Below are 72,089 nucleotides of genomic sequence, written 5' to 3'. Positions count from 1 at the left end.
AACAAGCATGTAGAAATCTTCAGTGATAGAAAATAGTTATACAAATTATAGCCAATCCATTATATTATGAAAGGACCAAACCTATAAAAATAGATTGTCATCCTATAAGAAAAGGGATTATGCCAGGCATGGTTATTACAAAGTATATTCCTACTTAAGAACAACCTGCAGATATTTTGACTAAAGGGCTAAAGTTCAACATGAATATCTGTCTTCCAAGCTAGGCATTCTGAATATTTTTACATCTTCTCATACCTAGCTTCAGGGGTGGGGGTGTTAAAGGTCAAAAGTATCCCGATTACTATGTACTATGCATATTATATAGCTATATTAAGTCACGTCAACTAGTTAGTTGAGTTAGTTAGTATTAGTTAAGTTAGTTAATAACTAGCTAATCTACTACCAATTAGTCAATTTAACATATGTGAGTGTGCTAAGAGAGAGAGAGATCATATACTTTTTCCTGATTCAGTGAAGTAATAAACAAATTCACATTCTCTACTCTCTCTTCTCTTCTTCTTCTTCTCAACATCTTCTTCCCTGTTTATCTGTTTTTAGGTATTAATGTTCATCACAGATTATAGAAATTAGATAACAAAATTTTGGTATATCAACTTTTATAATCATGAATACTGAATGCGAGCATTTAGAAGATTCAATTTTTAATTAGGAGTGCATAATTTTATAATACACATATTGCAAATCATTAGCAAGCCATTTGAATTTGGTTACAGATTTGAGGGCTCTAGGAATAGGAAAAAGGAAAATTTTACTTAGAGATGTAAAATTAGGTCCTTAATTAATTTTTTTTTTTAAAAGGGGTAGGAGAAGGGGAATGGGGGAGGGGATTACAATGTGGGGAATCAAAACCTCACCAACAAGGTGGAAGTTCAGGTAACTAACCAACTAAGCTACTAAGATTTCCAGGGCCTTAATTACTCGATTTAAAGAAATAATAGAATTTTCAAAAAACTAGCAATAGTGTTTTAACAAAATATATATAAATATAGTAAATACACCACTAACATATACAAACATACAATTATCTTGTCGCATATATACGTTAAAAATATAAGAATTATATTTATAGCACGTATAGTTATGTTCTTACATGCATTTTGCATGTGTATGTTACTGTATATCTAGCGATACATTGAATATACAAATAACATACATTCGGTATATAACTATTCCACCACCAGCACTGAAAGAAACGGATGCCTGTTTGACGTATATTAAACATATATCTTATGTAGTTTGAAAGAAAATTTTCTTGTTTTGAAAATTAAATAATCTCTATAATATGCATTAGGGGCATTAATAATGTTATGAAAAATTATATATTTGAGTACTTTTTATAAAATATTTATTACTTTTAAATATATTTTTTATTTATTATCTAGATATATCATATTTGAAAAATATTTATCATCTATAGCAAAGGTACTATGTATTAAAAGTGAATTATGTATGCAATATAGATATATTAGAAGTGTATTAAAAGGAATTATACTTGTTTTGCTAAAAAAATGCACTACTTATTAAACATGAATTATGCATGCAATATAGATGTATTACACAATGTACTAAAGTAAATTATGCATGCAATGTAGATGTATTGTAAGTGTTCTAAATGTATTATGCTTGTTTGATAAAAAAATTATATTATGTATCAAAAATAAATTATGCATATATTAAAATTATATTATAACCATAAATGATAAATATTTTTTAAATATTATATATTGGGGAAAATTCACAAATAGCATACTTAAGACCATAATTATTAGTTTCATAGCAATACTTTCATAATTACTTAGTATAGCAACTTGTATTTTGTATTTTTAGAAACTATTGCTATAAAAATACATATACAACTAATTTTACTGCCCTTAATTAACTGAAAGTGGTTGAGTTAAATATGGTATAATTACCCATTAATTAAATGTATAGATTCCTTTTCTATTAAAACCTCTTAAATCACGTGATTTCCATTATATGTTAACAACACTAAGCAAAATTTAAATTTCAATTTTTTTTATTAACATGTTCATCCAAAGAAAAAAAAAGCAAAATCAAAATCAGCTGAACCTTTTTCTGTGCAATTTGTTCGAATTCAACCATCACTTTGAAATTCAACCATTACTGTAGTTGAATCAAATTCGACTGAAATTTCTTCAAATTCAACATCAGTTTCAAAACGAACCAGTAATATTATTGAATCAAATTCAATTGTAGATTCTTCAGTTCAATTTGTTCATATTCAACAATCGGTTGCAAATTCAACCATTATTGTTGCTGAAGGTACTTAATTAGTATTGCTTTTTAGTTTGAAATTTTTTTTACCCATTATAGATGCTTCGTTCAATCTTTTGTTGTCTTCGTTAATTTATTTTTAAAAATTTTATAAAAAAATCTCGAGTTAAAAGCAATGCGGCAGTAAATTCAACAGATAGAACAAAAAAGTTATCGAAAATGATTTTTTATGCTGCTCAAATTCAATTTTTTGAGGTTTGATTCTTGAAACTTAAGACTATTTCTGTAATTTCGATTATGTATATTTTAGTTGTATTCAATTATGGAGGTCAACAGCTTTGTATGTAATCAACATAGAACAAATAATTTGTTATTATATTTTCTATTGAAAATTTTGATTGTGTTTGTATTTTAAGTTTAACAAATTTATTGCAATTGTGTTTTAAGTTTAACATTGATTACTGCATATCGTTATGAAATGTATATGTTGTTGTATGTATAAATATCTATGGACGTATGTGCTTTAAAAAGAACTGTTAAGTTAGTTAATGTTCTCTGTTATGCAGTAAAATACATATGCAGTAAACAATATGCAGTAATCAATGTTCAATGTTAAATACATATGCAGTAATTCATATGTATATTTGTGGGATTTGTTAGTATTAAATCTGTTATTGTATATATAAGTACACATATGTAGTAAGCATCAAAAATGCATATGTTGTTAGCAGTATGTGTATTTACATTTTGCAATTGTGTTTCAAACAAAAAACAAATATGTATTTCGCATTGTTGTGTAGCATATGCATTTACATATTTGTGTTTGACCTTTTTTAATTTAATTTTTTTAAAATGTTATTAGGTTATACCAACCACAGAGTATGTGTACACGATGCATGACAAAAAAAACGCATTACATTATTTGCGTCAGGGAAATAACATGTTCATGTAACGCATTTCAACTGGATGAGATACCATGTGCACATGCTTGTGCGGTCTTGGATAGCAAGAATCTCCTTAAGGGGTCATATTGTTGTGATCTGTATAAGCCAAAAACAGTCTTGAAAACGTATAATATTTCAATCTATCCTTTACCTCACAAGGATGACTAGATAATTTCAGATAGCATACTTGGTGAAATAGTACTGCCTCCGAATTATAAACAATCTCCTGGAAGACCTGCAGAGAAGGATCGTGGAAAATCGGGAAGGAATATGTTTGGAAAGAAGAACACCAGCTCATGCAGTGGTTATGGGTCTAAGGGTCACAATAGACGTTGGTGTAGGAAATATCGTAAATGATACATTTGTTCTTCTGTATTCTTTCTTTATAATTTCTTTTACTCTTTTAATAATAATGAAAACTTTTGTTAAATTTGTTTTGTGAAATTTATCTACCGTTTGCTATAATCCTTTATAAATCACTATTAGGTATACATAATTGTATTACTAAATTTGAAAGACAAAAACATATTCTTTTGCTGTGAAAAATACATATGTTTTAGTGCATATGTATTTCAAATATGGTGAGCTATACATATTTGTTATATGAAATGCATATGTATTTCACATAATTATTTACAACAAATGTGTGTTCGAAAATACATTTGTCGAGAATATATTTGTCTAAATGTATTTATTAAAGTATATACTATAACAACACGTAGTAATATCTATAGTGTATGAACAGGTAGTAAAATACATATATGAAGCAAATTATGTATTTGATATTATATGATAATACAGTAAAATAGATATATAAAGCAGCATATGTATTTGAAATCAAATGGATAAAGAGTAAAATACATATGTTGTCAACTGCATATGTATTTTGAAGTTTAATCTAAAAATTGCATATGTATATATTGCAGCTCTGCACAGTGCATATGTATTTTTAAATTTAATCTGAACAGTATACCAAATCATACTAAACACTGGAATAAAACACATACTACAAACTTATAGAAAACATATTCAACATAAAAGACTAAAATGAATAACTTACATTCACTTTACAATTAGTAACTTTGATTCACATCAAAACATAAAATAACTTTCTAAGATTAATTTCAACATTCAGTTTAATCTTGTCACTATACAATGTAATAAAATTATCATCAGACTTCAAATATTTCTGTGACACTTGTTATCTTACTTTCCCTAACAGGCCTCAATGGTGCTTCGTAGTCACTTTAAGCGTTCATAAATTTCTTTGGGTGGTGGATCCTGAAAATCATCATCTGAATCAACTGAACGTTCATCATCAACTCCATCCTGCTTTGGTATTTAAAACTTTGACATTTTTCTTTGAGTTGGCTCAATGTTCTTAAATACAACCTAGGAATATAGAAAAAATATGTTAAAGTATCTGTTAAACAATTGTAACGTAAATGTATATATGTAGACTATAAAATACATATCTCATAAAAAATGAAGTCATACCTATTACCGACACAAATACAAATACGTCCATAACCACAAATGTATTTGTATATTTCGAAATTTCAATATACTGAAAATACATATCAATTATAATAAAAATACATATAGTCAAATACCTCTTCATGAGTAGTTCATATATAAATGTATTTTTTCATACATACAAGTTAGCAAATTTATTTAACATACAAATACACCTAAACATAGCAACTTTACAAAAAATACAAATAAATACATGTTAACCCAAAATGTATATTTAACGTATCATCTTCACAAATCAGATTTACTGAAATTCCTAAATACATATCAGCTGGTCAGTAAATACATGTTAGCTTCACAAAAAAATACATATTACCCCAATTGATAAAGCTTTACTGAAATCCCTAAATATTTAACAGTAAATAAAAATACATATACAACGAAAAATACCTCTTCCTCCATGTCTTCTTCAGATTTATTAGCAAAAGAGTTCTCAACATCATCATCAACATTGCTTGACTCTGCAATTTCTTTTGTGTTTCTTTTCTTCTCATATTTCTTTTATTTTTTTGTCTTTTGGAGAAGAAATTTTTTTCAGCGATTTTTTTTTTCTAAATATCATCCATCTTTACAAAAATCCAACCACCAACAACAACAAAAAAAAATTAACCCAAAATCATCTACAATGTCCATTCAACTCCGATATCCTCCATTAATCGTAACAAAACAAACCCCAATTTCAATTCTCATCCAAAATTTAATTTTTTCAACTATATCAACTCATAAAACATCAAATTTCACTGAAAATAAACAAAACAAAATTCAGCAAATCCGATCACCTTGATTCTCCGTTAACAATTACAAAAATCAAAACCTTAAAGATGAAGTGGAGAAATTGTTTACAGTACAAAATTCAAAAAAAAAATATTGAGAAATTGATAACATGCAATAACTGAATTAATTAGTTACCTGAAATTATGAAACAATATCCTTATTAGATCGTGCAAAAGACGTTAAGAAGGAAAAAATTTTGAAAGAGAAAATCTAAGAAAAAGCATGAAAAATGGTAAAGTAGAAAGCAATTAAAGGAAAGAGAAATATTTTAAGCGTGAATAATGGAAGGTCCCCCACTTAAAATAATGCTAGGTTTGCTACACAAGGTAATTTCATTAAAGTGTTGCTATTTTTTGTAATTTAAGACTTAGCTATGGTACTCCATATAGTTTATCCTTATATATTTAGGAATGTTTTCCAAGTGTTATTTATGAAAAAATCTCAAATTAATATCATACCAGGATGATGTAGCCCAATGCGTTGATGGCCACACATTTTTTAATAAGATTGGGCTGCAGAAGGTCCAATATGTAGTGCTCTCTTCCCCATAGTTTTCATAGGTGAAAATTATCTCCTATATATTTATTAGAGTGAAAATTACAAGTAATAAAAATATTTTTAGATAATTATTTTAATAACTTTTTTAATTGCAAATTGGAACAATTTTTTAAAAAATTAATTTATTATTTTTTTTTAAATTTGTAATATATTTTATATAATAAATTAACCCCCTTTTCATATGTTGTATTTAATGTCTCCTAAATATAGTGTTGATAATTATGAAAAGAGTAAATTATGGTATAAATATAAATCTTCATTCATTATTATATTTATTTATTTCAAAAAGTTTCACACTTTTTTGTAACTACTTTATCAAAATAACTAGTATACTTACCCGCGTGATACATGAATTATTGTAAAGAGAAAAAAAAGAAGAAAGATAATTGTAAGAATCTTGACACTAACCTTAGAATCATCTTGAATAGTCCTAATAGACTAAGAAATTATACTAACTCCGTAAGATGAAAGAATTGAACCGCTAAAAACTAAATTCGTCTTAAATTATCCTTGGTAATGTCCATAATTCAACTTAAAATTTTGCACAATGCTACCATCATCGAGAGATTTCCCAATATACATACTTTTAATAATTTGGCATAGCTGCTATGTTTCTCATAGGTTGTATTCCATTCCTTGGGCTTACTAAGAGTGCTCAATAGGTTGCATTCCGCTCCTTGGACTCACCAAGAGTGCATTGAGCAACTTTGTCTACTGTCCGTACGATCTAGATCATCAAAAGAGAAATGAGCGATCATGATTCAAAGTACTTCTTCACTACGAAGAAAGGAGAAATCCCTGAGCTCAAAGAAGAACTCAATTCTCAGTACAAGGATAACAAAAAAGATGTTGTCAAAAAGGTGATTGTTGTTATGATAGTTGGGAAAGATGTTTCTTCACTCTTTACAGATGTTGTTAGTTGCATGCAAACAGAGAAATTGGAGTTAAAGAAGCTTGTATACTTGTATATTATCAATTATGCTAAAAGTCAACGTGATCTTGCTATACTTGCCATAAATACATTTGTAAAGGATTCACAGGATCCAAATCCTTTAATTCGTGATTTGGTTGTACGAACTATGGGCTACATTCGTATTGATAAAATCACCAAGTATTTATGTGATCCCCTTCAACGTTGCCTTAAGGATGATGATCCTTATATTCGTAAGACAACAACTATCTGTGTTGCTAAGCTCTATGACATAAATGTCGAGCTTGTGGAAGATAGGGGTTTTCTGGATGCTCTCAAGGACTTAATATCTGACAATAATCCTATGGTTGCGGCAAATGTTTTTGCTGCTCTTAAAGAAATCCAAGAAAGTAGTAGCAAACCCATCTTTAAGATCACCAGCCATACACTTTCAAAACTTCTAACTACTCTGAATGAATACACAGAGTTTAGATTCCAAAACAGAACCACATTTTCCTATTATCAAAGTCTTGGCAGCAAAATCTTTGAGAGAATTGGTTCTGAGTTATTGTGATATAATGCGTGTTTCACTATCTAGTGGTGTAGCAAACTGTCATTTTTTTAGATAGCTTTCTCTGTCTAATATATGGTTAAATAAAAATGTGCTCCAAGCTCTACTTAATAGATGTCCTTTGATTGTCTCATTAATCCTCAAAAGTTGTAAGGGGTTGGGTAAGATTGAACTTTTGAATCTTTAAAAGATCAAGTCAATTTCCATAAAGACAACTACAAACAAACATGTTAAAATCCAAGCACAAACTCTAGAACACTAGTCTCTTTCTAATTATTCATAGAAAAATTTGGATATTGTTGAATGTCATAATCTAAAATCCTTAAAGCTAAATAAAGTGGAAATATCTAATGGATCTCTCGATAACCTTATCTCAAAATCTCAATCCCTGGAGTTCTTGAAGATTAAGAAGTGTAGGGGCATGAAGGATATTGATTCTTCAAATTTGGTGTCACTTGAGTATATTGGAGATCAAATTCCTCAACTTAAAATGACAAGTGAATCAAGCCAATTGAAGCACTCAAAAATCGTTATTCACGGCTATTATAGTTTAGATGTTGCATGGTTTTGTAAGTTGAGAAATTTTCTATTAAATTTGACCTCTTCATCTCAAGTTTCGATTGCTTTTTACCTATGCCATGATATCAACATCAAAGGTATGCAACTACACCAAAAAGCTGCTACCCCCAAAGTGGACATTCTAAATGTCAAATTCTATGTAAAGACGGCCCAATATTTATGGATGCTTTGCTATGGAGTTGTCATCCCAAGAGACTCAATCTATTCAAAACTCGTGAAATGACTGAATATTTTATCTATTGTTTAATAGATATGAAAAGTGTGAGTCATTCTTCTTCTTAAAGAAGAAAGTCTCGATTGAAAGAACTAAAAGTTTTTCATAGAGAAGATCAGCCACTGCAACTCAAAAGTGCAGAGCAGGCAATACGAACCCTTAGGGAGAGGAAAACGTGGGAACTTTATTTTTTATTAGATTGATGATGCAAGTTAATTTTGTTACTATTTCAACTTGAATGCACTTACTCATTTATAGACTTTATTAAGCTATTTGTTAGTATAGATTCTTTATTCTAAGCTTAATTTCTCACTATTTTATAGTGAACTACTTTCCTCTTGCAATATCTAAGAGAATGAATTAAGGGAAGGCATTGCTGGTTGTAGTGTCCTAAAACTTGCTAATGTTTTTACCTGTATCTATTTACATATGTCTCAATATCCTTAATGCGCTTTATTTGAGCTGAAGGTCTATCGAAAATAACTTTTCTGTGTTTTCAAAGTGTTGGTGTATATGCTACTGCTCGATCAGTGTAGATTATGTTGTAGTGGGCTTGAATCTCCTTAAAAAAAGTGAGATACCCGTGCCTCAATCGAGAAGAAGATGATATTATTATCTTTATATTTGTTTATTTTATTTATAACTGTAATAATTATTGTAATTTGTGGTATTTACACTAACACAAAGTTAGGCGTAAGGCTGCATATAGACCACCCTCTCCCGACACCAGTTATGGAATTACACTAAGGCCTCATTTATTTGCACTTAATGGATGTCTGAATCTGAATGGTTCAGACTTCAGATCATTAAGTGCATTTGTTTTTTAATAAGGTTTTAACTCTTAATAGGTCTGAATAGATCTTAATCATTCAGATCTAAAACCAAGTCTTAATAGGTCTGAAGGATATTCTGGTGTTGGATAATATTCAACACTCTATTCATAATCAACATTCACTACCACTAACCACCTCTGCCATCGTCACCATTATCAACCACCACCCACTACCACCAACCACCTCTACCATCACAAATACCATAAAAAACAAATACTGCTACCAACCACAATTGTCAACCACTATCACACCTACTACCTCTTTTATTCTACGTATATTCACCGCCACCACTGCCGTTAACAGCACCACAATCAGCAACCACTACCGGTCAATCCCTACCACTAACCAACTCATCTATCACAACTAGCACCACCACTAACTACCACTAATACATCACAACGTCTACATATTATTTGTCCGCCACCATCATTGTCACTAGTAACGCCACCTCTACCACCACTTCAACCAGTACCATCGCTACAACTTATCTCTACTGACAACCATCTCCACTATCACAACAAATAGCATCTCCAACTAGCAACAACACATCGTCAATCATCATGTCTTCATGTTTCAGCCAACACAATCAACACCTTAAACTACTAACATCAAGCAATGTCACATCACAACAACCACCAATACCATCAATCTCTACCATCATAACAGTCACTACAATACCAACCATCACAATTATCACCACCAACATTATTAATCACTAACATCAATCATTGTCACCGCAACCACCATTTTAAACCTTCTCCACTATCACTAACAAACATAAATGTTTTTCTCAATCAAATACTAATAATTTTGTTGTATTAAATTACATACTTTTTAATATATAATTAATTTTTTATTTGAATTATATTTTTTATTTTATTATGTATACAAATAAATTTTTTTTACATATTCAGATGTTGAAAAACAAATCATTTTAATCATTCAGTTTTCAGATCTAGAGACAACATCTTAATCATTCAGATGTGCATTCAGATTCAGACGTCTGAATCTTAAAAAAAACAAATGGAGCCTGAGTATTATGTTGTTGTTTTAACTGTGGATAGGATTTCAAATTAGTACGCTCACTCTCGACATAATATCTTTTTGGTTTATCCAAGAAAAAAAATCGTGTAATGCCTAAAATACCACCAATTTTTATGATCTTTATTCATGAAGACAATACTTGCAATCACTCTTAGTTGTATTACTTTCAAGGGTGTGGTCTAGTAGTCAATGAAGTACGTGGGTTAAGAACTTGAGATTTCAGGTTCACATTCCAACAGAGACAAAAAATCGAGGTGATCGGAGTAACCGATATAACACATTTACCAAAAATTAAGAGGTGGCTCCGCCATTTCCACTTGCAAAAGGGTATCAAAGTAATTAAGAGAAACCAAAGCATGTGTGATAAGACATCAGCTATCTGTGTTGCTTATGTTCGTAAGATAGCAACTATTTGTGTTGCTAAGCTCCATGACATAGCCGAGCTTGTGGAAGATAGGGTTTTCTGGATGCTCTCAAGGACTTAATATCTGACAATAATCCTATGGTTGCTGCAAATATTGTTGCTGCTCTTGCAGAAATCCAAGAAAGCAGTAGCAGACCTATCTTTGAGATCACCAACCATACATTTTCAAAGATTCTAACTGCTCTGAATAAATGCACAAAGTTTAGATTCCAAACCAGAAAGCAAATTCTTTAGTGATGCTATATTTAGGATATAACTTTTATTTTGCCAAAAAACCCACAACCACACCCACACCAATTCATAATTCGAAAAGAAGTTTGATATGCCTATATGTGTAAAAAGAACACGTCTAATATAACCCACAAAGTAGATGGGTTATAATGTGTACACAAACCTTACCCCGATCTCAGGGTAGAGAGCTTGTTTCATGCCTTTGTGGGTACAAAAACAACAATAGCAAATAATCAAAGGCATAGAGTGAAAAGAAAAAAGTATCACTACCTCATAGGTAAATAGAATGTTTCCAAAATGCCTTTATGTAACTATGACAACAATATCAGGTTATAATCACAATCGGACCATTCAATCAGTTCGACACAACCTTGAACTATTGAAGCAATAAAAACTCATCAATACTGATGGAAACTACCCCATAAACAACAATTAATCATGTACCTATCCAGTAAAAGAAATATAAGCTATATTTTTTTAGCATCAAATAGTTATTATATGTATCTGCAGTAGAGAAATATAAATCACACTAATATTAGAAACCATCAAAAAGAAACTACTCAATAAAAATCCTTGAATCCATACCACGTAAAGTAATACTCCAGCTAAAAGAAAAACTCAAAATATCAGCAGGGGAAAGCCAAGCAAGGTGCCCGTAGTTTTCCTCCCGCTCAATATCTTTCATGTCTTGGACCACCAAAGTAGAACAAAAGAATAGACTATAAAAAAAAGTAAACAAAATACTCTCCAGCATGATTCTCATAAATAGAAGTCTCTTTACTGAGAAACTCTGAGCCACTTTGAGAAGTCGAACTCTGCATAGTCGGAATTTGAGATTATTGGCGTATTCTCTCAACTGATCCTGAGGTAGCTAAAGATGTTGTGCTAGCTGAAAATCCCGTGATTAGTGATGATTCAAACCAACTTGATCCTACTCTTCTTGACGATTTTTTTTCCAATAGTGCCATTTTATCCTCTCTCTATTATAAGCCTCCAGAAGCATTTATCACTCATGTAAACACCACTTAGAAAACTGAGAATGAAAAGTATGCCGATGCAAGTGAACAGGGTTATTCTGATTCTTCTGCTCCTGTAGCAAAAGTGGTGTGTCACCGCCATCTAGTACAGCTAATACTCAGCATCTTGCGACAAGGCAACTAGCTGCACCTGCAGCTTCTGCACTTTCTTTTTACTTTACCTTGGCATAGATAACAATAATAGTGCTATTGTGTCAGTTGATCAGCCTGCAACCCCTGTCGGCACTCCTTCACCCATCGTATTTCCAGCCTTTAGTGGGCAAGGTTTACAAATCAGTGCCCAACTGGTGTGGGAAGATTGACAGGTATTTACAGTATGATGTTTGAGAACAATTCACAGGTTCCTCTTGATGGTTTCATGATTCAGTTTAATAAGAATACATTTGGTTTTGCTGTCGGTAGACAACTCCAAGTTCCTCAATTGTTACCTTGGATATCTGCAAGCATTCCAAGTTTAACTAATTGCATCAGGTCTTTCAACTACTCGTAATATTTATAAAGTAAAGCTAGTAACGTCTGAAGCTCAGCGAGGGGATCCCATTCTCCCAACAACGTTAAAGCGTTAACACCAAAGACATTAACACATACCCCAAATGTTGGTTCCTACATGAAAAAAAAACAAATTGAAAGATGAACTTTACCTCAAGTTATTAACTACTGACACATGGACAATGCCAAACCTGTCAGAAACTTACAAAACAGTTTCATCCAGTAATTTTCCAAGATGATTGCTGAAAATAGAAACCATCCAATAGAAATGATCACCCTCAACAAACTATTAAGAAGTATAATACCACTCATATGAGATAGAAATAGAGGATGAAGAAGAACTATATAAAAACAAATGCAAGTGCCTGCCAAGTAAATCTAAAGATATTCTGTCTGCAAAAGTACTTTATAGTCATAAGCTCCAAGAAACAAAAAGAAGAGGCAAAAGGAAGAGCCTATTGAAAATGCCTGTCAAGTGAATCTACATACTCCATTTGACAAATTTCTTTGTGATCATAAGAACCAAAAACCAAGGTTTACTGGATGTACATTCTAAGCTACTAATCAAGAATTATATTTTGGCTAGAACAATAATAATGACTACAAAATATTTCTGTCAACCTACAACCAGAAATCTTTGTGCTTCTGGTTGGTTTTCTAATCACCAGGTAACCTAAATACATTCTTCCTGATTGCTCCAAATCCTAGTAATATAAAAGCAGTAGTAAACTTTCTATTGTAAATAATATTTTGAGTGAACAAGAAATTTTAAGATAAAAAAGTTGAGAAAAGTAACAACCGTGCAGCTGGAATGAGGAGAGCCCAAAATGGGAGATAACTCTAAGATGCAATAGTCAATTTATACAAAAAATATGATGGTATTATTCAACATACTCACACAAGAATTTAAACAGAATAAGAGGAACTTCTCAAACATGATAGAAAGCTTCCACATCTGGCCACTAATAGTACAATACATACAGTGCGAAAGTAACATCCTTATTATTTAGTAAGCCTTAACAAATTCTACTAAACATAATATATAGGTAGATAAAAATGGCAAAAGGTTCCACACTTGCATCCTCTCAGGTCGTAATAAAAAAAGTTTTAAAATTTAAAAGCCTTACGTGTGATGCCGAGAAAACCAACATATTTTTCCAATATCTCATAGTAGTTTTATTATAAAGGTCATACAGAATACAGATGATAGAGTAACTGCTCTGTGCATAAAATGATTAAAGTAATCCACTAAATTGAATAACAAAAGAGCAAATATTGGTTTAAATACTCAAGCAATAGAATCAATAAAGCTCTTTATAAACTGGAACATCACGCCCATAACAAAAGTGGATTATTACATTTTCAAGAAATAAAACAACAAATATAGTCCATATTAATTAAGCCTTAGAATCAAATTAAATAGGTCTCAACAAAAACATGTTGTTCGCAACAAAACTAATTCCTTGGAAAAACATAAAAACAATCATTTCTCTAATTATCGTCTTCAAGCTTGTTGGATGCTCTAACTCATGCACGTTTCTCCTTCTTAACCACTTTATTAAGCTTAGTGCTTGAGAGTTGTGCATTGGAGTTATCTTCAACTTCTGTGCCAAGCGATTCAACCTCCAATAAACTTCTCTTGGTCAGAGTGTTTGTTGGAGTATTCAAGTTATTATCAGGATTAGAATCCTACAATGTAAGGGCAACTTTAATTTCAAAATTATCAACAATAAACAGCTCTAATAGAAGAAAAGGCAACATTGAAATCACCGTGATTTCATGAGTTTCAGCAGTAACCTTTTCACAGTTGAAATCTGGATCCTATGATTATGAAATTATTATATTAACAATTGGTCACAAACCTTTAAGGTATTGATATATAATTGTGAACAGTGGCAGAGCCAGAATTTTCACCAAGGGGGTTCAAAATCAAAAAACATAGGCATACGAACTAGTCAAAGGGGGTCAACATCAATTATATATATATATAAAAAAGAATTTTCACTATATAGAAATAGTATAATTTTTTGTCGGTGGGGGTTCGAATGAACCCCCTAATCACAAGGTGGCTCCGCCACTAGTTGTGAACATTAGAAACTAGTGTGCTTTGAGTTATGTATAAATGAAAAAATACTGAAAAATCGTTGTCACTACAAGAAGGTTGAAACTGCTTGGTAAGTTTCTCATCATCACAAATCTTAAGGATGGTATAAACCTCAACATGTTGTTCTACATTATGGCTCTTGACAGCCACCTTAAACAAGGCATTTTTATCAAGAATAGTATCGAGCTTCACTGGATAAGCACCATCATCATCGAAATCAGTAGTCTATAAGCCAAAATACATAGTAATTTATGTAGTAAAATGGTTCTTTCCAAAACAATATAGATAACAACAAACTATGCCTTCAGAAAAGTCTAATACAAATTCTATATTAAACACGACATTAACATACCTTGTCTACCTGTCCTTTCAATTAAGCAGAAGACTTCCTTATGATCTTTGTTGCTTCGCGATCCTAAAGCAACAAAGAAATAAAACCAGTACCGTCCATTACTCTCACTTAGAGTTTATATTGGGAACAAAAGTTTACAATATAAATTTTGAATCACATTTCAAAATTTCATTTAAAATATTCACAATTGGGCTCAAACCTATGAGCAGCAGAATGATCCAGGGATCACATTTCTTGTAATGAAACTTATTTTCAATTTTTACGATCTTTTTAGGGCACCTTTTGCAACCCATATATGACCGACCATTTTCCATTTCTATATGAAAAATGGCTGCATATATCCAAAAGTTCCCCTCCTATCACATATAAAAAAAAATTCTATTAAGAATTAATTTTCTGGATCAATTGCTTATTTGTTAATTCCAAATGCATGCCAAATTATACTCACATGAAGACACTCAACTAATTGCACAATAGTTTTACCCTCCACATATCCAAACAGTAGCTCATCCGAAACAGAATAAGAACGCTGAGTTAAAATTTGGCTAACTCTCAAAGTGTTATCTCCACGCACACCTATCAAATTGTATTTATTTATTAATTTGCTATATTTGTAGTTGTGCAATTAAAATTGGAAAAAATATATAATATAATATAATATAATATAATATAATATAATATAATATAATATAATATAGATTGATTGAAAACCTGGTCTTAAAATCAACAACTTAAGGAAGATCGGGATTAACCCATAGCTTTAAAGAATGCCAAGTATTACAGACAGAGTACTTATCTATATCCACAAATACAAACAAAGTTAAGCATACATAGGTTGTTAACTATATAATTACTTGGTTAACTATACACAAGACAATTTGTACCTTGAAATTTATGCGCTCGAATGAACTGTATAATAACTACGATTGGAGCAGTGTTGGATCCATCCAAATATGGAGTGATTTGTTCTACAAAATCACCCCAAAAAGTAGCCTCAATGTTGTTCAACCTACATGAAAGTATTCATCATCATAACAAAGGAAAAAATGTAATTTCTATAGAAATTAGTAATTCTATTCATAAAACATGAGATTATTCGTGGTCTTTTAGCTCGACATTCATAAAGACACTGATCTTATCATTTTGTTTGTGCGATTGAATTGCCCCATGGCCAACAATCTCACCAACGACATTTAATATAGATCCAAAAATAATAATAAGTTGGTTATTGGTTAAAAAATAATGAAAATAATAATGTATATTACAATATAAATCTGTTATGATAATTACCAAATAATTCATTCTCGTCAACATTCACTTGATCAATCAAATGCTTATAAGGTCGTATATTGAAGATATTCATACCAAAAAGTGGATCATTTATTTCTTCAACCACTGTTCTATTTGCGAATGTCAACCTCATCCTGTGCTTAGTGGTCTTAAACTTGAAAGTATTTGGACCAACCACAAATTTTTTTCATTATATATAGCCCTAACTCACTTATTTTTCCCTTGAATAAACGCATAATATATCTCCCAATAGTTGCATGGATACGATCTCCCTATACATTCAACACCTATGTTATATCCATAATTGAAAAACATCAATATATACATGTACAATTAATTTTTAAATTGATATATCAATACCTTTTTGTCCTACAGCACCATCTCTATCAATTGTGGATTATCTTCCTTTTCACGATCAGGAATAACTCACAATCGCACGACTCGCACTTTTAGACACCACTGTATTTTGTCCCTGAAACCTCTTTGATTAAGTCAATCTTAGCAGCCAGAATATTAATGAAGCGAATGAGTTAAGTGATTCTTTTTCTATAGATGCCTCTATAGCTTCAATGTTCATATTGCATAGGAATCATCCTATTATATAGTAATTTTTACAGGTAAAATTGGTTAAAATCAACTATGATTAGAATATATTACTTTTTCATATAAAATTATTGCCTCATGATTAGTTTATTACAATTTAGTAGCACTTACCATAGCCATATATGGTAATGATTGGCAGTGTAAAGGTTTGATTTAATATATATATATATACGATTCAGTTACCATAGTCATCTACTTTTCATCCATGGGAGTAAGAAAATCTACAATTCACTTACCATATCCATCTACCATGTGTATGATCTTCTTAAATCACTTGATTGATTGGAATATTATTTGAAAATTGAAATACAAATTATGGAATTAGGAGTATCGTTTGATTGCACTAAATATTTGAAAATTGAAATACAAATTGTGGAATTACTCCTATAACTTGATTGAAATATATATTTGGAATACAAATTGTGGAATTACTCCTAATGATAGTGGAATTAGGAGTAATTGATGGATGATCTTCTTAAATCACTTGATTGATTGGAATATATATTTGAAAATTGGAATACAAATTGTGGAATTACTCCTATAACTTGATCGGAATATATATTTAGAATACAAATTATGGAATTACTCCTAATGATAGAGGAATTAGGAGTAATTGACAAAATTTTTATATCGAATATGTTAAAGTCTTACATATCTATGAAATAATCTATATACTAATTAAATAGAAGTCAAACTTAATTATTTTTTACCACAATGTGGAATATATAAATAATTATAATAGTGTCCATTAATAGGAGTCAATTCTAATTATTTTTTATAATAGAATAAAAATAAACAAAAGTATTCATCAAACATTTTGCTTTATTATACATATAGAGTTGAAATATATAAATAATTATAATAATGCTCATTCATAGGAGTCAATTATAATTATTTTTATCACAATATGAAAATATGAAATAATAGAATAAAAATAAATAATAGTGTTTATTAAATATTTTTTACCACAATATGATATGAAAATAGATATGAAAATTTAAAAATATGTATATAAAATAAATAATTAATCAGTAAAATAAATTTTTTTGCCAACAAAATAGATTTTTGTTACCAAAATACCAAGTGGCTAGTTCTTAATATGCCACTTGGCATAATTTTATGCTAACTTCTTTACTTTATTATATATATATATAGATATAGATATTTTTTTCCTCAAACACATTTCATCTTAATTATACTTCTTTTTTTTCTTTTTTCTTTTTTCTTTTTAATTCATCTTCATAAACAAATATCTTCCTTTGGGGATTATTTGAGTATCAACTTTGATATCTATCAAACAACTCTATTTTTGAGGATTCAATTTCGTTTCGTTTATCAATTTTTTTTGCTTGAATTCTATTATATATCATTATTATGCGTTGATTTCACCACTTATACTCTTTCTTCATCCAAAATTGACTTCATACTCTTCTGTCAGAAAGCAAACACCAATATCAACCATGACTAATACTGATTATTTTTTTACTTTAACAAAAAATTATTTGACATCAAATAATTATTAATTAATTAATTTTCAATATGATGACAGTTTTCCATGTAATATCCATTACATACTCTAAAAATGTTAACATACAACATATTTTTTTGTATTAATTGTCACATTCATAAAACTCACTCAATACATATGTGATATATGAGAAACTTCAATGATACCAATTTTAATATCAATTTAATACATTGAGAACTCAAAAAAAAAATTACTTAAGTATGAAATGAGTATATAAACTAGTTTCAACGTAATTTATTAAATAATCCACGAATATTATATTGTGTACTATACTATTTTCATACACTAAAAATTCTGAGAATACACCATTGGTTAAAAATCATCTAAAATGTGATTTTGTTATATATAAATTGATTTCAACTTAATCGTTTAAAATAATGCATGATATTGTATTGTGTTCTATATTGTTTTCATACACTAAAAATTATAAGAATACATCAGAAATATAATTTTGTTATATATAAATTGATTTTAACTCAATCATTTAAAATAATACATGAATACTAGATTGCATATATTACAGATTAAAAAAAATTATTAACATATATATTTATTAACATCAGTTTTCATAGAGTAATTCTACCATCAATATTGTTGCAAATTCAAAATTCATGAATTAGAAATTATTAGAAAAAAAATAAGACAATTAGGGCGAAACAATTTAAAAGAAAATCGTAATGAAGAAAAAAAATTATGTTTGATAACGAAGAATTGAAAAAAAAAAAAAAAACATATGAATGTTATGAAGAATGAGAAAATAGTATAGTTAAAGAAAGAGAAAATTATTTGAGAGAGAACAAAGGGGATGATTAATATCATAATAATAGCAGATATCCTTTTTATTGGTATAAAGTCTCTTTCTTCTTATATAAAATTTGTTTTTTATTTTTAAAAATAAAATGAAAAACACTTTTTTTTCTTTTTTTTTTTATATTAATTTTTTTATAACTTGCAAACTTAAAAGTTTTGCTATATCTTGCAATAAACAATCTAAGGATGTTTATTTGCATTTTTTTCCTTTCCAAAGGAGAATTAACTTTATATTATCCGTCGTAGTAAATATCCCTTCCGTCTCATATTAGTTGAGTATTCTTTATTTTGCATTATATTTAAAAATAGAAATGGGTCAAAATTATCCCTGAACTATTCGAAATAGAGTAAAAATATTCTTCGTTTATTTTTGACTCCAAAATACCTCTTTGTTTGTTTTTTGATTCAAAACTACCCCTCATTTAAATAAAGTACCATCAAACACACTACGTGAAAAAAAATATCACATATTCAGAATTCAGTCCATATTAATATTTATTTACGAAAAGGGTCAAAACTACCCCTGATTTATTCGAAATAGAGCAAAAATACCGCTTTATTTATTTTTTGGCTCAAAAATATCCCTCGGTTTGTTTTTTGACTCACAAATACCCCTACTAATGGAGTGTCACCTACACATGCTGTGGAAAAATTACCACATGGTCAGGCCACATCAACATCTTATTTAATACCTATCCGCCACTTAACCATCCAACTTACCAGCCCATTTAATACCCGTACCTGATCCGTGATCTTTAAAAAATATGACACGTCTTCACTTAAACTCTCCCAAAAAAATCAATACAGATTAGGAATTTTGAGAAAAAAGAAAATCCTTAGTACATGGGTTGAACTCTCCCATATTCTTTGACATAATAAAGACGGGTCGAGTTTCAACCCATGTACTAAGGACTTTCTTTTCTCTCAAAATTTCTATTCTACATAAATTTTTTTCGGAGAGTTCGAGTGAAATGAATGGTGGGTCTATCTTTACCTTTACTTATGAAGATGGGTTGAATATTTTTAAGATGAATTGAGTACGGGTATTAAATGGGTTGTTAAGTTGGATGGTTAAGTGGTTCGGATGGGTATTAAATGAGATGTTGACGTGGATTGGTCATGTGACAACTTTTTCTCGCGTGGTGTGTTTGGTGGCACTCCATTAAAGTGAGGAGTATCTGCGAGCCAAAAAATAAACTGGGGGTATTTTGAGTCAAAAAATAACTTGAGGGTATTTTGAGCCAAAAAAATAAATTGAGGATATTTTTGCTCCATTTCAAATAGTTTAGAGATAGTTTTGGCAGTTTTTCGTAAATGAGATGCTAACGTGGAATGATCATGTGACCTTTTTTTTCTCACGTAGTGTGCTTGGTGGCACTCTGTTAAGGTGGAGGTATTTTTGAGTCAAAAAATAAATGGAGAATATTTTTGTTTCAGCTTAGATACTTCAGGAATAGTTTTGATCCTTTTCCAATTAAAAAAATCATAAATGAAATAATCAAGTTTACTACTAAATACCCTTTGTTTGTATTAATAGACCTAAAGATAAGTTATGAAAAATATTTAGAGGTCACATAAATAAATATTGTTGGGACTTTCAAAGTGTATATTAATTTTAAGGATAAAATAAAAAAATTATTTTTTTCTTGATTTGATAAGTAATCAAATTATTTGAAACATATAATTTTAGTAAGATGACCAGTTAATATTGCAGAAAGGGAGTAAGGATTAAGATTTAAAGATGAATAAAATATATTTAAGTACAAACTGCTAAGTATGAGAAAACAATTTGGAAAATTGCACTGTGTGTTTTGAGAAACAAAAAGGAAAAATCAAGGAGAATTTTTCAAACAAATGCGGTATTGATAAATATTTTATCAAACCCTTGGCCTTATAGTAAGAAAATTGAAATTTGATTCATAAAATGAAATATTTTATAAGATAAAAATAAAAATACTACTCATTCTATGAAACAAAAACAAAAACAAAAACGTATTGTAGCTAAGAGCTCGATCAATTGGCCCAAAATACGAAAATTTTGGTGAAAAAGTTATGATTTGGGTGAAAGATTTTGCTTAACTCACAAATGTTGTAGGTTATTCAATCTTCCAAAAAAAACTCTTGACACTTAAACCATTTTATCGACGTTAAGTACTCTTACTCACCTTGTGATGAGGACTAGTGTGGCCGGCCTATAACTAAGCTCCGATCAAAGACTTTGAGCATTCCTGAAATTGAAATCCACTAGAAATTTATTATTGTTTAGGTTTTTTTGGGAAAATTCATGCAGACTTGACTTCGACATCGAGGATGGTGTAAAGGCGTCGAGGGTGACAGTGACAATGATTTTAAGCATTTTATTATTGATTAGATTATCGACTTCCTTGTAGAATTTGACAATGAGATTACATTCTTAATTGTGGAATTTTGTTTTGTACATCTAATTTAATTCTTTTCTTCCAAAGAAAAATCATCGTATATGCGAGTATATGAAATGCAAAATATGTGTTTAGGTTTTGCAATTGTATCATTGAGCATCACGCTAGAACAAGAAAGCAAAATTTTCAAGCAGATCGGGAAAAATTTTATACAATGTGCAGATCGGGAAAATTTTTATACAAAATCATATGACTTTTTGGAGGTGTATAAACAACAGCTAAAAGAAGGAACCATGTCTAAACGTACAAAACAAATACTGATCACTATATTTTTAATATACTAATATAAATTAATAAATTAATATTCCTGATTAATTTCTCTATTATGCTCAATCTAATTTTAACAGTTCTCTCTAAAATTTCTAATATACTTATATGTTTTATATACATACAGTCTCTTTGTTTCTCCAACAGAGTGTGACTATGTTGCTCTAATAGACAATAAATATTGCATACAAATTTACTATTTGTGTGCTTTTTTTCTCGAGCAACAAATATTGCAAGAGGTATATTAAAACATCAATCAAGTATTTACAAATGAAGTGTTAATCAAAGATTTCATATTATTTGAGTTTTGGGTATGGACTTGTCTTTCGTAAGAAGCTTTTTACCCTTTCAGTTAAACGTGACTTATCGATACAAATTCGAATTATTTAAGTCTTAAAATGGATATCGAATACCGGGTGAAAATAATTTTAAAAAATTATTGAACAAAGATTAATTTTCAAAATAAGTAAAATTCCAACAACATACCTAGTCTACTTTCACAAAATAGGGTCTGGAAAGGATAAATTTGAAAAGAATAAATGTATACAGTCCATATTGTTTTCGATAGACCCTTGATTCAATATTAAGAAAATATTTTTTATGGCCAAATAAGATAATTTCACACTTTGTAAAAACTAGCTAGAATTTCGATCCGATCACACCCCTTTACATGCATTCAGGGAAAAAAAAAGGTAGGGCTATAAAGTATTCACACGTTCATGTTTTTCTTTTTAAGCTCTTTATGTCTTTCTTTTAGTTATTTTATTATTTTTGGTGGGGATAAAGGAAGATTTTGATAAAATAGGGAAAGATTTTTCAAAAAGCTACAAGAGCAAAGATTAGCGCATATTGAGTTGTCATGATTCAATGTATTAGGTGTACATGTTTTTCTTTAACCTTTAGGATTTAAGGTATATGTTGATAGTTTTAAAATTTGTACATCAATTGATTTTAATTTGTGATAGTATATTACTTATCATTTTTATCATATTATAAAGCTTAAATTATAAACACTATATATGTAAATATCATTTTAAGTCTTTCACAAGATATCAATACTAAGATGGATTGCTTGATCCAATAATGTGAAAATTTCTTATATTGTCGGTGATTAACTTAAACTCATTACTAATGAATAATTATCAGAGATTTCCTAGCACTCCTCAGGGATATGAACTAGTAGTTAATAAAGTAATAGTCAAATTCAACTTCAAGCGGAGGCAAAAGAAAAAAAAAAATAGCCATGCAATTTCTTCTTAATTCTCATATGTTCAAGTTTTAATGAATAAAGTTGTTCGTAATTACACTGTTGGAAAATAATAAGTACTTCATAAAATTAGTCGAGATGCATACAAACTGACCTGGATATCATGAGTATCCAAAAACAAACACAATTAGCATAAATTTACTTATAGTTTCTTAATTATAGTACTAATATATATGTTTGTGTAAATAATTTTTATAATTAGAACTTAAATGCATACCTTTATTCTAGAATCTTGATAATTCAAAGTAAAACTACCCACCACCCACAGTTTAATAATACTACCATTTAGCCCACTATTACATATAGACTTGTCTATATACTAACACAACTACTATATATAGACCTGTCTATCTATTAATTGCCTCATCGCTCTTAATTTCCACTACATACTGATCTCTATCTTCACACACGCACAAAAAAAAAAAAGTATGGCTGGCTTCAAGAAATTGCTTGCAACTATTTTCCTTGTGCTGATGTTGGTTTTTGCCAGTGGTATTTTCTTGTAATTTTATATACTCCCTCCATTTTTATTTATTTGGCTTAATTTGACTTGAAAGAAAGTTTAAAAAGTAAAAAAAAAAAAATTGAGTATATATAAATATTCTTTAACTTTGTGGTCTTAAATATGTCAGTGGAAAGTTGAAATCAAAAAGTGTATAAAAGGGGGAAAAAAGACTAAAAATGAAAGTAATTCAAATAAATTTAAGTAAGGTTATTGCAGTGATAAAACTGGTCCATTGTTTATTCTTGATATTATAGGGAAGTATTTGTCGAAATTGCCCTATTAATTTCATCTTGTATGGTATTTTTTGAAAATTCTTTTTTCAAAAAAATAACAAACTCATGCTGCTGTCATTTATATATATATATGATGCAAATTTCAATTAGTAAGTTTCAGTAAATATATATATATATATATATGATGCAAATTTCAATTAGTAAGTTTCAGTAAATTTCGAATATCACCAATAAACCAAAAAAGGGAACAAGTGGTACGTAATTACGACTATTTAAGATTTGAACTTACATATACTCCACCAACAATGTAACCATATCTTATAGTAGTATTATACAATTTACTTTAGCTTGTTACTATAACATATCGTCTGTCATATTTTTTCACTTAGTATAAAGTTAAATATATTAATATAATATTTATCTTTTAGGTGCCGTAATAATATTTGTTTTTTATGAATGTCGAATTTATACAGAGATGGCTGAGGCAAGGAAGTGTGAGTCCCAAAGCCACAGGTTCAAAGGACCATGCGTAAGGAAGAGCAATTGTGCTTCTGTTTGTCAGACTGAGGGCTTTACTGGTGGCCATTGCCGTGGCTTCCGTCGCCGTTGCTTCTGCACTAAACACTGCTAAATCAACCAACATTATTTATCGAATTAATTGGTTTTTTATTTGAGTGCTTTTTTTTTTTTCTTTAAGAAAAATGAATGTTATCGTGTATTTTGTATCGTTTTATCTTCGTGCTATCTATCGTAGAAATAAGTGAGAATCAAAATGTACTCAGAAATTGATCTTTTTGTTTCTTAACTTTGATGGTTGTTTTTGTGACTCTGTTATTCTTGGAGTTTATTTTGTTGGAATGTTTGTCTATATATTTACCCAAGCTTAACTCATTTGAATATTAGTGGTAACATGAGTTCACAATGGCAATATGACATGCATTTATTCAAAAGGTATTTTACTCGTACTAAATTAATTTGTATTCCTTTTGGTTTATATAAACAGAAAAGAAATAAAAGAAAATCTTTCTTCCTATAATCCTACCAACTACAAAATACACGGGCGGGCGCATGATAGGATATATGTCGAATTAGTATAGCAAATCAAAATTTGTGATATTGTAGTTTTATTAGTATGATATTTGGTATAGCATATGATATGTATTTTAAGTTTGTTTGGTATTAGATATTCGATATGATATTCGATATTTATAAATAATATTAATTTATGAAAACGTATTTTACACGTTTATAAATATTTGATACGAATTTTATATTGCATAAAATTTATTCTGAGTAACTTGGTTTAAACTTTCTCATGAAGTTATGAGCTAGCTACAAAAATAATCATCGAAACATAGTATATTTTTCAATCATAGAGTAGACCAACCTCATGAATAATTAAAAATAAGTTATGAGGAAAGCAATACAAATTATAGGCAGAGAAAATTACGAGCACTCATATGCACTATTGTTGTTGTATTGCAGCTAAAAGGCTGCAGATTATGTATTCTAATTCATATATATGATATTTTTTTCAAGTGTAAATAACATAAATTTCATCATATTGAAAGATAATTATCATAATCATTTTTTCTTCTATTTTCTTAATTAAAATTGCTCTTTCACTATTTTTATACATAAGTTGCTAATCATATATATTTCTTCTCCTTATGTATCTGAACTAACTGAGTTAACTATACTTAATGAAATAAAATATTTGTCTTAAATACATAACACAATTAACGCTATATTTATGTAATTGTGATTAATGGATCCCTTAAATTCAGTAACAACTTTTTAATTTTAAAATTTTGAAACACCAAACCAATTTCAACGATCAGAATTGGAGATTGAGGAATCCCAGGTTGATTTCGTCAATTGCATTTGAATTACATACCCTATAATAAGATACATTGCAAATCAATATTAATTTAATATGCAACAAAACTTGAAAATATAAAACAATGCTTAATATTCATGCCTAGTATTCTTTCATATACATAACAATGCCATGTATATAGGCTGAAATAAACACAGATCAGTTTGTCTAACAAAGTCATATACATAACTGTATTACGTATAACACTGTTAATGCAAAACATATACTTAACTCTATAATATATATGTTTTGAAAATACAATAATCCAACAGTGTCTGTTTCAACACATATACATAACAGAATTATGTATATAGGTTGATAAATAATTGTGCTATGTATAATACTGTTAATGTATAACATATACATAACTATATGTGCTGAAATAAACAACACATCAGTATTAGTTTCACCATATATACATAACAATAAATCTCGAACGATTACCTCCAAACATATACGTAGCCATTGATACTTTGTAATTATGTATATAAATACAAAAATTAAGCAAAATAACCATATTCATATACCAAACATTCTACCTTGGGTAATTTTTCTTTTCTCTTTTTTCTACTCAAAAATAATACACTCTCTCCTTTGAGAATCACAACACAAGTTTTTTCCTTTCAGATTCAAGAAATGTTAATAATTACTCCATAGATTTCAATCACCACTTTCGTATGCTGTTGTGGGCATCCTGTTTGACTGATTTACTTTTTAAATTGTACAACTACAAAAAAAATTCTAATTTCCATTTTAGCGGATCGTTGCGGTGTTTGCTTCAAGATGAAAATTTTCAGTTTCGTTAAAACAGTGAAATTGTAAGAATAGAGTTCGAAAAGATGAATTTTGAGGATTCAAAGTGAAGAATTCTATGAATTGATAAGATTGTTAATGAAGGAATTCTTAAATGTTGCTGGAGAAGATTGTTAATTGAATTTTGAGGATTTGAATGTTAATTGAATTTTGAGGATTTGAATGTGGCTTCTTGACTGTAGTCATTTTACAAGGCAAAAAAATGTATGAATGGGAAGGTCGTTATGTATATGAATTATAGAGAGAGAAATTATAAAAATGAGATATTTATAATTAGTTTTGAGATTTGGGATATTATGTAACAATAGAAAGTAAAGTAGTAGTTTTAAATAATCTTTTCTTTTTTTAATTCATATATATGACAGAATCAAAGTATTAGTACTTAATTTTTTTGGTAATAACTATGAAATTAGCATTGATAACAAAAGAATCTTTACACAAAAAGAACATATAAGACTAAAAGGACCGCCTTCTAGAAAGAGTGCCCCAAGTCAGCTAAGCCTCATCAAGAGCAAACACATCAACTAACTACACAGTGAACTAACTCTTTACATCTCTGTGCTCCCTTAGAGCGTTGTATCATGTCTAGTCTAGTCCTTATATCCTGTTGGATCTGTGTAATAACAAACTTTACTTCTAACGGAGTATTTCTAAACAACTTTCAGTTTCTAGCCTGCCTAATATTATAGATCATAGCTCCCCACAAAGCTGTGGTTATCTCCTTTTTCAGTTTCCTCCAATGCCTTCTGTATATGTTGCTTCACTCCTAGTCGTTGGATTGGTAGCTTGGACCATGTCTTTACTCTATGTCTTACTTCAGATGCTCAATTACATTCAACAAAGAGATGGATATCAGTCTCTACTACATCCTCATCACAAAGACAACAAGTTGCATCAGCTACGGAAATGTTCAGTTTCAATAAGCTCACTTTTGTTAGTAGTCTATTCTGCCTAGCCAACCATAATATGAACCTGTGTTTTGGTTGCATTACTCTTGTTAATACCAACTCAGATTCCTGCGACTTCACAAGTCCCGATAACATTGTTTGATAACTAGTAGACACAGAATATTTTCCATTGTGAGTGAGTAAATATTTATCTCCTTCTCCTTGATACCATTATTGCATTATACGCTTTAAGGAGTTCAGCTTCTTCCAGTACCAACTGCTATATACTGGTGGTATGTGCCCCCAAACATGCACAACATTCTTCATATAAAGACCATGCACCCATCTAACCTAAAGGGTATCTTTTTTTCCAGCTAGTTGTCAGAGTAATTTTCTTACAACTACTATATTCTACTGTTGACAGCTCTTTATGTTTAGACCTCCATATTTTTTTGGAACACACATCTTTTTTCAAGACACCAGAGCAATCTTCTTGTGTTCCACATTGATCTCCCATAAGTAATCTCGACATTTTCTATCAACCTCCTTTACCAAACTCTGAGGTAATATTAAAATAGACCCCAAAAGTTATAGATAGAGAACAACACATCATTAATGATTTGTAGTCTCCCAGCATATGACAACTATTTAGAATAAGCAGCGGTGATTCTTGTAGTGATCTTTTTCACTAGTTGGTGCCAATCCATTTTTACTCCACTTCTTGAAATATAAAGGAAGTCCAAGGTATCTAATAGGAAGACTTCCTATTGAGAAACCAATGTAAGTCACAATCTCTGCATTCTTCACATCATCCATTCCTGTCAAGATTATGCTAGTTTTTTCCACATTTTCTTGCAACCCCATCACATTGCTGAAGTGATTCAAAGCCTCTACTACTCTCTTGATAGAATTAATTTCTCCCTTGCAGAATATCATTAAATCATCTATAAATATTAAATGAGTTAGTTTCAAAGCCTTACACATAGGACGGAATTTGAACTCAGGAAGGCCACTCGTTGTGTTAAGTGTTCTAGAGTGGTACTCCATCACTAACACAAACAACAAGGGCGAGAGTGGATCTCCTTGCCGTAACTCTCTACCTCCTTCGAAATATCCATATCCCTCTTTATTTACTTTAACCGAAAACTTAGTTATAGTGACACAACGCACCATCAAGTGGATGAAGGATTGTGGAAATCCAAAACTCCAATTCACTTTATCATATGTCTTCTTTAAACCTATTATCATAAGGCATTTAGGTGATGTTTTCTATTGTAATGCCTCATTAAGTCATGGCATATGAGAACATTGTGCACTAAGGACCTTCTTCTACAAATGCAGCCTAATTTTCAGCTACTAGTACAGATAAATCTTTTCTTAGCCTGACACATAACACTTTGGAAATGCATTTATATAGTACATTGCAACAAGAGATAGGCCGAAATTGGCTAGCCATCAGGGGGTTCTTTACTTTAGGAATCAAAGATATCATAGTAGCATTGATATGTTTCAACAATTTACCATTTCATGGAAATTCTAACACAACAGTAGTCACATCTTCTCCTATCACTACCCACGCCTTTTTGAAAAAATCACAGCTATAGCCATCAGGTCCCGGGCTCTTGTTCCCATCAATACTAAACAATGCTTGCTTTACATCTTTTCTGGTGTATGGTTTCACCAACTCTATTTGTTGCTCCATTGATGGTATATGATCATTTTGGATAAATCTCTGACTCAACTTCCTCCTGATCCTCTTCTCTTTCCCCAAGAGTTTTTGGTAATATTCCACAAAGATCTTAGCAATCTCCTCAGGGTCATGCTGTATCACATCTTCACTGTCTTTTAGCTGAGTTATAGCTTGTTGAAGTTTCTTATACTTGATCACGGAGTAAAATTATTTGGTGTTATCATCCCTCAGCTTAATCCAGTTCACTTTACTTCTCTGCTGCCGAAATACTTCTGCCATATAGGAAGAAGCCCTGAACTTTTGAGCTTGTTCGTTTTCCTGCCTTTGCATATATTGATCCCCTAGATATCTTTGAAGTTGTTGCTGACTTAATTTTTGAAAAAAGGAAAAAAAGAACAAAAGAAAATTAATTATAATATTTATGGAGAACTTTGCACAGTTACGTCACGAATTGTGTCTAATGCGCAAAATATTTATGATGAATAATATAAAATAATGCGAGTAAAAAAATTTTTGTTTGACTAATTTTTATTCTACATGGATTCATATAATAAATTTAATCTCATACAAATTGGAGAATTATGTATCAAATTGTACTAACATATTGTAGTCCAAAATGAATTAGGGTACTATAATGTATATTAGTCGTGATTAGCATCCCAAAAGAATTATACTAATTTATAGGAACTTTACAATATTTAATATTATAATTATTTGAGAAAAATTGTGAATGACTATTTTGTCTGTTGTGAAGACTTTTAATGAAGACTAAGTTCAAACAACATTTTAAAACTCCTCCACACTTTTAATATAAACTAGTTTAAGGTAAGTGCGTTGCACGTGTATCAAATGTTAATTAATTTTAAGTGTATATAAAAAATAAATTATTGACTAATTATAAAATTTTAAAAATATACATAAAATTTTGAAGATAAAAAGTGTAATTAATTAAAGAGGAAGGATATAAGTGTCGCACTAACAATTAAGGAGTAAAATTAGATGTAGTCCAAAAATATATCTCTCGTTTATATTTATACTATTTAATTCTTTTTATAAGTCAAGATGGTCTGAATTGACAACAATTAGAGTTTAGACACTATAAAAATTATTTAGTCATTATAATAATTCTTAATTCTAAAAATAACTCTTTTTAACATAGAGTTATTTATATTCTTAGCATTCTATATTTTAATTAAAATTGAGGGCATTTTAGATGACTATTATACATCTTAAATATGTTCGGGGGTTGTTTGATTACTAAATAAAGTGAAGTTATTTAGGTATTTAAACTATGTATAACTTATACAATGTTTGATAGGTGGACAGAAAATAAGTTATTGATGTATAAAATTAATACAATGATTGACTTACGGTTAAAAAATTTCGCAAGTTATTTATGTGTAACTTATTTCACCTTCTATGTTGCATAAAAAAACTACATAGATTTTCTCATAACGAATTCATATATTACAAGTTAGTTGTCTTTATTTTCTTTTGACTACAATAAAATAAACAATATCAAAATTGTAGAAGAAACAATTTTATAGATGAATAACTCAATTTCAAATAACACATGTTTTTTTTAACTCAATGCCAAACAACACATATATTTTTTTTCACTCTTCAGAATTAATGAAAATACAACCAAAACTATCATAGCATGATATGCCTACCTTTTTTAATATTGGTGATTGTGCAAGTGATGTCCAAATAAGACCCTAGCCATTATACCAGTCTATAACCCACATATGATATCTCCAACACCAACAACAATAACAAAAACAATATATGTACACGTAGAACTTATCTTTATTTTAATACTATTACTTTTATGGACTAAGAGATTATTTTCGATGGATGCTCGACTCAAAAAAAAAATGATAATAATAATAATAATCAAATAAAAAACTAACCTAATAAAAGTTAAACCAAAATTATACTCGTCTGAGATGGCCATACGCTGTAAAAATAAAATAAAATAAACACCTTCTTTTCTCAAATCACAAAAACTAACAATTAAAAATAGGTGTGAAGTAAGTGCACAAGAAAAAATTTTACAATTGTGAAGTAAGTGCACAAGAAAGTATAGAGACAAAAGAAAAAGTATAGAGATAAGCAATACCAACGTCAAAAATAAAATAAGAGATGTTTGATTGCATTTAGATAACATAAAATATGGCTTCATTAAAAAGTTAAAACATTAAGAGTATAATGCAGAACAATTGCTACATGATCAGTTGAAAGAAAAACTTGCAATTGTGCGTCTTTCTGTGAATTCAAATTTGTGTCCAGCTGAAAAATATGGGGGAAATCTAAGAAAGCCTTAAAAAGTTACAGTGAAAAGAAAAGAAGAACGTGAGAAAAAGATCTAATATCGTACGTGTAACATTTGATTATTTAAAATCAAATGATTTTGTCTATAGAGGAGATTTTTAATGAAGTGTAAAAAGTTCAAATCACTTTTCAAACATTCTTCACACTTTAATATAATAATGTAAATATAAACATACTACTATATTTTAGTATAAACACCTATATATTTTACCACCAGAAGTTTCAAGTGGTTGATGGATCATCACTTTTGCGTTTGCCATACAATAGAGAGACACATCAATTTAAATCATATTTCTGGTATAATTAATCTTTTTTTATATATTTAAAATCTTTTCTTATTTTTAAATTCAAATCTTTATGGAAAATTTTTCAAAATAGCAACTATAGAGTCTTAATTGTAACTAATATAGCAACAGTTTCATAATTAAGAAAAATAGCAAATTGTATTTTGCATTTAAGTAAACTGCTGCTATACAAATACACATACAACAAAATTTAATGCCCTTGTTTTACTCAAATTAGTTGATTAAAGAAAGAATAATTATCTATCTAATTAAATTCCCATAAATTACTCTTATTTAAATTAGTAGATTCCTTTTCCAAATCAAACTAAAATATGAAGATTATTATTTCCATGATCTTCAAAATTTTAAAATATCATTCTCTTATATCTCTAACTATTTTTTCTTGTTAGTTTTTCCATTTTTTAATATTTTTTTTCTTTTAATTTCTTTTTTTTTTTCATTTTTTTTTTCCACTTTATTTTCTCTCTTCTACAGTTCTGCTTCTCTTCTTTTTTTTCTTTTTCATTTTTTTATTTATTTTTTTCTTTTTTTTTCGTTTTCTTCTTCTTTTTTTTAAATTTTTTTTTTTTATTTTTACTCTTCTATTTCTATTTTTTATTTTTAAAAGTCAAATATCTATATCATATACGCATATTCAAAAAATATATAAAATAAATAGACATACAGATCTGCATATATATTTACGGTAAAAAACATACATATATATCTACATATGTATTTACATAAATACATATCTGACTCACATATATATAAACATATAGGACAAAAAATCTCTATAACAAAAATGACAATTATATACATATACATATAGGTAATAAAAAAAATACATGATACATATCATAAACAGTAAAAGAAAACAAATAAGTACATATGTTATCCTCTAAAATGACATAGTATGTACAGTTCAAAAATAAATCCAACTCCGTATAAAATACATATAGCTCTGCATATGTATTTATAGAATACATATCTGATACATATGTATATTCTTATTTTATATGAGTCACCTTTATATTTCGCAAATACATTTGAAGATATATAGTATAGTTATGTTTGTTACTGTTTAATATGAATATGATATGTATTTCGTAAATACATATGTGTGTTTTGTACTGTAAATACATATCCAGATCTGTATGGCTATGTATTTTATATGTTTTTTGAATATGTGTATGTTATATACATATTTGTATTTTCAAAATAAAAGTTAGAAATAGAAAGAGTAAAAAAAGGGAAAAAACAAAAAGAAGAAAATGAAAAAAAGAGAATTGAAAAAGGAAAAAAAAGAAGGAAGAGAAATAGAAGTGTAAAAATAAAAGAAAAAAAACAAACAAAATAAAATAGAAAAAGAAGAAGAAAAAAAACATAGAAAAATAAAAAAATATGAGAAAGGAAACAAAAAATGAAAAAGGAAAAGGAAAAAAAAGAGAAAAAAAATGAAAAAGGAAAAGGAAAAAAAAAAAAGAGAAATAGAAGAGAGAAATAAAGTGGAAAGAAAAAAAAGAAAAAGAAATCAAAATAAAAAATAAAATGATTAAAAAAAACTAACAAGAAAAAAAAGGTAGAGATATAAGAGAGTGAAAGACAGTAATGATGTTTTATTTTAAAATTTTGAAGATCTAGAGATAATTATCTTCAAATATGAAAAAAGGAAAAAAAAATAAGAAAAGGAAAAAAAGGAAAACGGAAAGAAAAAAAAAGAAATAGAAGAGAGAAAATAAAGTGGAAATAAAAAACTAGAAATAAATTAAAATACAAAAATAAAATGATAAAAAATAAGATGAAAAAAAGGGGTAAAAGATATGGTTATATATGGAGGACGTGAAATAGTGAAGTGAAAATAGAAAATGTAAATTAGTGAGAGTAAAACATGCACTTGCCTAGTTAATGAGTAAAATAATGCTACCCTTGCTATAAACTGTAATTTTACAAAAATGTTGCTATTTATTGTAATTATAGTCTTAAGTATGCTACTTTCCGTAATTTTTACCATCATCTGCCGCAACTTCACTACGTGCAAATTTTGCAATTACAATCACCATGACAACTGCTACTAATCAAATCTTGTCTCTTTCTCTCCATCTATGCATGCATCCTAATATCTATTCTATAATTTAGATCATAGGTCGCTTGATATGAGGTATAAGATATAAATAATTTCGAAATAAAATGAAGGACTATTTTATCCATATTTGGTGAGGTAATAGTTAGTATCAGGATTATTCATCCCATTATTACACCATAGTGATGAGATAACTTATTCATATACATGGTGAAATAACTAATTTCGGGATAACTCTTTCCCAATCAAATGATCCCTAAGTACAAATCTTGGCTCCATCCCTGCCGCCTACTATTGTTATTCTATAATTATGAATCCATATATTCAAATCTTTGCTCCTATCCACCAAGATTCAGCAAAACAACAACATACCTAGTGTATCTCATGAGTTAGATTTAGGGAGCGTAAAGTGTATACATACCTTATCACTCCTAGGAAAGGTATCCCAAATATTACGATGACTCAGCAACACATATAAAAAAATTTATCAAGAACAAAACAATTGATTTAAGCTTCACAATTTACAATTTAAAATCAAAGTTCAAAAGGAGAATAGGAATAAATAAAAGTACCTATAGCCCATTGTAACATTCCATCTAGAACCACTATCAATATCCCCATCCTCTCCTTGTACTAATTTATCTCATGCTACAATTTTATTACTTGCAAAATCTGCAATTATTACAAACACCATGAAAACTGCTAAAAAAATCGATTTACCCGTGCTGCTAATTGACTAATCTCTCTTAATACTCTCTAGATTGTTAATGTTTATTGATTAGTCCACTTCTATTGCAAAATTTATAAGCCATCCTCATACGCATGGCAATGATTTCTTGGGAATGAGGAAAATATTAGATAGATGTCACTATAAAATATAAATCAAAATTGTAGAGGCGACAATGCTTTGTTTATGTAGTGGTTAATGAACGAATCGATGAAGTTCTTATTAAACACCTTATTACAATGTTAGTCTTAAAATTTTGAGAAACTTTTAATTGGGTAAAAGTTTCTATGTCTAGACATATTTTACATTAAAAACTTCTCAAATAGACTATTAAGTATACATGATAATTTATTATAGTAAACTTCAAGAACATATTCAAATCACACACACAAAAAAATTCAAATAAAAATTGTCTATCAGAATATATGATAATCTGTAAACATCAAGAACGTACTAAAATTGTAGAAAACTGATCTCAATCAAAAGCAAATTTGTCTCTTCAATCACAGATACTATCGAATTTCACACTCAAAAAAAAACTTCTCAATTAACAATTGTCTATCAAAAATACATAATAATTTTTTATTGCAAACACCAAATACATGCTATAATTTTAGAAGACTTACCTCAAATCACAAATAAATTTATTTTTTCAATCATAGATACTATCAAGATTTCAAAAAAAAATAATAATAAATAACTTATCAATTAACAATGTTCAGTCTGGAGAGCAACTCAATCATAACTTTATAAAGTGCATGGTATATAAGTAATTCCATAAAAAAAATTCTTTACTTCAAATACGTTACCAATTTGAGCAGATTCTTCAAGCATCAAAAGGATGAAACTATTACTAATCTTTAAACCCATATCCTATAATTCCTCAACCAGAACATACATGTTGTTTAAGCAAATCTAATGAGTAATCTGTATTAAGAAAAAAAAATAGCAGATAACAACAAAACAAAAACTACAGCAAAATAATATGATAATCAAGATATCATAATAATATGGTTAAATCTAATCTTTACACAAAAAATTTTTAAAGTTCAACCGCATATCCATCTACCAACTGTATTAACCAGCAAAAATAGAAAATAAAAATTACAATAAATACGATATTGAAATATCATAATAATACGATACAAATTTGTGACAAAATTATTGATGAAAATTAAAAACTTTGAAACAAATCTAAGATAACATTACACTGATTCGAGAAGACATATAGATTTATTATGGCAAAATCACAGGAGCAGTGAGACTTATTATGATATAAGGAGCATGTTCTTTCCGTTATCAAACCTAATGATTTATTTTAAACATATCAATTTTTATTTTATCATATATTTTAAGACTCATTTTTCACGTACAAAACCTAATAATATTAACTGTTTATATTTATTTTAAAAATTTTCTATTTTAAACTTATCAATTTTTATTTTATCATATATTTTAAGACTCCTTTTTCATTACAAAACCTAATAATATTAATTGTTTACATTTTTTTAAAAAAAATTTAAATCTTCTTAAAATCAAATTTAATTGATTTAGAATTCTTAAACTAATGAAAAAAGTATTAGTTGTCATTAATTCTCATGACTTCTAATAAAAAAATATTTTACCATAAATATATTTAATTAATTTTCAACTCTTAAATATTAGAAAAAATTTATGAAAAAGACAATTTTGTCTAAAACAAAGACTGAAGGGCAAAAAGTTCAAACGTGATTTATAAGACACTTCACACTTTTAAGATAATAGAGATAGATATAAATACCGACTGTCGAATACCATGCAGAAGTATATAGTTACATAAATAATTTATATATATTATTAAAATGGTAACAAATATGCAACCAAGCATTAGTATAAAAATAAATATTTAGATGTTGGAATTTTGACTATTCTATCTTGATTTAAATATTTTTTGTGTGTGTTTGATTAACAAACAGAGTTTCTTGTACTTTCTTTTGAATATATAGTGCTGCATGTGTAATATTGTCGCCATGATACAATTAATTTTTTTTTTTTTTGAAAAGTCAAAGTCATAATTCTCTATTATACAAATATATATTAGTTGTTGTTCACCAATTTACCATTACCACAAAATACAGAAAATTGAACTTCAAAATATTAAACTATATCAAATTAATTTGTTATGATAATGATATGATATTTTCAAAGATCAAATACTGAAAATACCAAATGAAAGTTTCAAATACCATACCATATCAAACCATACAATGTCACTCCTACAAAGTGCAAAACCTGTAACTTCTCTTTTTATTTTTTGTATAAATAACATAAATACCAACCCTTTTGGAAGTAATTACACTCTCCCACTTTTTTAGTTACTTTACTCTCTCTCCCTATTAATATACATAACATAGCTGACATATACATAACATTCATTCTGTGTATATGTTGAGATTTTTGTAATATATTTAGGGAGTTGAGTTTTTTGTAATATTGGAACCATAAGTTGTGTATTTATGTAATTTTTAGTTATTTTTTTATTCCGGGCTCCGATCCAAGCAAATTACTGAAGTATTGGAAAGTATTTTGTTTTATGGGCCTGGAATAGACCTTATGGGCTTGGCCCAACTTTCACAGTAGCCACACTGCCGCTTATCCAACTCATAATAATGGGCTGCCTTTGCGGACAGTCCAATAAGGGCCCAATTAAAAATCGAAGGTTGCAAGTAGTATGGGTAGTTGATCATATGCTTAGAGATCTTCGTTTCCTTTTCTCTTTGGGAAAAGAACATTGGTTGGTTGACCCTTTTCAAAATAATTGGCCCATGTTTGGATCATTACATAATTATGGCCAGTCGACCCAAACAAATACTATATTTTGGTCATTTTGTAATTTGGATAATTTTGATTCAATTAGTTTAGATACAGTTTATATATCAAATTGATACAATTCATATACCTTATGGATATAGTTCATAAAAAAAATAGAGCAGCGAATTTGTAGGTAAAAATTATATAAAATATATATTTTTTAACATGATGTGCTGAATTTTTGTGTGTGTGTATAATTTATGGGTAAAAAATATATCATTGTTATATAAAATATGTATTTTTCAATATGATGTACAAAATTTTGTATATATATATATGTATGTATGTATGTATAAGATGCATATAAAAATTGAATCTTTATTTTATAGAATACATATTTGTATAAGATATGTATCAAATTTGTATCAGTATTGTGTAAAGCTGCCAACAAATGGCTAGAAAATGAAATTAAAATTGTATAGCCATTTTTGTGTCAATAGTTTTATACGAAGTGCTATTTATATCCTTTTCCCTTTTTCTTTTCCTTCTTGTTAAAAAGTATGTTAGAATCAAGCACTTATCAACATGTCAAAAGTTGTAGTTGATAGTAAAGGCGTAGCTTGATTTCTTAATACGGTTCAACAAACAAGCTTCATGTTCAATCATGACTTTGACTCTAGTCACTCCAACCCCCCTCGTGGACATAAGTACCAAAGGCAAGATATTGATGTCCCAAAAAAGTTTAATATAGAATAAAAGTTTAGCTTAACTCAAATTTGTGAATGTTTTATCTTATTGGTTATATGAATAAATACTCGATGTTTCAGTGGAAAAGAAGTTCAATAACGAATAATTCATCAATAATAATTAGAGTTATTCCAAGACTGGAATTCCATAAGTTTGACAAAAGAAATTCAAGATTTTCTAATTGAGCTAATTAATTGTTGGCCTGACATGAAAAGGACCACACCAATTGAGATCAACTGTGTTAAAGAGTTTAATTTCTTGGAGAAAATCTTAATTTTGGTCATTAGTCAAAATTGCAATTTTCAAAACTATTTGTAAGAAAGAACGAGAGATCAACATTATTACAACATTTCAACACAAATAGTATTATTGTAGAATTAAGTGGAGTGCCATAGTTAAACTCACTATTGATAATTATATATTATTAAGTGAAATCATTTGAATCCGACACGATTGCCCAGCAAATCACTAATACTATATATATTACCGACATGAGTTGCAATGTCATGGTTCGGAATTCCTCCATCCTTAATCAGAATCTCAAATTCGAGCTCCTAAAAATGAAAAAAAAAAGTCTATTGAAGTGGTGCCATAAATTACAGTGATGGCATAAAATTTCTTATATAGTCAATATACATAGTTTTTTTTTTCTTTTAATCGAAGGTCCTCGAATGGACATAATCGCACATGGCTAAAATCAGTCTTAATAAATCATAAAATTAAAATTAAAATTCAAAATTCTTAAACCAAAGTCAATGTTGCTAACCTGTTATGAGGTAACCTTCCTTTGTGTGAATTACATGGAATGATATATTTTAATTTTTCTCACTAGTTGAAATAAATAGACCATAGGATTCTAAACGGAAACCAACCCTAATTATATTCCTTAATAGGTAGGAAATGATTTGCAAATAATTAATGTATCATGTGATTATACAGCTGTGATCTTTGACCTTGTTAGAATTATTTTTCTTGAACAGTAAGTCCTACCTAAAAGGCATAAATTAGAGCCTTTTCCATTCTCTAGGTAACATTCTCTCCCACTTTAATTTGTTTAATTTATATTCAAATATGGCTACTGGTTTTGGTCAATTAGGATTGACCAAATGAGAAAACAAACTTTTCTTTTTGTCAACATCTTTCATGCAAATATATAAATTTATTTATACTTTAAAAATGGATTTACACTTAGATTGTGTTTGGTACAAAGGAAAGAAAAATGTGTTTCTTATATTTATTTTTGATTGTTTGATAAGTAAAATACTATCCTCTCGCAAATAATTATTATATAATCTAACGAAGCACTATGAGGATTGGATGGAGTGGGGGAGTGGGAGTTCGGGAGTGACGGAGTGGAATGATCAAACGGTGAGATTTGGGGTATTGGGTGGGTACGGAAGATCACAATGATTTAAAATGGCACTTATTTCATTAGGGAAGTAACTTCTCTCATTTTAAGAAACTTATTTTTATAAAGAAATTGTTTTTCAAAATGTTTGACCAATCAAACATAAAAAAATTTAATATATTCTCAATATTTTTTGAAAAATATTTTCTGTCATACAAAACACACCCTTATAAATGTAATGCGAAATACGATGAAAGCGTTAAGATTTTTTTCTACTTTCAACATAGTTTAGCCTACACATCCTTATATATCTACTATGAAATACGATGAAAACGTTAAGATTTTTTGCACGAAATACGATGAAAGCATTAAGATTTTTTGCATTTTCGGCATATTTTTGCACTTTCAGCATATTTTAGCCTGTTATAGCAAATTATTTATCATATTTTTAGGTTAGTAATTTCATTTTGTAATGTATGGTTAATGTAATGTGAAAAATCATTTATAAATTATTAGGATACACAAATTGAACTGAATGAACCTTTGTTTTTTAGGTGGTGTTGGTGGGAATGTTGGAGCCATCCTAGGCGAGGAATGGTCTGGTGCACATTTTTTGTCGAAAAACTATGTCTTATAGATAAGTTAAATGTTAATTATATGACTATATATATTTAATGTTGTACATTTTTGACACAATTAAAAAATAAAAATTTGCACACCCTTCATAAAATTTTAAGCTCCGCTACTATTGGGGTTGGAGGGGAAGGGGGGGGTCCATTTCTACCCTTCCCTAGTTTAAAACAAGGAGAAAATAGTACTGGTTGTTGGGATCCATTTTGAATTATTTCTTCAAAGCATAGAATATAAGAAATTAAATGTCACATCAAACATCCATAATTGACCTATTTTTTGCACGAATGTTATAATGTTGGCTATCTAGTTTTGTCAAAATGTTAGCTCCTTTATTGGCTCATTTTGTGCACATATATACTACTATTAATTAAACAGCAACAGAGTTGAAACTAACAGTATGTTTGGATATCATGGGACTCATGTTTGTTTTGATTGTTTGCTAAAAGGGATGGTATGGTATGATATTTTTTCATGGTTTGATAACCATGGAATCCATCAATTTGGTGATATGCCATGGTTTTCCTTTATTTTTTTTTCAACTATGCCCTTATATAATTTTTTTTAATCCTATTTTACCCTTATCAACAAAATACATGCTAACTTCTAACAGCTGATATAAAAAACAAACTTTTGTCAACAAAATTCAAAAAAACTCAATTCAAATAAAAAATAACTAACTAAAAAAAAAAAAACTTTATAAAAAAGAATCAGGAAAAAAAATCCAATCTTTACCTGTAAAACAACATTCAAGAAACAATAATTCCCAAGATTTTGCAATCCGGGAATTACCAAATGATTTATTCAACTACTACTAATTTAATCCAAACTATTACAGTTTCGCTAGCAAACCTGTCATCTTGCTTGCAAGTTAACATGGAGTCTTAGACCAACTACTGCAGATATACCAAGAATGAAAGTGAGGAAAAGGTTTGGGTTATTCTTCAAGTCGTTTCTATGAATGTATCATCCTTTGGCATAGTTTTTCACTGTACTTGTTTTTAAAAATCTGCATTGTTCACAGATTCTCCCAAGTGAAACTGCATGGATACCCAATTTATTAATAATTAGGGGCATTTTGGTAAATTTACTTGTTATCATACAATATCATACCATCAAACCAAACAAAAAAACCTATTATTAAACTATTGTGAATGATAGAGTCCATCCAAACATGATATTATATCATACTGTACCATATATTATGAAACCATGGCAAACCACCATCCAAACAAAGGCTAAGGGGTGCAATTGATTCATCCCATATTTCTTTCATCGAAAAATTATAATATTATATATACTTGAAATTATTTTTAATGCATATAATAAATGTCACATGCATTCTCTTAATATCTTTATGTGTTTATTTCATTATATACAAAACTTCTTAATAAAAATTCTAGTTCCGTCATGATTTTCAAAGAGCTCGAGTGACAATCTGTATCTCAAAAAATCTAATGTAACTTAAATAAATATCACAAGTCAATATCAACCTTTACTACAACTATAAAAATGAAAAATAGAATTAATGATGGTTAGAACTCCACGAAACATTAATCATGTTCACAATTTCACATTTACCAAAAGTCTCCACATCTTAATAATCATATTTCCATTGTCTATATCAGAAAAGAATTGAGATGATAAATATGAGTTGTGGTAGGATGATTGGGATGTATTCACTGTAACTAAAGGTTTCAATTGGATTCGAGTCTCTAGGAATTAAAAAGATCTTGTTGGAAGTGTTGCAACTAGAAACGAATCTTGCAATGCATGAATTTAAATTTAATCGGGCCCAATTCAAATACAGTACACCGAGCCCAATCATCTAATGTTTCAACCTTTTTATATGTGTAGGGAACCGATTTAAACCAATACATTCTTCTCTTTTTCTTATAATTATCTAATACGGATTTAATAACACCATACTAATGTGAATTCGTGCGATAACATACTGAAGGTCTTGCATTATTTGCATCGTATAGCATATTTCCTCCTAATTATTTTATCGATGTTACCCTATAGTGCACTAAATTGCGAGCTTGAAACAAATTATATGAATTTTGCTTTTCGCAAATAATTATATTTAACCTATTGAATTAGCGAAAACTAAATAGTGACCTCAACAAATGGTTTCTTAATAAATATTAGACCCAAAAGGTTCTTAGATATCACCATCATTCATCATATATTATACCATTATGATTTAAAATTTCATATATATAATATTCATAGGGTGGACGTAATGCTTACCTTATTTGAGGAATATTGCATGTCAAGGTTTGACAAAATTGTACGTACTTTTCCAAATGTACATGGCCACAAAATTACAGAGATCAATTATGATTAATCAAAATTCATGTATGTTGCTAAATTCAATCACTATCTTACCTAATTTGGTGTCTCTTGGATCAAGAGTCAAGCACTGTGGGCCCTAATACATTCTACAATTAATTTAATGGGATAATTACGGCCTTAAACGTTTCGTCCAATTAGTTCACAAAATATATACAGAACATATGAGTAATGTATACTTTTTCGTTAAATATACATATACTATGCATATAATATACATACCCACACACTAACATATATATTGATAATGTATATATCATGTATACTTCAATCATGTTGATAAACTAATTGATAGAATGGTATATATCAATGAGAATGGTTTTAATAATTTATTATTGGGAAATTCTATAGCATGGTTATTAATTTTTATAAATATGTTAATCTATAAGTTGATATTGTTACTAAAGTTGTCTATGTACCTACCAGTACTTTATTATTGCAGAAAATGGATATATTGGTTGGAATATTTCGTCTTGATAGCATAGAGAAAACATATAATAAGCTGAATTCTAGAAAAGCTTTACATAAATTAATGACCAAGTTACTCAATTGATATATTGAACTGGCGAGGTGAATTCAAGATTTAGAACTTAGGAATTTATCTAATAATTTTAAATTAATATATGACAATAACTGTATTAACAATCAAATATTCATAATAAATAATAAATGGTAATATCTTAGTTAGAATTTCTGCACTAATTGTTTATTCTAATCCAGTATTTGCAATACAACTTGGTCAAATGGCTTGTATATAATGCATATGTTGTGTTCATTTTAATGCTATTTTACATTATATGATTTTAACCTCTTCAAAAAATGCCGAATAATGTGTGTTGAATTCTTTAAAAATAGTGCATTTTTGGAGATTCGACAAGGGTTCGATTGACAACATGTTTGAAGAGTCCGAACAAACATAGGTTCTAACAAACCTGCAACTTTTCCACAAAAGTAGTGTTCTGTTGTGAATGACAAGAGCACACCACACATTATATATTCAGTGTAATAATTCTTTTTTTGGGTAACTCTGTGAAAAATTTACAATTGTTATCCTTCGAATACATACGTACAGATTAAATTTGTTCGTATGTAACTCATAAACTATATATAAAGATGGGAAATCGCTCCCTAACTACATGCCACTTATGCTACCAACTGATTGGCAACCCTTACAAGTGCAATAAATTATTTGGTTGAAGATAACTTTTATAAATAAATGTCGAAGAAATTATAAACGGTAAGAATTCATTCACACCGTATATTTACATCGAATTATGCCCATTTATATTATGATTAAATGTAATTTTTTTTTTTTATATATATACGGGGAGATGCCTGTTTTTATTGTTGTCTTATTCTTATTTTTTTCCTAATTCAAAACCAGTTCATGTTTGACAAAATTGTACGTTGACCACAATAATCTCCATTATAGTCATAAAAAAGACAAAAGTGCAATGCAACACCATGTTTTAAGAATATAAACAAGACAAAAAAGTAGTAAGACAAATGTGAAACCCTAAATTAACTTTAAAAAGACAAAGAAGTTACATAAAAGTTACAATAAATTAAAATACAATAATACTTGAGTACTTAAGTTACTGAAGTATTTCTCTGATACCAACACCAAAAGGACCACAACAAATAAAAAAGAGAAATACTACAGTAAAAAAAGTAAAAATTCACCCCCTCTATGTAGACTAATAAATTGCAAAATTCACCAAAGGGGAATTTTAATTCAGCCTCATAAGGCAATAGATAGATTAAGATTAACACTAACACTCTGTTGATTCACATTGGAGCCTGCTGAATATGAAGAAATTGTTTCACCAATTTCACTTATTATGGACGATGCATTGCTTCTCTGAGTAGAAGGACGATGCAATGAGAGAGATAACGATAATCCACATTCGCCATTGTCTTCTCCTCCTCCTCCGCCTCCTCCTGCATTTGAATCTTGTGTCTTTGTCACCTGAGCAACAAAACAGATGTTGTATTATCAGTTATCAGTATATTTTAATCGATTAAAATATGTTGACGGTCGATTACCTATAATTATCTTTAAGATGACCTAAAAATTGTTCATAAACAAAGGTTAAAACTCAATTAACTAAAAATTGTTCATAAACAAAGGTAAAACTCAATTGTACTCTAAATTTTGTAAATGATATCATAATCATGTTATAGCGAGCAATTTCACTTATAATCATGTTGTTCGGACTACAAATAAAATATTGCCGCACTTATATCGAATCATATTACTTTTGAAAGACCAATACGCATCTGACAACGAATCCTCTAAAACGTCTAGCAACATAGATCATAATTTTCTAAAATGTCAAGCAACATAGATCATAATTTTGACCTCTTCTCTAGCTTGCCAAAATTAGAGAACATTTTTCTTGGTAATTCCACACCATATTTTATTGAATGTGAACTATGTTCCAATAAGTCCAAGGCCAAAAGGTAGATTATTTAAACTACATGAAAAATGACAAGTATCTTAATATAAACTTCAAACTTGCGGATTGCTTGTGAAAAAAAATAATAATAGTTGCCAAAAAGACTACTCATTACTTATTAAATAAAATGCGGTCCACCATAATAAATGCACTGCTGCTTTCATATTTTGTACAATACTAAATGTATTAAATACCATTTGAACTTTTCTTTTATTATAATATAAGATCCAAAACAGATTTCAAGTATTCTTCTCAACTCTCTTCCACATTTGCATGGCTTTCTAAATGTACCATGTATATAACAACCAGAATTTTGTGTCAAATGCTGAGGTTAAAGTATGAAGAAAATACAAAAACGTAGGTAGCATAGAAAGACTAATTGATGTAGGAATATAATTGCGAAGCATGGAATTCCATTTCCTTCTCAGCATGTTTCTTCATGTCAAAACATGACAAAATTCATAATAAATGCATTCTCAACAACCCATCTAACAAATTCATATAAAATGACGAGAATGAATTTCTGTATACCAATGCATAAAGAAATGCTTGAACTATCATGTCTCTTAAAATATAACTACAAGTAATTGTTCGCGACAAACGAGGTAAATTAGCGGCGAAAAAATTTTGTAGCTAAATCACAAAATTGTCGCTCATCTTATTTAGCAATGAATTATTGATAAACTATCAAAAACCCTAAGTTAACTACGAGCAATTTTGCGATGAAATTTATTGCTAATTTCACTTTTTTGTACTGGTTATTATGTTGAGCCTTTTATTAGTTATTCTAATGCTTCTTCTAATTCTCAAGTCAAAATGGAAAGTTTCCAAAATGGCCACCGTTTTCAATTTATTGCCCCATATGTCATGGTAACAACTCATCAATTTTGTACCAAAGGAGCAGCTAAGTCTACAACAATAACTAGACATGTTTTTCCTTTTCTTTTTGGGCAAAATGTACTTGACAATACTTAGTTTATTTTCTTCTAAAGGCAAAAACAATTTTTAAATTAGAGAAGAGAAAGCAACATTAACTTTATCTGTCAACTACTTACTAGTGTACCTAATACCCCTATAGAATGAAGACTTAATAGGCTTTGCCAGTTGTAGACAAAATGTTGAAGATTCAAGCAAAGAATTTACTGGCAGTGTTAGACAAAAAGAAGAAAAAGAAAAGCAAGATGTATGACTAGAGTTGAAACCTGAAAGTAGACCTAAACAAAATACTTTTTTCATTTCAATTTATGTGACACTTTTAGTTTTTCGAAAGTTAGATGGACTAATTTACAAAAATAAATTAGATTAGGTTAACTCAAAACTACTCCAAGAAAATTATAAGTACGTTATTGTTTGAATCTCAAAAAGCAAAACGCGCTAGATAAGTTAAGATGGAGCTAAGAGCTTCACCTACAGGTTCAATTCAAACCCTATGTTTGTGTTTAAAAATCGACTTATGTATCTAAAGTTCGGAACATGTAAACTAAAAATCTTGACGTCGCCTCGACTCTAGGAATACCAACAGTACACTCAACCTCATACTATAGAAAAGATGCAGAAAAGAAAATACCCATACTACTAGGCTATTACCAAGACTTATAACTAGCAGTTTAATTTTAAAAAACAAGAAAAAAGTATATAGGGAAGATATTGGGATATGTACCTTGAAAAATTCAGATTCTTGAACTTCATTGCTTCTCTTAAGAGGGTTAAAGAAAAGAGTAGTAGTAGTACTACTATTGCACAATGGATGTGCTGTTTGTCTGTTTGTTTCACTATTCTGTTGCCATATGAAACCAGCCCTCTCTCCTTTTACACCATTTTTCTCTATATAATCATTTCTACTGTTGTACTGATTGGACACTGCTTCACGTATTCTCTGGTTGCTGCACACCTCTATTCTAGCTCTGTGGAGAAATTCATAGCAACATTACATTGTGTGAGAGTGAGACAAATGCAACATGTGTTATTTTTCATGTTACTAATCTCACTTATTACAAATTGTTATGTATGAGTTCTAACTCTATGTTGATCAGACTCGTTCAAAGTACACCTTTGGATATGTGTCTGAGTCCTAAAAACTATTATAGTTCTATAGGATCTGATATGAGAGCGGTAATATTTTTGGAGGGTCTGAGAAACATGACTTGACAATGTATTTACAAGTTAAGAGAATTTTCACGATATCAGTGTAATTTAATGTGTAACACGTCCTAAATTTTCACGATAGTAATCCCACTTATTACAGGATATGTGTAATTCTATGTTGGTTGGACTCTTAAAAATATCGACAGATCCTCCAAAGGCATTGTATATTTAAGGGTCTGACACGAGAGCGACAATATTTCTAAGGGGTCCCACATAGGTGCAACTGTATTTATGAAAGGTCTTAGTAATATAGCTATAGGTATATTTTAAGTGACATGACACTGTAGCATTTCTTACAGACTAATATCAACAAATGGAAGTAAAACTCTGTAAAAGTTGAAGGAAAGATGATAATGCCATGTTCAAAACATAAATGCAAAATCCTTTTTTGTTTGCGCTAGCACAGCCCTTTTTGAGACATGGGAAACTGAGGCCAACAAAAAAGTACAAAATCACCTTTTTGTGGGTAGAATACTGTTAAAGTATTGTGTAGAATCTGATCTCTCCATGGGGCTGCTGCTAAAAGATGGATAATGTTGGTAAACCAGTAGCTTTTGTTGCTCAACACACACCACTTCTTGTTTTTGATAATGACAATCATGATCTTCTAAGAACTGATGTTTTCTTTGTTGAGTGCTCATTCTCTCTGCTATTTTGAACACAAAGACAAAATGGTTTTGATTAAATTTTCACAATGAAAGGAATTTTCAAACAGTCTCTTTATCCTAGGAAGGTAAAGGTAGTAAGGAAGGTGTACAACGTATCTTCTCCGCACTCTATTTGTGGGATTATACCTAATATGTTATTATTGTGTATTCATAATGAAAAGAATATCGTAATAAATAAGTACTAACAACTTTTTGTTTATAAAATATGCCACTATTAGAGGATGTAAGGTATGATTGCTTATAATGGATTTTAATCAAGAAAAGAAACATGCATTCATTTGGAAAGAAAGATGTGCAATAAATGAAAGTGAGTTATAATCAGATTTCCAAAAATATGTTTACATGTTAGACATATCATATACACAAATGTGAAAAGCTACAAGATCAAGAAAGTCTAATATAGGAAACTAAAATAGAAATAAAAAGATACTATAAGGTCAATAATCCATAATGAAAGAACATTAAATACTACTAGTACTACTGGTATTATAACAAAGAATGGGCTTTTTTCCTCTTGAATATATACCTTGCCTGTTGACATCATTCTTCATGCTTCTGTACATCTGTTTTCATGAAAACAAGTATTACTAATAAAAGTCTAAAACTTTGTAAAATAACAAAGAAAATAGTAATAAAAAGAAGTGAAAAAAAGATCTTTAAAGTTGTGATGTTTATAAGAAAACTAACCTGAAGGTGGCTTTTCACATGTGAAATAGTAAGTCCTCTCACATCCATCATCTGTAGAACAAGCTTAGGAGTAGCCTCTACATATATATTAGCACAAAAAATAGTCAAAAATAAGAAGAAAAAAAGTACAAGAACAATGTAATCCCATAAAATAGCTATCGGAGGATAAAGTTTACTACGCAGACCTTATATCCTACCTCAAAAATTAAAAGACAAAAAGGTTATTGTCGATAGATCTCGACTTAAGAAAAAACAGTTACAAAGAAAAGAATAGCAAGTAAAAACTTACTGTCTTGGCCACCAAGTTTTTCAATAGCATGAACAAAACAATGATGAAGATCAGGTGTCCATCTCAAACGTGGAACTTTTGATCTTATGTATTGCCTTACTCCTCCATTTCTTCCACAATTACCCATTTTTCTTCTTCTTAGTATACTCAAAAATCTCTTCTAAATCCAAAAGGGTATCACCAAAAATCCTTTTTTTCCCGCAACAATAACTTCAAAATCACAAAGGGTATCTCCAAGACTCCTCTTTTACCTCAAAAAATAATTCAAAATCCAAAAAGGGTATCTTAAAAACTCCTTTTTTTCCCCTCAAAAATATCTTCAAAAACCAAAAGGTATCTCCAAGATTCCCTTTATAACTCAAAGATCACTTCAAAATCCAAAAGGGTGTCTTCAAGACTCCTTTTTAAATAAAGGAAAGAGCAAACTTTCAAGAAAATATATCAAGAGAAGGGGAAAAAGAAGAAGCCAAAGTTGTTTCTATATAAAGGATGAACAAGAGGGTGATATATGGAGTTAGAAAAGAGAAGGTATTTTGGCAATCCCGTTGGAAGTGTCTAGGTTTAAAGCAACAAAGAAAAGGTACAATTATTACTCTGAAGAATGAGAGTTGTGTTGAAGTGATAAATATTCCTATATTCTTAACTAAATATCTTAAATTTAAATATTTTTTAAGTATTAAGTCATGTATTGAAGTGATAAATATTCTTATATTTTTAACTAAATATCTCAAATTTAAATATTTTTTAAGTACTAAGTCGTCTTTGACTGTTTGTTAGGAAGTACTTTACTGTTAATATGAAATATCTTGATATAAATTAAAATTTAATTAAACTACCATATGAATTCCAAGGGTCTGTTTGAATAGGCTAAAAAATGTAGTTTTTAAAAAGTTTTTTAAAAATATTTTTGAAAGTTCTGAACTTATTTTAAAAATAAGCAGTTACTAGTTTGGATAAAAATGCTGAAATTGAAAAAAATTGTTAATGTGTTTGATAAATAATTATTGTTAAATACTTTTTTTTGTCAAAATATCTGAAATACCTTTAAAACTGCTAACAATATATAAAGTTAATTATGATTAATTTATATTTATAAAATGATTCAAATTAAAATTAATATATATTTTTTTAATTTAGTTTCAATATATATAAGGTACACTGCCAGCAAGCTACTACATATACTTAAAAAAAATTATATATTGAATTAGAATATTATTAATATAAAAATGATATCGTTTGTTTGAATTAAAATTTTATTGAAATGAAAATATTATTTTTAAAAATATTATTAAAATTTTAGAATTAAAATTTTTTAAAATATTATTATAAAAATTTTAAAATATTGTTAAAATTTTAAATATTATTAATAATATTAAAATAAATTTTAAAATATTATTTAATATTTTTAAAATTAAATTTTTTAACTATTATTAAATTTTATTAAAATTAAAATATTATTAAAATTTTATTAAAATTAAAATATCATTAATATAAAAATATTATCATTTGTTTAAAAATATTATTTAAAAAAATTATATATTGAATTAAAATATTATTAATATAAAATACTTAGAAATGTTATTGTTTGTTTGAATATTATTAATTATTTTTGTAAAACATATATTGTTGCAACAAAATATAGTTTAATATAATATAAAAAATTGAATTGAAAAAAATTTAATCGTTATAAAATTTTCCATAGATCATGAATGTTATAAGTGAAGATTATAAGAGCTACAAGAGGATAATTTTGGAATAAGTGAAAATTATAAGGGATACAAAAGTTATTTATTTGGTCAACTTTTAATAATTATAAGCTAAAAAAAAATAAGATGGAAATGGCCAACTTATAGCTTTTGACTTAAAAAAGCTAAAATTAATTTATTTTAAGCAATTATAAAAATGATCAAACACTTTTGAAAGCAAAAAATAACTTAAAAGTCATTTTGATCAAATTATAAGTTTACCCAAACACCCTCCAATCATAAAAAAGAGAGAGAAAGGATACTTAGTAGCCATTTGGTCATGAAAACTAAAATTTTTCGGAGTTGAAATTGGAGTTGAAGTTGTGTTTGACCGTACTTTTCTGAATTCTTTTTTTGACTTTTGAAAAAAAAAATTAAAATATGATTTTATGCCCCAACTTTTACAAATTATCAAAATCACCCAACTAAAATTTACACGAAAAAAGAAGAAAATTAGCCACTTTTATAAAAATAATTACATATACATGGTCATATTTAATTAATTTCAATTATGACATATATAATATTTACATTAATAGTCGTTTTCTCATATTTGAAAATTTTAAATATGGATGTTATATTAACAGGTTACTGTTTCCTATTTTTTAGGTAACCAATATTATCTTTCAAACAAATTTATTTTCTTAGAAATTTATCTAATTTATTTATTTTATTTTTCATTCCTAAAAAATAGGAAATGATGAGTTGTTACTAAATTTTAGGGTACCGCTAATTTATTTCTTTAATTTTCTTATACATGAAAATTTTTACTGTGTGAATAAATTATTTCTATAGAAAACATACTTTGCATATTTATGGTATATTATATCATATACCATAAATATATAAATGTCTTAGTATATTTTTGTATATTTTGTATATTTATATATGTGTGTATATGGTATATACATGGTATAAACTTCATATATAATATACTTTGTATATTTATGTTATAAATATGCTTAGTATGTTTCTTAATAATTTGTATATTTATATATGTGGTATATGGTATATACATGGTATAAACTTTATATATAACATACTTTGTATATTTATGTTATAAATTTAATACTTTATATATTTATGGGTATAAATATAATATTTTATATATAAAGATGTCAAGTATTATGGTATATAAAGGTAGCAATTGCAGTTTAAGATATAAATTTGTTAAATTGGACATATTTTCTTATGAAAAATTATCACCGATTTATATTTTAGCATATATATGGTATAAACTATTTATATTTGAATAGTACAATAAAGATGTACACAATATAATATATATAATCAAATTAAAAATGAGAATAATTTGTAGCAGTGGTAAACTGATCAGCTATAACTTTATTAATTTCATAAATGTAGAAAACGATTATCCATTATTAATTGAACAATTATAATTCCTTAAACGTACGTATCACAACAGAAAAATTATTATTATTATTATTATTATTATTATATTATAGTAATTAAGATCATTAGCAGTAAAATAATGTCTTAAATAAGGGAGAAAAATAATGATGAGAGAGAAAAAGAGATATATATTAATTAGGATAGCATTAAGCTTGAAATTATAATTATCTTATTTTTTAAACTGCTATATACGTAATATTGAAAAAGTAATGTTATAAGGAGAGTTTTATATAAAAATTTAAAAGATTGAGTTATATGTAATAATAATAAAAGTTGAAATTGGAGTTAGAAAATTGAAAAAAACAAAAACCTGTTTTTTTCCTTTTCAGAAAAAAATTTTGATTTTTTTTTTTTTGAATTTTTATGGCCAAACACCATAATTTTCAACTCCCAATTTTTTTTTTTAAAAAAAGGAAATTTTTTTTTTATGGCCAAACGCGCCCTTAGATCACGAGAAAAGGAAATTCCTGTGTGAAATATTTTCACTTACTGCAAAGAAAAAGGAGGGTAAAAAAAATTGTGATCACGTGGGTATGTGAAATGGCTATATATGTATTTTGTTTGAGTGTGGTAGAGGGAAATGATTACTAATACAAATAGTATTAGCAACTGCTGCCCTCCTGCTGCTGCTGCTGGTGCTTTGACTCTCTCGTTGGCTTACTTTTTGCTGTGTGGCTTTATCTCTCTATCATCTTAATACGCCAACTTCCTCATCATCACCATATGCCCACCATACATAATTAGGCTGAAATAGAGTTTAAAACTAGCATTAGTTATGGATTGTTAGAACTTTTCAAAAATATCATATTTACGTGATAAATATGATTTTAAAAAATTAATATTATTTTTTGTTTTTATTTATACGATATATTTTTTTAGTCAATTTTAAGAAGAATAATACGTTTTTATATTTAGTAATAATTTAACTTTAAAATACTCACTTTAATCATAATGAAATGATTTATAACAACAGAAATATCTATAACTTATTTTAGACTATGAATTTAAAAAAAAGATTCTTTCTTAAATTTATTGTCAAATCAAACTACATTACATAAATTGAAATAGTAGAGTACATTTTAGAACCTGAAATGTGTGATGTAACATTTTTGTAAAAGTCCAAGCAATTCAGGTTATAAACTTTAAACTATTATCTTAAAATTTAATCTTTAAACTTGTGAGTTAGTTTCCGAAAGAATTTTACCATCACTTGCAAAAAGGTTTTAAAAAATTAAATCCAAGTAAAATACATGTCCAAATATAATTTCAAACTTTAAAATAGTACAACTTTAAAAATTGAAATTTTCAAGTTTCAATTTCAATATCTATGACAATTGGAAGCGAATTAATTAAAAAGGTATTCATTGATAGTATCTTAAATTTATAGATAAATATCGATAATTGAATTATGATTCATTTTCAATGAAATACTTCGTTAAATATTTTGGAGACAAATTTTTAAAAGACTTTATGCACTTTAATTAAATCCATGAAATATCTACACCTTCACCAATAAATATATTTGATAAATTTAAATTGAAAGTGTGTAATGAAAATACTATATTATATGTTCAAATGCTTACTGAAATAGATTGCAATTAGAGTGTACTGATAAAGTTATTGATAAGTTTAAGATATATGATATGTTTCACCGTGACTTAATATATCTGTAAAAAAGTCTATCATATTATATATATATTTTTTTTAAGGAAAAGATGTGTATAGATACGTGATTTTTTATCCTCCCTAAATATTAACTTGTTTATCGATATTAAATATTTTATATTTATATATTTAATCATATATTATTTTGATTATTATTTTTATTTTTAATAATTTTTTTTAGTTAAAAATAAATAATTAAGTAAAGTTAATTTTGAGATATTTATTTTATTTTTGTTTTTATTCTAATTTTTAAAATAAACATATTTATTTTCCTTTTATAAATTTTAATAAATAAACTAATAGTTTTAGTATTATTTTATTATATTTTTTTGTCTATTTATAAATTTTTATTATATTTTGTTAAATATAAAATTAATTAAATATTATTATATTTATTATTATTATTATTATTATTATTACTAATATTTTCTCTCTCTATATATATATATAGAAAATAAAAATAAAAAAATTTAAAAAATATATAATTAAAAAAAAGGAAAAAATTTTGAATTTTAAATTCCCCCCCCCCCCCCCCTATTTGTTTTTAACCGTTCCCCCCAAAGAACCCCATTATAAAAAGGACTTCCACCCTAGAAAAAAAAAATACTTTGACATCAGAAATCAGACACAAAAAAGTAGCGAAAAACATGGAGTGAAAAAAAAGGATCAAGAAGAGAGAGTAAAAGAAAAAAAGAAAATTTGAAGTTTAAGAGTTTCTGTTTGAGATTTTCGGTGACACTTACTTCTTGGTTCTCATTCTGTCTGAATCATCACAGGTTCTTATTTGAACTTGAACCATCTCATGTATAAAATTTCATTGTGAAAAGTATGAATAAAAATATTTAAGTAAAGATTATGCATAAATTCGGTATATGTGGTTGATTGAATAATGTAAATTTTCATTATATATTATATCATCAAGTTACTGGATATTTTTGTATTTATACTGTGTTGAATAAAAATATTATGCATGATCTTGTCCGATTTAAAAAAAAAAAAGTAGTGCAGACTATTTTCATGTAATGTATGTTTTTCCTGTATCTACAATAATTTACATGCACACTTTTAATCTATTCTGCATACACTAAAATAATAAAATCAGTAAAAAAAAATATAGAAAAGGAGGCAAAAGATCCCCAAAGATTAAAAAATAGGCGGATGAATAGGGATGATAGAAAACAATAACATGAGTGTAAATTAGACAGAAAAAATAGAAGAAAAGCCAAAAATAAAATCGTTAAAAAAAGTGGAAGTTTCTAAATTTTTCGTCGAGAAACTAGCCGAAATTTCGCCGAAAAATACTCAAAATCAGATCTGTCATCCCTTCTCCCCCTTTTTTCGCCCTTGACGCACCATGAAAGGGCCATATTTTGCCAGACCCGTCGCCGGCGAAGCAGGCGCTGTCTTCCCCTTCCCCTTTCCCAGATGTGCCGTCTTTTTTTTTTGTCTCCGTCAACCACCAAAACGGCGACGCCCTCTTCCCTTTTTCCTTCCGCGATGGTACCCCCTTTTCATCGCTGGTGCCTTTTCCGACCGAATATTTTACCGGGTCCGCGCCCCGGCGCTTGCGACCCATCGACCTCCCCTTCCCCTTTCCCATCACCCACTGCCATCATAGCTTTCGACGAAACCCAGCATCACCCCTACCAACCGGAGCCGCCTCCTATTTTTTCTTTTCCGATATTATCAGATCTGACTGGATTTTTCTCCATTTTCTGGCAAAAGTTTTTTGAAAACGTTAACCTTTTTTATATATATTGTGTTACTGATTATTTTTGTTATATTTGTCAGTTGTTAAATATCAGATCTTTTATTAATTAAAATAATAAATAATAGAAAAATGAAATAAGAATATAAAAAAAAACTGGTTTATTATCTTGATTTTTGAAACTGCAAAGTGTGTTTTGACTTTATGAGTTGTATTTTGTTTTTTTAATCATTCTTTTACGAATCATAACAAGTATTTATTAAATCATTTAGTTGTCTTAATATTATTCATGAATATTATTAAATTTTAATATCCTTTCAAATAGCTAATAGCATAAAAATCATAATAGCCTGAACCTTTAGGGGTGGTGAGCTGAATTTTTGAAAAGTAATAAAATATGTAAACATATATTTTAATAGTCCTGAACCTTTAGGGGTCGTGAGGCTGAATTTTTTATACAACTTCATAAAATAATTCTTCTTCTTTTCTTTATTTCTAAATTATTTTATTTTTGTTCTTTTAAATGTACTTAGGGAGTTTTGTCTCCAAACATATAGGTTAAATTTGTCTAGAGGTCTGTTATTGTAAAAAATTTTATAGAGTCAATTTAAATAAATATTTTTCCTAAAAATATTAGCAGTCATGTTTTTCTCATTTTGAATTTGATAAAATTGTTCTTTGCAACAAAGTCCGAATAATGGTCACACTAGGTTTCACAAATTAAGTTATAAATTTTTTTCAAAATTAATAAATTAAGTTTTGTCTATGTCTAGACATTTATTAATCTTATGTCCCTGTCAATAGGTGTAAAATGTCTCCCCTTGTTCGTGCAAAGCGTCCAAAGAGAAAGAGAGATGCGAGTGTACCGCTTCAGGTTATGGATTATACCCCTTTGCAGCTTTGGTTGTGGTGGAACGAAATGAATACATTCGATTATGATGAGATACATAAGTATTTGGATTTTTGGACGAGTATTAGGACAATCAAGCCTAATAGGGAGGTGATTGATGTGTTACTAACCTTCTGGGATCCAAAGAACAATGTGTTTTATTTTTTGAATTTTGAGTTGACTCCTACTGTAGGGGAGATAGTGGCCTATGTTGGATATGGGGATATACATCGGAAGAAACTTATCGCCCCAAGACTCATTTCGATAAATAAAGTCTGCAAACTCATGAACTTACGGAACTCAAAAGAAGAATCGATAGAAAAAGGTTGGGTTTCCTTGCAGTTTTTGTACGATAGATACGGAAGGCAAGAGGGGTTCAAAAGGTACGGTAAGCAGCTCTGTAATAAGGAAAATTTTTAGGCTTGGAAGGTTCACAGACGATTTGCATTCATGGAAGCCTTTTTAGGCACTATGGTCTTTCCAAGGAGAGAACAAAAAATTAACATTCGTTTAGCAGGAGTGGTAAAGATGGTGATTAAGAAAGATTACACTATGGTACCAATGATCCTGGCAGATATCTACCGTGCTTTAATTGTTTGTCAGAAAGGAAAGAGTTTTTTCGAGGGATGTAATATCTTGTTACAAATGTGGATTGTGGAACATCTCTATCGACGTCCTACAATGGCTAGATTTAATCCTGAAATATTCAATCGCATCAAAGATTACGAAGAGAGGTTGGAGAAATATAAATGTCCAGAAGGAGTTAGAGACTGGGATAAGCTTTTTCGTTCTCTGTCAGCAGATAAAATCACTTGGAATCTCTCTTGGTTCCCTTGGAGGCAAGTCATACATAGTTCTATCATTTGGCCGTTCTTATTATTAATGGGTATTAGAGGTGTTCAACCGTATGTTCCATTGAGAGTTTTACGTCAGCTAGGAAGACATCAAATAATTTCCATTACGAAAAATATGACTGAGTTTGTATTTGAGGTCAGACCAGAGATCCCACTTTCGGAGGAATTGGCCCAATAGATTTGAAAGGGTTGTCGTATCATAGGGATTGAAACGATGGTCATAGAGTGTGAGAAAAGAGAAGTGCACCCAGATTACCGTGAATGGTTTGAAGAACAGTTGAGTCCTCCAGTCAGACCAGAAAGATCGGTTAGGGGACCTATAGATCAGGAAGTTGTAATCAAGATAGAAATTGAGAGAGTCATGTGAGAACATCATGGGGCCAACCAAGCTTTGAGAGTAGAATTAGAGCATGCCAGGGCAAAAATAGACGAACAATAAAGGGAATTTGCTAAAAAGAAAGCTAAATCAGTAGATATTGAGGTTGCACTTCGGGGACAAATCAAACTGGCTACCACTAGAGGGTCACATGTTACAGAACTTGCCACATCTTGCCGACAGCAACTATAAGAAGTTGAAAAGAACATGCAAGAAAAATTTGATCGAGAGAGATCTTAGTGTATTTGTGAAAGAGGAATATTGAGAGAATAGTTGGAGGTTGCTTCTGCTCGTGAACAGCGTGCGAGAGAGATGGTTGATTTTTGAGATCGACAGGCCCAGGAATGGGATCAGGCCTTCAGTTTCCTTCGAAGGAAGGTCCGCCGTGTTGCACAAGATACTGCTAGAATGGGTTTAGATTATCAGCAGTTGGATCGTGAGGACTTTTTGACACAAGTACCAGCTTTCGCACAGCGTCTCACTACTTCATTGAAGGACATATATTTGAGTTTGGGAGGACATATTAAGTCGAAGTCTCCTTGAATGGATAGTTGTTTTCTTTTTGATAGTTTTTCATTTTCAGTATTAAAACTTCTTGTTTAGATATTATGTCTTTTAATTTTCAGATGTCAGTTAGTAGGTTTTATTTTAGGAGTTGGGTCAGTTATTTTGTCGTATATATATTATAAAATGTAATGAAGTTGACTGTTTATTTCTATATATATTACATATGTTTTACTTCACTTACTTTATTTATTTTCTTCAATAAAAAAAGAAGAAGAAAAGAGACAAAACAATCATTTTGTTAAATTCCTCCTGAACTACACAAGATCTGATTCGTGTCCTGGCATGATACGTAGGCAACCCTCCAAAGGGTTCGATCATAACTTTTGAAAAACAATATGCCTAGACAAGTCGGGATGAAACACAAAGCTTCCATGATAGGTTGGAAAATGCATATAGAAGCATGACATATAACGTGGCATTATAATATGTTAAATATATAACACTCACCAGTTTGCTACTTGGTAACAAAAAGATAAAGTAATTGGTAGTTGGTTTATGGTTTAAACTGGCATCACATCCGTATAACACCAGATACAAAGATAAAAGAAGAATGACCCGTAGAGAAGGTATAGGGTCTGACAGTGAAGAAGAGCAGAATCAGTTGATTTCGTAGGGAGTAGCATCAATGGAAGAAATAAAGTCATTGAAACAACAAATGGCGGAGATGTACCAAGCTTGGTTGAATGGACAAGCTCCGCCTTCTTCAATCCCTGGACTTTCGACTTCAAATGATCCAAATTCTGACCCAACTCAAATTAGTGATCCATTTTACCCACCTGGATTTGGCCCATTTGCTATTATGTTTGGAGTTGCTGGTACTTCTACCATGCACCCACCGAATCCGTCTATCGCAGATAACCCGCTTTTTACTTCTGTAGCACCAGCTACCGCGGGTACTCAACCGACAGTACCGAAGAATATAGGGAAACCAAGTCATGATATGTTGTATTCTCCTGAAATGACTCTCAAATCTCAAAATCTGCATTATCATGTTCATCAATGCGATACTCCTATCGTGATTGAGAAGATTGCCAACAATGAGGAACAGGAGGAGATGGCTAGAAAAGTTAGAAGCTTGGAGCAGAGTATAAGAAATATGCAAGAATTAGGTAGGCCAAAAAGTGTTTCATACAAGAATTTGTGTATGTTTCCTGATGTCCATTTGCCGATAGGTTTCAAAATGCCAAAGTTTGACAAATATGAAGGACACGGCGATTCTATAGCTTATTTGAAAAAGTTTTTCAATCAATTAAGGGGAGCAGGAGGAAAAGAAGAATTATTGATGGCTTACTTTGGAGAAAGCCTTACAGGGATAGCTTCTGAATGGTTCATTGACCAAGACATTTCTCGTTGGCATGAATGGGATGACATGGCTCGAGATTTCATTCAGTAATTTTAATATAGCATTGAGATAGTGCCAGATCGTACTACACTTGCCAACATGAGAAAAAAATGACTGAAAGTTTTTTAGAATATGCTATCAGATGGAGAGAGCAGGTTTTAAGAGTCAGACCATCGATATAGGAATCTGAAATGATTGATATCTTTTTGCAAGCACAAGAACCTAATTATTTTCATCACTTACTTTCTACAATTGGAAGCACATTTGCTGAAGTTATCAAAGTTGGAAAGATGGTTGAAAACAAAATCAAGTTAGGAAAGATCATCAGCCAGGACTCTTTGAAAGCAACAACATAGGCAATTCAAAGTGGTGCAGGAAGTTCCGGGGAAAAAAAAGAAAAAAGAATGTAGCAAATGTCGTGACAGGTCCACGACAAAATCGGAGAGGTGCGCATCAACCATATGCACAGACTCCATTATATTTCGTTCCATTCCCCTAATATCCTATTTATAATGCACAACCATATGCTCGGGCTCCTTCTTACCCGCAGTGGTGTGCATCAGCTATCCAAAATCATCAAATAACCCCGTAAGTTCAAAGAGGCCCTCCTAGATCTAATTTTTGACCTAGAGAAGAATTCAAAAAGGATAACACGGTAAAAGATAATTTCACTCCCATTGGAATATCTTACACCAGTTTATTTCATATGCTGAGAAAAATGAATGTTCTAAACCCAATTGAGAGAAGGATCCCGAATTCTCCTTCCAAGAACTTGGACTATTCTAGAAGATATGAATATTATCCTGATGCCCCAAGCACGACACAGAGAAATGATGGTATCTGAAAAGAGCCATTCAAGAGTTGATTAATACCCAACAAATCATGGTAGAAATTTCAGACGCTCCAAATATCAATCAAAATCTGCTGTCAAATCATAATGAAACAAACATGCCTGAAGTGATAATTGGTGGTAAAGATGCTACGATTTTCTTTAAGCCGATCATTAAAATTAAAACTAATTCAAAAAATTCAGCAAATGCTGTGGATTTGACAAAAAAAAGCCTGCAGAAGCGGAGGTGGTGATAACAAAACTCGAATCATCGAATGTTCCCTTGGTGGTGGGGAAAGAGATTTCAAAAAATATTGGGTCAAGTCAAATAAATCCAAAACTCATTATTCTCGAAAAATCTAATAAGCCTCTTTTAATCATAAAAGGAGCTTCCATAAATCCTATTATTATTAAACCAGTCTCACAGCTGCCTATGGTTTATACCAAGGCAGTCCCTTAGAATTATGATTGCGTTGTGGTGATGCACAAGGGGAAAGAAGTGACTGAAGATGTAGATGAAGTAGGGGGATTAACTCGATCTGGAAGATGTTATGCTCCAGTAGAGTTAAGAAAGAATAAACAAGGAAATGAAGAACGAACGGCGATCAAGAAGCATGTTATTGATGAAGAAGCAGAAGAATTCTTAAAGAAAATAAAATTTCCAGAATATTCTGTTGTAGAACAGTTGAAGAAGACACCTGCATAGATTTCTTTGTTGTCTTTATTGATACATTCAGAAGAACACCGCAAGGCTATAATGAAAATTCTTAACGAAGCATGTGTTCCCAGTGAGATTAAAGTGAATCAAATGGAAAAAAGTCGTTGAAAGGATCCTTGAATCAAGTAAGATTACTTTCTCAGACGATGAATTGCTTGTGGAAGGTACTGGCCATAATAAGGGTCTCTATATTACTGTGAAATGTGAGCATTCCATCATTACTCGAGTATTAATTGATAGAGGATCAGGCGCTAATATTTGTCCTATGTCAACTTTGCAAAAGTTAAATATTAATGTAGAAAGAATCTGACCTAACAATGTATGCATCAAGGGTTTTGACGGATAAAAAACTGATGCCATTGGTGAAATATAATTCATATTGATAATCGGGCCTGTGGATTTTGCTGTGGGTTTTCAAGTGCTGAACATTGATGCTTTATATAATATGTTATTGGGAAGACCATGGATTCATAGGGCTAAAGCAGTCGCATCAACGTTGCATTAAATGGTCAAATTCGAATATGACAGGCAAGAGATAGTCGTTCATGGTGAAGGAGACTTATCCATGTATAAAGACTACTCTGTTTCCTCCATTGAAGTAGATACTTCAAATGGAGTATTGATTCATCAAACTTCTGAAGTAGTGGCTGTTGAGCATATCCTCGAGGGGAATCTCATCGCAAGACCACAATTATCCTCTGCATCTGTTATGGTAGTGAATGAAATATTGAAGCATGATTTCGAACCAGGAAAAAGTCTAGGGATATTTTTGCAAGGCATAGTTCATCTGGTAAACCTCTATGAGAACTTTGGTACTTTTGGTTTGGGATACGAGCCTACTGCTGAAAATATAAAGAAGGCTAAAAAGCGTAAGAAAGAGTCATGGTCACTTACCAAGTCGATACTGCAACTTCACGAGTCTTTCATCAAATTCAGTGTTGTTGTATCCTCCAAGTTACCTGCTGCAGAATCAATGAATGATGATGATACAAAGTTGATTAGCTTTTTTCAGAATTTGTTCATTGAGGCTGATATGGTTGAAATTGGGGAAGGTACCAGTAATACAGATGTGCAGTTTGTCGGCCCTGATGTCCAGCTTAACAATTGGGAGGCCACTCCTCTCCCTATTATAAAAAAGTTTTGATAGTTTGTTTGTTTTTCTTACAGTCTTAGTAGTTTGTTTGTTTTTACTCCTGTAATTTGAATCATTCTAGGATTGTAATTCAGAACTTTAAACTTGGTATTTTAGGTTAAAACTCTTTCTATCTATGTTTTAATAAAGCATAGTTTCCCTTCGTTTTATTTTAAGTCTAATTTTTATTTATTTATTTTCTATCATGCAGTTCTTTCTATGCCGATTCTAATGATATGATATGCATGAAGAATTGTCAACCAGATTTAAAATCCCAATCTAATTATGAAATAATGAATAAAGAAATTGAGTTTGATGAAGACGCATTTGAAGATATAATCAAAGATTTCAAACAATTTGAGAATAAGAAAAATCCCAATTTGGAAGAAACTAGGGTGAACAATTTAGGAGATCATGAAAATATTAGGGAGACTAAGATAAGTGTACATGTTCAACTGCAACAAAAAAAGCTATAATTGAAGCTTTGCATGAGTATAAAGACATCTTTGCGTGGTCTTATGATGATATGCCTGGTTTGAGGACCGATTTTGTAGTTCTCAAGTTGCCAATTGACCCTATTTTTCCTTCTGTCAAGCAAAAGATAAGAAAGCTCAAAACCGACATGAGTGTAAAAATTAAAGAGGAAATCACGAAGAAACTTGAGGCTAAAGTCATTCGAGTGGCCCAATATCCTACTTGGTTGGCAAATATTGTCACTGTTCCAAAGAGGGATGGCAAAATTCGGATGTGTGTTGATTATCGTGATCTAAATAAGGCGAGTCCGAAAGATAAGTTTGCACTTCCCAATATCCATATTTTATTAGACAATTGTGCCAAAAAGATCTTGCGTCTTTTGTGGATTGTTATGCGGGGTATCACTAGATCATTATGGATTCAGAAGATGCGGAAAAGACATCATTTATTACGCCATGGAGGACATATTATTATCGAGTCATGCCTTTTGGACTAAAGAATGCTGGGGCAACTTACATGAGGGCAATGACCACAATGTTTCATAACATGATGCACAAAGAGATTGAAGTTTATGTGGACGACGTGATCATTAAGTCGAGAGAGCAATATAATCATGTCAAAGATTTGAGAAATTTCTTTGAAAGTCTTTGGAGGTATGATCTCAAACTTAACCCAGCAAAATGTGTATTTGGAGTTCCATCAGAAAAACTCTTAGGTTTTATAGTCAGTCGACGTGGCATTGAGTTAGATCCTTCAAAAATAAAAGCTATTCAAGATCTGCCTCCACCAAAAAATAAAACAGAGGTGATGAGCTTACTTGGAAGGTTGAATTATATCAGTAGATTCATTGCTCGGCTTCCGACAACCTGCGAGCCAATATTTAGGTTGTTGAAGAAAAATGCTAAAGTGGAATGGACAGAAGAATGTCAAGAGGAATTTGACAAAATTAAGAGATACTTGTCGAATCCACCTATTTTGGTTCCTCCAGAGCCAGATAGATCCTTGATACTGTACATGTCTATTTTAGACAATTCTTTTGGCTGTGTATTGGGTCAACATGATGTCATGGGCAATAAAGAACAAGCCATCAACTACATCAGTAAAAAGTTTACCACTTATGAGGCTAAGTACACTCTTCTTGAGAAGACGTGTTGCGCCTTAACTTGGGTAGCCCAAAAGCTGAAACATTACTTGTCATCTTATACTACTTACCTCATCTCTCGTATGGATCTTTTAAAGTATATTTTTTTGAAACCTATGCCTACAGGCAGACTCGTAAAATGGCAGATGTTGCTCATAGAGTTTGATATTGTTTATGTGATACGAACTGCAATGAAAGCTCAAGCCCTAGCAGATCATTTGGCTGAAAATCCTATTGATGATGAGTATGAGCCATTGAGGACTTATTTTCTAGATGAAGAGGAATTGTTTATTGGTGAGGTTATTTCTGATGATTGTCATTCAGGTTGAAAATTGTTCTTTGATAGAGCTACTAATATAAAAGGAGTAGGGATAGGGGCGGTTCTTATTTCTGAATCAGGACAATATTATCCTATAACAACCCACTTCAATTCTACTGTACCAATAATATGGCAGAATTCGAAGCTTGTATTCCGGGATTGAGATTAGCCATTGACATGGGGGTCCAAGAGCTACTGGTATTAAGAGATTCAAATTTATTAGTCCACCAAATCCAAGGAGACTGTGAGACTCGTGATTCGAAACTCCTACCATATAGAGGTTGTTTGCAAGATCTTTGTCAACAATTTGTATCAGTAAGTTTAAACATATTTCTAGAGCTCATAATGAGATTGCTGATGCTTTAGCGACCTTATCTTCGATGCTTCAACATCCCGATAAAACTTATATTGATCCTTTGTATATACAAATTCATGATCAACATGCATATTGCAATGTTATTGAGGAAGAACTTGATGGAGAGTCGTGGTTCCATGATATCAAAGAATATATTCAGACTGGAAAATATCTTGTACATGCCGATGGTAATCAAAAAAGAACTATTTGACATTTGTCTAGTGGATTTTTTGAAAATGGAGAAATCTTGTATAAGAGGACTCCTTATTTAGGACTTTTGAGATGTGTAGATGCTAAAGAAGCTTAAAAAATTATGACTGAAGTACATTTTGGGATTTGTAGACCACACATGAGTGGGTATGTTTTGGTAAAGAAAATACTTTGAGCAGGCTATTATTGGCTCACCATGGAGTAAGATTCCATCAGTTTCGTTCGAAAATGTCAGGTACATGGAGACTTGATACATTCTCCTCAATCTGAGTTACATACGATGACTGTTCCATGGCCTTTTATGTCTTAGGGAATGGACGTAATTGGACCAATTGAACCAAAGGCCTCGAATAGACATAGGTTCATCTTGGTAGCCATTGATTATTTCACAAAGTGGGTGAAAGCAATAGCTTTCAAGTCAGTGACCAAGAAAGCGGTGGTTGATTTTATTCACTCCAACATCATTTGTCGGTTTGCATTCCGAAGATAATTGTCATCGATAATGCTGCAAATCTCAACAGTCATTTGATGCAAGAAGTGTGCCAACAATTTAAGATTATGCATCGAAATTCTACTCCTTATCGCCCAAAGGCAAATGGAGCAGTAGAAGCTGCCAACAAGAAATTAAATAAAATACTTTGCAAGATGGTGCAAGGTTCCCAACAATGGCATGAAAAGTTACCTTTTGCTTTGTTGGGTTATCGTACTACAGTTCGGACTTTAATTGGTGCAACTCCTTACTTGTTAGTGTACGGAACTGAAGCAGTTATACCTGCAAAAATTAAAATTTCATCTCTTCGAGTAGTTGTAGAAGCTGAAATTGATGATGACCTATCGTTTGAAGCAATTAAGCTTGATTGATGAGAAAAGATTAACATCAGTATATCATGGATAACTATATCAGAAGAGAATTGCACGAGCATATAACAAAAGAGTGCCTCACATATATTTTGAAGTTGGTCAGTTAGTACTAAGACACATCCTACCCCATCTGATTGAAGCGAAGGGCAAATTTTCTCCTAATTGGCATGGACCATTCATGGTGAAGAAAGTGTTACCTAATGGCGCATTATATCTGACTGATGTAGAAGGAAAAATGAAAGGAATGCCGGTCAATGCTGATGCAGTTAAAAGATATTGTGTATAATATTCATGTACAATTATGTTATGTATGTTTTGTACTTACATTTTTAAACATTTGAAATGATGAAGGCATTTTGTTCTACTATACGAATAATATATCAACCTTTGCTTACCCCTTTGAACTTTTATTTTTCTTTGTACCCCTCCTTTGAAATCAAATTAAAGTTAGAAAATTGAAAAAAAAAAGTTGAAAAAAAATAAGAAGAAGAAATCAATCAAAAATTCAAAATCAAACAAAAGAATGATGTTGCATGAACTCGTTTGACCTTATTCTTGCTATGACAAGATACGTAGGCAGCCCTACTTCGGGGTTCGGTCTAACCAGAAGAAAATTCAAATATCCCAGAATGAAATAAAACTGGGGCAAAAATTTATTTTCTCAAAAGAATCGAGTCCAAAAGTTGAATGTTTCACCCAATGTTATATAAATTTTCGAGCCTCATGCCGGCCTTTCTTTTTAACCCTATCCAAAAGCCAAGTAACAACCAAAGAAAGACCTTTGGATTAATTTTTGAAAATGTCAAGGCTAAACATGTTATGAGTGCATGATATTTCATAATTTTGGTGTTTATTTAAAAAAAATGAAAAATGAAAAATGAAAATAAGAGAGTCTTATTGGTGAAAATTCTTTCGAGCACTATAAGAAGACTGTGAGTTGAGACAGAAATAAAAATGAGATAGGCTCGTTGGCAAAAACCCAATGAGGTGCCACTAGCCGAAGAAAGGTTGTTATCAATAAAGAACAAGTTCAAGATTGGCTTAATTTCAAGATCAGTAAGTGGACAAAAGTTGTAATAATTGGTGTGGGTAGATCTGGTTGTTTGATTCAAAATGCATGTCATAATCACCAGAATAGGTTCCCACATTCAGATAAGTTTTCTCTTTGTTTTTTTAAAAAAGAGATGCCTATTGTCTTTTTCTTTTTATTTTATTTTAATTTTTTATTTTTTGCGACCTTGTCATCAAATGAAAAATTTTTGTTGTCTTTTCAGTCAAATTCACGTCAGGTCGAGTGAGAAAGGACTCCAAACTCTCTACCAACTCCTTTAAGGGTACAAAGCAAGACAAAGAGTCGATGCACAGAGATAACATTTCAAAGTAAAAGTAAGGTACTCAAGATGATTGTGATTTGACCATTTTAAACTCGTGAAAATCTAAGAGATATATTGGAAGCTAAACTCAGAAGCATCATACAACAGAAACATAATTTTAGTTGAAGATCTCAGTAGTCAGAATTTTGAGTCAGAAGTATGACAATTCAATGAATATTATCAAGGATTTGAAAAGGAGTTGAGCTTGACAAATGCAAGAGCGGTTGCTTCAGGAGCCAAATACCATAAACTAACCACCACATGTTTTAAAACTCACAATTTTTCTTTGTTTTGAACAGAGATGAAATAATTATTTTTAGATAAAAGATGCGATTTCACACTTCTCAATGCAAGAAGCATGGTTACAGCATTCGATACCGGATCTCGGTCATGGTAAACTTTATTCTTTGCGAGATATATTAAGATTCAGTGACACATAAATTTTTTCAGTACAAACTGGGGCAAAAATTTTATGTATGTTGTATGAAATTTATTTTTTGCTCAAGTCCCTCCTGAAGAATGGGAATTTATTTTTTGCTCAGGACCCTCCTGAAGAATGGAAATTTATTTTTTGCTCAGAACCCTCCTGAAGAATGGAAATTTATTTTTTGCTCAGGACACTCCTGAAGAATGAGAATTTATTTTATATCTAGGACCCTCCTAAAGAATGGGATGTTATTTTTTTTGTTTCATTATTTGCTTTGAGTTCAGGAGCCCGTCTGAAGAATAGGGTGCAGAAATTAGAAGTTTAGGAGCCCTCCTGAAGAACAAGGTGAAGAGGTTGTAAGTTCAGGAGTCCGCTTGAAGAACATAGTGAAGAAAAAAGAAGTCCAGGAGCCCTCCTGAAGAACAGGGTGAAGAAAACAAAAGTCCAGGAGCCCGCCTGAAGAACAAGGTGAAGAAGAAAGAAGTCCAGGAGCCTACCTGAAGAACAGGGTGAAGAATTTGTAAGTTCAGGAGCCCGCCTGGAGAACAGGGTGAAGAAGTTGTAAGTCCAGGAGCCCGCCTGAAGAACAGGGTGAAGAAAAAGAAAGTTCAGGGGCCTGCCTGAAGAACAGGGTGAAGAAAAAAGAAGTCCAGGAGCCTGCCTGAAGAATAGGGTGAATTTGCAAATTCAAATCGCGAAGGTTGGAATCAAGATTCTAGATATTGTAATTTTTACTTGTATTTTTCATTTTTAATTTTTATTAGTCAATTGAATGTAAAGGCATAAGTTGTTAACCGGAAATTCGAAGGAATCCCACTCGACTTTATCTTTTTCTATCACCAAATTATCTTTGAACTACCCATGACCTTATTCCCTTATAATCCGGGATAGGTAGGATGTCCAAAAAATAAGACTCGGTCATATTTTTATTTTTATTTTTACCTTTCAAATAATTGGAGGGTCAAAAATCATATCTTGTCTACTTCTTTGTATGAAAACTCTTCGAGATTTCACACAAAGAGGGGCAAAAATGTAGACACGTGATTTTTGTTCCTCCCTAAATTTTAACTTGTTGATCAATATTAAATATTTTATATATATATTTATTTAATCATATATTATTTTGATTATTATTTTTATTTTTAATAATTTTTTTTAGTTAAAAATAAACAATTAAGTAAAGTTAATTTTGAGATATTTATTTTATTTTTATTCTAATTTTTAAAATAAACATATTTATTTTTATTTTATAAATTTTAATAAATAAACTAATAGTTTTAGTATTATTTTATTATATTTTTTTTACCTATTTATAAATTTTTATTATATTTTATTAAATATAAAATTAATTAAATATTATTATATTTATTATTATTATTATTATTTTAATTATTTATTATTATTATTATTATTATTACTAATATTTTCTATATATATATATATATATATAGAACATGAAAAAAAAATTTTTTAAAAAAATATATAATAAAAAAATGGAAAAAAAATTGAATTTTAAAACCAACCCCCCCCCCCCCCCTATTTGTTTTTAACAGTTCCCCCCAAAGAACCCCATTATAAAAAGGACTCCCACCCCAAAACAAAAAAAACAAATACACTTTGACATCAGAAATCAGACACAGAAAAGTAGAGAAAAACATGGAGTAAAAAAAAGGATCAAGAAGAGAGAGTAAAAGAAAAAGAGAAAATTTGAAGTTTAAGAGTTTCCGTTTGAGATTTTCCATGACAATTACTTCTTGTTTCTCATTCTGTCCGAATCATCACAGGTTCTTATTTGAACTCGAACCATCTCATGTTTAAAATTTCATTGTGAAAAGTATGAATAAAAATATTTAAGTAAAGATTATGCATAAATTCGGTATATGTGGTTGATTGAATTATGTAAATTTTCATTATATGTTATATCATCAAGTTACTGGATATTTTTGTATTTATACTGTGCTGAATAAAAATATTATGCATGATCTTGTCCGATTTTAAAAAAAAAAGTAGTGCAGACTATTTTCATGTATTGTACGTTTTTTCTGTATCTACAATAATTTACATGCACACTTTTAATCTATTCTGCATACACTAAAATAATAAAATCAGTAAAAAAAATACAAAAAAGGAGGCGAGAGATCGCCAGAGATTAAAAAATAGGTGGACGAATAGGGATGATGAAAAACAGTAACATGAGTGTAAATTAGACAGAAAAAAATAGAAGAAAAGCCGAGAATAAAATCGTTAAAAAAAGTGGAAGTTTCTAAATTTTTTAGCGAGAAACTTGCCGGAATCTCGTTGGAAAACACTCAAAATCAGATCTGCCATCCCTTCTCCCCCTTTTTCCGCCCTTGACGCACCATGAAAGGACCATATTTGACCAGACTCGTCGCCGGCGTAGCAGGCGCCGCCTTCCCCTTCCCCTTTCCCAGATGTGCCGTCTTTTTTTTTTGTCGCCATCAACCACCAAACCGGCGCCACCCTGTTCCCTTTTTCCTTCCGCGATGGTACCCCCTTTTCATCGCTGGCGCCTTCTCCGACCGAATATTTTACCGGGTCCATGCCCTAGCGCTTGCGACCCATCGACCTCCCCTTACCTTTTCCCGTCACCCACTGCCATCATAGCTGTCGATGATACCCAGGTCACCCTACCAACAGTAGCCGCCTCCTATTTTTTCTTTTCCGATATTATCAGATCTGACTGGAGTTTTCTCCATTTTCTGGCAAAAGTTTTTTGAAAACATTAACCTTTTTTATATATATTGTGTTACTGATTATTTTTGTTATGTTTGTCAGTTGTTAAATATCAGATCTTTTATTAATTAAAATAATAAATAATAGAAAAATGAAATAAGAATATAAAAAAAAACTGCTTTATTATCTTGATTTTTGAAACTGCAAAGTGTGTTTTGACTTTATGATTGTATATTTTTTATTATTTTTATCATTCTTTTACGAATCATAACAATTATTTATTAAATCATTTGGTTGTCTTAATATTATTAAATTTTAATATCCTTTCAAGCAGATAAATTCTTTCAAACTTATAAAAATTAATTAAATCAATGTTTTAACATTAAACAGATTTTAGGTATTTTTAAAAAATATCCTTCTTAATTAAGAATGTGGCGTACGCATCTTTTTGAGACATTTAAAAAATTCAAGAATAGGATAATATAACTTGACAAATATTTTTCAACTTTCACCAATTTATTTAATATGAAATAATAGACAAGATTTTTGGTATAATAAAAATGGCGAAATTAGGCCCTAACATAATTTATTAAAATAATTTAAGTCAAGATAAGTTGATAAAGCGATCGTGCTAGAACCACGGGACTCGAGGGGTGCCTCACACCTTTCCCTCGGTCAACAGAATTCCTTACCCGGTCTTCTGTTTTTGTAGACCAAAATAAAGAGTTATTTCCTTTTGATTAGGGATTCAAAAGGTGATTTGGAACACCGTAACTGAATTCCAAGTGGCGACTCTGTAAATAAATTAATCCCTATTCAAAAACGTCACTTTAATTGGAAAAACCCTTCGACTCGATCCCTTCGAGCAGAAAAGAGGTTTGACAATGTGCATTACTAATAAGTTAAAACAAGGTTCGTGAGCCTAATCTGGCTCAATTACAAAAACTGATTGGCCTTTCCCAATAGAGACTACCGTTGGAGGTACATCCCATACGATAACAAGTTCCTACACTATCCGTTCAAACATCGGGGCTATAAGGGGGGGGGGGGGGGGGGGGGGGGAGGCATCCAAAAATATACAATTTGCATGCTTATCCTTCTTTACTCCTTCCTTTTTTCAAAGCATCCGCCACCCGATTTTGTTTCTTATAGCTGTGGCGAACCGGTGGACCTCCCATTCTTCTTATCAAAGATCTGCAAGCATCAAGGATAGGGTTATATAATAAGTGGCTTTGCTGCAATATTAGAATAATAATTTGGGAATCAATGACAATTTCTATTGGGTAAATATGGTATTCCAACGCATTCACAAGATCCTTATGTAACGCCAAAAGTTCCATAAAGGTATTTTTAGTGTGATTAAAGCTTTGAAAGAATCCTAGGATCCAATTCCCATTCGAGTCCCTAATAACTCCCCTAATACCACTTTGTTTAGGATTTACCTAACATACTCCATCAGTATTGAGTTTAAAAAGGTTGTTAGGGGTGGTCCATCTAATAAAGATAGATAAACGAGGGGCAGGAGTGGGGGGATGCTCAAGTGATAGAATTCCACTACCTTACAATAGGCATTATTAATACAGGGGTGACAACTGATATTATTATTTTTGTTCTTCCAGATATGCCAAAGATAGAAGGGGAGAAGAGTGGACCAGAGAACCAAATTGTCAAAAGAGGAATGGAGAAGATACTTCTAGGTGTTCTCCCATTGGGGTGGTGAGAAATGATTAGTAGTGATGATAAGGCCACCTCTATAACCAGTGATGAGATCATTCCAAAAAGAAATAGCACTATTACAATGAAAAAAATATGAAGGATATCTTCAGAGTGTTGGTTACAGGTTAGGTAGGAGGGGTTAATATCTATGCCTCTATGAGCTAAAATAACTTTGGAAAGGAGGCTATTATGATGCATCAGCCAATGAAAAAATTATAGCTTGGTAGGAATGTAGAAGTGCCAGATCCAATTTAAAGAAGAGGTAAGGGGATCAGTGTTAGACTTCATCTTGCTTATGTGGGAATAAGAACTCTTGCAGGAAAAAGTACCCTTACCATTCATTATCCAAAGAAGGGAATTATTTTTCAGCCTGGTATTGGGAAAGAAAGTATGGAAGATGGTATATTTGGTAGCCAGGAAAATTTCAAAGGGAATGGAGTCAGATTTCACTCCCCATTATTCCAAATATGGGAAAGACAGAGAGAGAGGCAGAGATTTGGGAGAGGGCCATGGATAAGTTAGCTGATAGATGGGTAATTAGGAATCCATCTGTCCCTCCAAACATTCACTTTAGTGCCATTATAAACTTCTCATTGAATAGCATCCCTACATAAGATCCAACTTCTTAGGATATTCCACCAGATCCTAAAAGAAGAGGGAGTAAGGTTGCCA

The 72,089-nt window shown here is 30.1% G+C and overlaps 2 protein-coding genes and 1 pseudogene across 3 annotated transcripts; 2 read left to right on the top strand and 1 right to left on the bottom strand.

Moving 5' to 3' along the window:
* Nucleotides 1–6,811: 6,811 nt before the first annotated feature.
* On the top strand, nucleotides 6,812–12,398 carry LOC107871675 (annotated as a pseudogene).
* Nucleotides 12,399–23,369: 10,971 nt separating this feature from the next.
* LOC124898733 (defensin J1-2-like) lies at nucleotides 23,370–24,620 on the top strand. Its single transcript, XM_047412631.1, has 2 exons — nucleotides 23,370–23,548; nucleotides 24,268–24,620. Exons 1-2 carry the CDS (start codon nucleotides 23,485–23,487, stop codon nucleotides 24,423–24,425), a joined length of 222 nt encoding a protein of 73 aa, XP_047268587.1. The 5' UTR covers nucleotides 23,370–23,484; the 3' UTR covers nucleotides 24,426–24,620.
* A 19,191-nt stretch (nucleotides 24,621–43,811) lies between these two features.
* On the bottom strand, nucleotides 43,812–49,203 carry LOC107872352 (putative Myb family transcription factor At1g14600). 2 transcript variants are annotated; one of them, XM_016719092.2, is made up of 6 exons: nucleotides 48,610–49,203; nucleotides 48,321–48,397; nucleotides 48,160–48,196; nucleotides 47,422–47,614; nucleotides 46,481–46,724; nucleotides 43,812–44,330 (listed from the first exon to the last, which is right to left on the bottom strand). In XM_016719092.2, the coding sequence occupies exons 1-6, from the start codon at nucleotides 48,734–48,736 to the stop codon at nucleotides 44,103–44,105; spliced, it is 906 nt and encodes a 301-aa protein (XP_016574578.1). In that variant the 5' UTR covers nucleotides 48,737–49,203; the 3' UTR covers nucleotides 43,812–44,102. The 2 variants fall into 2 exon arrangements, with proteins under 2 accessions (XP_016574578.1, XP_016574579.1); XM_016719093.2 differs by having other exon boundaries at nucleotides 47,422–47,611.
* Nucleotides 49,204–72,089: the final 22,886 nt, after the last annotated feature.

This window comes from Capsicum annuum, chromosome 5 (genome assembly GCF_002878395.1).
Source record: "Capsicum annuum cultivar UCD-10X-F1 chromosome 5, UCD10Xv1.1, whole genome shotgun sequence".
Classification (NCBI taxonomy): Eukaryota; Viridiplantae; Streptophyta; class Magnoliopsida; order Solanales; family Solanaceae; genus Capsicum; species Capsicum annuum.
The sequence above is the reverse complement of the archived record's forward strand: the minus strand, read 5'-3'. Positions and strand labels throughout refer to the sequence as shown.

Excerpts from the sequence above, each read along its gene's own strand:
- LOC124898733 (XM_047412631.1), top strand. The coding sequence starts at position 23,485 with ATGGCTGGCTTCAAGAAATTGCTTGCAACTATTTTCCTTGTGCTGATG. Across the intron at positions 23,549-24,267 it reads GATGTTGGTTTTTGCCAGTG|AGATGGCTGAGGCAAGGAAG; the intron begins GTATTTTCTTGT and ends GAATTTATACAG.
- LOC107872352 (XM_016719092.2), bottom strand. The coding sequence starts at position 48,736 with ATGGGTAATTGTGGAAGAAATGGAGGAGTAAGGCAATACATAAGATCA. Across the intron at positions 48,197-48,320 it reads ATGTGAAAAGCCACCTTCAG|ATGTACAGAAGCATGAAGAA; the intron begins GTTAGTTTTCTT and ends TCATGAAAACAG. Across the intron at positions 47,615-48,159 it reads GAATGATGTCAACAGGCAAG|CAGAGAGAATGAGCACTCAA; the intron begins GTATATATTCAA and ends TGTTCAAAATAG.